This window comes from Loxodonta africana, chromosome 7, assembly GCF_030014295.1.
Source record: "Loxodonta africana isolate mLoxAfr1 chromosome 7, mLoxAfr1.hap2, whole genome shotgun sequence".
Classification (NCBI taxonomy): domain Eukaryota; kingdom Metazoa; phylum Chordata; class Mammalia; order Proboscidea; family Elephantidae; genus Loxodonta; species Loxodonta africana.
This window is the reverse complement of record NC_087348.1, coordinates 83,888,101-83,960,189: the sequence shown is the minus strand read 5'-3', so window position 1 is coordinate 83,960,189 and position 72,089 is coordinate 83,888,101. Positions and strand designations below refer to the sequence as shown.

Below are 72,089 nucleotides of genomic sequence, written 5' to 3'. Positions count from 1 at the left end.
TCATTCCCACAGGTGTCTGTTAGTCATCTGAACATCTTCTTTGATAAACTGTTCACATTCTTTGCTCATTTTTTAATTGAGTTATTTGTCTTTTTGTTGTAGAGGTGTTGGATTTTCTCATAGCTTTTAGTGATTAGACCTTTGATGGATATGTCATAGCCATTTTTTTCCCCCCGTCTGTAGCTTTCCTTTTGAACTTTTGGTGAAGCATTTTGATGAATATAAGTGTTTAATTCTTAGAAGATCCCAGTTATCTAGCTTGTCTTCTGGTGTTTGTGTATTGTTAGTTATGTTTTGTATCCTGTTAATGCTGTGTATTAGGGCCTCTAGAACTGACCCCTTTTTTTCTTCCATTGTCTTTACAGTATTTGATTTTGGCATTTAGTTCTTTGATCCATTGAATTAATTTTTGTGTAAGGTGTGAAGTATGGGTCTTGTTTCATTTTCTTCCAAATGGACTTCCAGTTTTACCAATACTATTTGTTAAAAAGACTGTCTTTTTCCCGTTTCATGGATTTTGGGCCTTTGTCAAAGATCACATGAACCTTGGTGGTTGGGTTTACATCTGGGTTATCACTTCTAGTCCATTGGTCACTGAGATTTATCTCAGTGAAAAGGCTCATATGGTTGTAGAGGCTTGAAAGTCCCAAGTTCATGGGTCAATCATCAGGCTGGAGGTTTCTCCTGACTCATGTAGTGCAGACGCTGAGAAACCCAAGATCAACAGGTCAGCTGTCAGGCTTCAGGGTTACAGGCTGCAGAGCCTGACAAATAAAAGATAGGCAGGTAAGACAGTAGCATGCTGGCTCCCAGGTTGTAGAAGCCAATGAATCCCAAGATTGGCAGGCCATACATCAAGCTACTGGCTCATGTCCCAAGAACCATATGTCAGATGATGACGAGCTGGATGCAGGATCCAGAGCAACAAAAGCCAGTGAGCTTTGCCACAAAATCTGTACTTACTGGATGCAGGCAACTCCATTTCAACAGATTGGCTGCTCATACCAGATCTCATCATGTAGGTGATTATATCATTACCTAACTGACAAACTACATCATAATGCCAAACCACTGAGAATCATGGCCCACCCAATTTGACACACAACCTTAACCCTTACAATCCACTGCTTGTTAATGTGACACCTAAAACACCTCTTTAAACCAGACAAAATCCCTGAAGACAATTATAAAGTCATATTTGCCCCTAGGAAACCCTGGTGGCGTAGTGGTTAAGTGCTACAGCTACTAACCAAAGGGTCTACAGTTCAAATCCGCCAGGCACTCCTTGGAAACTCTATGGGGCAGTTCTACTCTGTCCTGTAGGGCCCCTATGAGTCGGAATCAACTTGATGGCACTGAGTTTGCTTTGGTTTGGATTTGCCCCAAAGCTGATACAGCTAACATACATGCAACCGAAAATGCACTAGCCCCATTTGCTACTATATTTTGTAAGTTAAGAAAACAAAAATATTTGATGCAAGGAAGGATTACTCATGATAATTACAGCCCTCATTTCTGCAACTGGTCACAAGCTCATAACCCGTATTTAGAACTACCTTCTTCCACCACCCATTCCGTATTCCCTTTGCCCTCAAGAAGCATCTCAGCAGATTGTGCTTCTTGGCCTAGCAGGGTGACTCAAAGCTTCATTTTTGAAGGGTCTGTGCCATTAGTAATCATGTTGGAATTGTGTTGCTGCAGTTTTCCATTGGCTTTAACGACAATGTGTGGTGATAATAAGAGACGTCCTAAGGGATCTCCTGCATTCCAGACATACTCTTATTTACCTCTACTGTGTAACATCAACCCAATTTCCCCTTGATTATCAGGATCAGTCACAACAACCAACACAGTAACTCCTTTCTTTGCCAGGGTGACATTCTTAAATTCCTGTTCAACAGAGTTAGTGTGTTGTGTCCAGGAGGAGCATTCCAACCTTCGGAATGAAGACCTCTAAACTCTCAAAGCAGAGGGTCATGGGGATAGAAAGTAAAAATTTTCCAAGTGGGACACTAGGGGTAATAGTGAGCAGTGCCATTCCCCTTCCCACCCCTTGACCCTTGATTGATTATGGTAGAAACAGCACCATGAGCTGCTTTAGAGCACGTACATATTCCTGAAGAACATTGCCCCAATGCTGATCACTCTGTTCATGAGCCTATTGGACAATGATGAAAGTGGCTGGGAAAAAAGGATTACTGGCTTCCACAGGTCTCCTCCTCTGTGGAGGATACCCTTGGTGAGTGTTCACATGTGACACAACTATCTTCACCTCTTTGGCAATTCAGAGAGGTCTATCCACATATCTCTTCCACATACCTCTGTGTCTCCCATTTTCTAATCATGTTCTTTCCAATTCCCTGACCATTCAGCCAAACCATTGGCCAAAGCCAATGAATCAGTATACAATCACATATCTGGCCATTTCTCCTTCCAAGCAAAGTGAACAACCAGGGGCACTGCTCAAAATTCTGCCCATTGGGAGGATTCCCTTTCCCCACTGTCCTTCAGGGAGGTCCCATAAAGGGGTTGTACTGCTGGTGCTGTCCACTTGAGTCATACCTGCATATTACGCAGAACCATCAGTAAACCAGGCACATGTTTTCTCTTCCTCAGTCAACTGATGATATAGAATGCCACTTGAGACCATAGGTACAAATGGGGATACAGAAACAAAATCTGACGGGAGTGGAGACTATGGTTATTTCGGCCACGTCCTCATGCATCTTACTAGTGTCTTCATGTTCTGCTTGAGCCTGATCTCGTACATACCAATTCAACTTAATAATGGAGTGATGCTGTGCATGTCTGACTTTATCTCTGTGGGTTAAACAAAATTCAGGTCATGATGGGCTGTTCAGGCTAATGGTAGCCCATGGCTAAATATTAAGTCTCTACTAAGGCCCAGTAACTAGTGAAAATCTGTTTCTCAAAAGGAGAGTATTTATCTACAAAGAATGGCAGGGATTTGCTCCAAAATCGTAAGGGTCTGCACTGAGATTCAAAAATAGGGGCATGCCAAAGACTCCAAACAGCCTCTCTATCTGCCACTGATACTTCAGGTGACATTGGATCAGCTGGGTCATATGGCCCAAGTGGCAGAGACCAAAATCACAAGAGATAAATGTTAAAAAAAAATGGACTTAGTCAAAATTAAGAACGTTTCACTTTCAAAGCAGCATCAAGAAAGTAAAAAAAGACAATTCACAGACTGGGTGAAAATGTTTGCAAATCATATGTCCAATAAGCAACTTGAATCCAGAATATATAAGTAACTCTTAAACTCAATAATAAATAGAGAAATGAGACAATTAAGAAACAAAACAATAAATAACTAGAATAGCTATTTCTCCAAGAAATGTATGAATGTGCAATAAGCACATGAAAAGATGTTTAATGTCTTTAGTTATTAGGGTAATGCAGATCAAAACCACAATGATATACCACTTCTACCCATTAGACTGGGTACAATCTAAAAGACAATCTCAACCATTTGTAAGGATTTGGAGAAATTGAAACACTCATTTATTGCTGCTTTGAACATAAAAGAGCGCAGCCACTTTGAAAGACCTTTGGCACTTTTTCAAAATATTTAAGAGTATGATCATATAAACTAGTAATTTCACCCCATGTATCTAACCAAGAGAAATGAAAACGTATGTTCACATAGACTTTTGTGATAATGTTCATAACAGCATTATTCATAATAACCCCAAACCTACAGTAACCCAAAGGTCCATCAACTGGTGAAGGGATAAACACAATGTCATCTATACATAAAAAGAAACACTAGCAATAAAAAGAATAAAGTATTGATACAGGCAATGTTTCATTCTGTTATACATAAGGTCACTGTGAGTCCAAGCTGACTGGACAGCAGCTAACAACCACAGCGAATTGATACCTATTACAACATGGACGCACCTCAAAAACATTATGAGTCAGATTTGACTCAATGGCACACAGCAACAAGTAAATAAAGCCAGATGCAAAACACCACATAATGTATGCATTTTGTTTATACAAAATTTCCAGAAAATGCAAATCCGTAAGGACAATTAGAAGTAGTTAGTGGTTGTCTAGGCCTGGGCTTGAGAATGGAAACTGTTAGTGGACGTCAGATTTATTTTGGATGGTGATAGAAATGTACTAAAATTAGATCATGTGATAGTTGAACAATTTTGTAAATACACTAAAAACCATGGAAATATACACTTAAATGGGTAAATCTCATGGGATGTATACTATATATCAATAAAGCAGTTAAAAAAAAAAAGCAACAAAGAAGACATTCAAAAACCAACCAAACCCCTTGCTATTGAGTCATTTACAGCTCATAGCAACCCAAGAGGACAGAGTAGAACTGCCCCACAGTGTTTCCAAGGCTGTAATCTTACAGAAGCAGACTGCCACATCTTTCTCCCACAGAGCAGCTGAGGGGTTTGAACTCCTGACCTTGTGGTTAGCAGCCGAGCTCTTAACGACTGTGCCATCAGGGATCCTCAAAGAAGCCACAGAGAATGAATAATAAATGTTGACATGATTGAAGGAATGGAATTGGACTTGACCAGGAAATTTCCAAAGAAGAAAGAACCTAAGCAGTAGCCATCACAGGGTTGTCTAGTATTAAATGAGTAATGAAACAGGATGGGTATGATAACTACCAGCAAATGATGAATACAAGAAAGCGTTAACATAGAGTTGATATGTCCCCAGATGTTATCAAGGATGACAGGTGAATATATAAAAAATGAGAGAAAAAAATTAAGAGACACTGTTATGAAAGAGATTTCAAACACTAGAGGAGTTCATTTTAATAAACTTAGCCAAACAGACCAGCATTCTAAATTTTTCATGGGTGCCATCTGAGTTAGAAAAGAGCACTAATCAATCCTGCAAGGATGTCTGATGTAGACATGAAACAGGCAAATTTCCGTTAGTTTATATAGTTATAAATGGGTGCAGTTTACATGGTAATTGAAAAATTTTGAGAGTGTCTTGTGATGAAAAGTTCAAGATGACAGTTACCTCATCTACGGATTAGCTAAAACCGAAATGAATAATTGGCTTCATGGGTTGTTTTAGAAATTTTTAATTGTTTTTATTATTATCATTATTATTTTTTCTACTTGAAGACCTGGGCTTTGCCTCAACATCATTAAAAAAAAAAAAAGAAAAAGTTTACTAATGTCTTAACAGTTGTCTCACTAGAATTAAGCACATTATCAATATTTTATTCCAGCTGATTATGAATTCTCAAAACACATACTCTCCTTAACTGGTTTAATCTATGTTGGCTGATATGAAACTTCAGCCTTACAGAGAGACTTCGGGACATAGAATAAAATACATAAATAAATAATATTTTATATATATATATAATGTGTGTGTGTATATTTATATATATGTAATTTAATAAAGAGTAGAAGTGAATAATAAACACTAAATAAAACAAACTGGAATGCCAAATTTCTTTTTTAGAACACTAAGGCCAACACCATAACATATTTCTAAATGGTTTTCAGACTGTGACTAATGATTCTCACAAAAGCATCTTCCATAATTAGGCTGCAGGAGAGCTGTAGCTGAAAAAGAAAATTGTGTGGTTGAAAAAATAAAATAGATCGAGATGCCCCTGTCTTCTTAGAATCAAAAGGTACCTGCCAATTGAATGCGAACCACACTATTCATATACCAAATATTTTTTAAAATGTTACTTTGATTCTCCAGGTCTTCTTTTGATGAAAAACCTAAGTATTTTCTCCCACATCTGCTTGGTTTTCACCACATAGACAATGGGATTCATCACAGGAGGAATGAGGAAATGCATGTTGGCCATAAGCACATAGATGTATGAGGGAAGCCGTGGGCCAAAGCGGTGCAACATAGACAAGCAGATTATGGGAGTAAAGAAGAGGACCACAGCAGAGAGGTGGGAAATGCAAGTGTTGAGGGCCTTCAGGCGGCCACCATGTGAAGCGATGCTCAGTACAGTTTTCAGAATCAGCACATAAGAAAGGAGAATAAGTAAAAAGTCAAGTCCCATGGTGGAGAGCACCACAAACAATCCCAAGCTGCTATTGATCCTAGAGCTGGAACAAGAAAGCTTTATGATGTCAGGATGCAGGCCGTAGGAATGGGAAAGTACATTGGAGTGGCAGAAGCATAGCCTCCTCAAGAGGATGGGAAGAGGCACCTCTACAGCCAAAGTTCGCACAAAAACGGCCAAACCTATCCTAGCAATCACTCTATTAGTGAGGATGGAGGAATAGTGCAACGGATGAGAAATGGCCACATAGCGGTCAAAGGCCATCACCAAAATAACAGCAGACTCAAATTTTTGGAAGGTATGAATAAAGAACATTTGGGTGAAACAAGAAGAGAAAGTCATCTCTCGAGAATCCAACCAGAAGATCCTCAACATTGTGGGGAAGGTGAAGACGGACAGACCTAGATCCGAGGCAGCCAGCATGGCTAGGGAGAGGTACATAGACACATGGAGGGTCTGCTCCCTCCAGATAACTGTCATGATGGTCATGTTGCCCACCAAGGTAATGAAGAACATGGCACAGAAGGGTATGGAGATCCAGATGTGAAGAGCCTCCAGTCCAGGGATGCCTGTCAGCAGGAACGTGGAGAATTTGGAGTTGGTGCTATTGACAGGAACCATGATGCCAGAGTTGCATGCCTTTTCTAGAATAAAATGCATTATCTGAGACATAGTTGTTGAACTTTAGAAACTGAGAGTATCTGCACTACAACTTGAATGATTACTAGCCGAATTAATGCATTTTTAAGTAGACCCTGACTATGCTAATGAAAGATGACATGGCATGTCCAATACATCTGATAACCAAAGTCTATAAGGATCTTCCCTTCTACATTATTTATCACCCCAGATAATAAGACTTAGCTTAGAGAAAGGAAACACAGAAAAGAGCTTTATTAAAATTGAAACAATCAGCTTTTAATAAGCAAAATTCAGTAATGCATTTGTGTTTAAATGGAATCCCAAAATTTATGTCTGTCTTTGAGTTTATAGTTGTTCATTATACCAGGGGTTGCTCACTATTTTGTTCCATCCTGAAACAGATTAAACATTAGTCATTATAGCATGTTAGCACATGTTTTTGCTTAAATTGCAAAACGAGGGAAATTAAGAAAGCAAATAATCTTATGAGCTTAAGAAAAATTGTTAGTATCAAGAATAAGTATTTTTTTAAAAAATCAAAAATAATATTTATTTTCTATACAGGAGTAGTTCATTAATAATCAGCAAAAAAGGCAACAAGTTATTCATATGAATTATGAATTGCTTATTTTTATATTTATTCCATCATTTATTTAATGAATACTAATAACCTCTGTCTGAAGTAGATTATAGTGATACAGCAATTATCAACATGGATACACTTCCTTTGCTTACACTGTAGGTCATGGAAAGCAGTCTTACAACAAATAATCAAATTAAATACAACATGTATTAGCAATGAGAGCGCTTCCATGGTCAGTGCTACCACTTCTTTATCCCAAGGAGACTTGCTCTGGGCATACTTGAGGTTTTTATTTTATTTATTTATTTATTTTTAATTTAATATGGGCTTTTGACTGTGATGGTTATCCAAATTTTCAAATGCTCCTTGAATTCAATCTTTGATCCAAGAAAGTGTTCTTGAGAATCAAAAACTCCATCCTCCTCAAAATGTCATTTTCCTTGTTCCAGTGATGAAGACAAGAAATATAAGCATCCTGTCTACTAGTCACTGCCTTTATTTATTATTCCACTCACTGTATAAAAATTCCAATCAGGGGTATCATTTTCAATTCTATATACCTAATTAAAATCATAGTGTTTGCATGGCCAAAACTAAGACAATGGAATCCGCTTCAGAAGCATGATCAGAATGTTTTTTTAAATCTGCATTTTTACTGTTTGCGTTGTTGTAGATAAAGATGGCTGAGTGTTCAAGGGACCCACTTCTCTGTTCATTCAATAAGAGTGTATTTTAACTATTCCAGGCATGGCACCACTAGATGTCATATTATTGCCACTACCCATACATGGGTTTTTAGCATTTTTTTAATCTACTTTGTCTGGTCTTGGTGTGTGTTAGTGTTTAGGCATGAGACTGATCAATGTTACTACAGAACTTGAAATCTCTTCTTCTCTATTCTTAGAATTTTTACATAAATTCCTTCTATTCTTCTATCCAGGTTAGCGTCATTCTCTAAAACTACTCAGGTTTGCCTTTTGGAAAGGTAACATACACGTCCTCACAGGACAGTGTTATAAAACAGTCATCCGTGGTTTCTTGTATTACATGTTAGAGTTTAACTATTTTTCTATCTTAAGTTTCTAACCTAAGCTAAATCCTGAGTTTCTTCTCACCTGACATCTCTGGGCAGCTTGGTTGCTACAGCCTTGCAGGAACAGCCTTTCTCTTGCAACTACAAAGTTCAAAACTTTTGAGGCATGCTCTGTGCTCTTTTATTATTCATGCATTGCCACCTCAGAGGGGGGAATCTTCTGGGAATCCTTCCTCCTTTGCTTTATTTGAGGTTCCTATTAACTCTTGACTACTCAAGAGGAACGCTCTAGTAATAACATCAATTATCCTACAGTGTTGCACATAGTAGACACTGTGTATGCATTTCAGTTCAGATTAGAAGTTGTAGTAAAATAAGTTACCTATAATTTGGAATCAACCATATAATATTTTCTGGAATATATCTCTAGAATTCTAAAATTTGCTTGCAACAGAGACTCACCACACTACCTACCCTTATGTATAATATTTTGCTGTGCAGACTCAAAATACGATTAGGTGTATATGGAATTACCTAAGAACTCTGAAATGAAAAATGATCCCTGATTCTACGGCATCATTTTCCTTTATTCATATTAGACAGGCACACATAGTTCACAGGGCCATTGGAGTCATGTGATATAAGAAAAGTAATGAGTCGTGAAACTTTGAGATTTCCAGACACACAAGGACAAGGCCTGGGTTACAGAGCCATTCTATGGAGTGGTTAAATGTTATTGGAAGGATCTAGCAACTCCTCAAGAGGAAATAGACCAAAACATACACACACACACATATATACTCTTTTGTATCATATGTGATATTTCATTTACCCATCACATCAACCCAGGAAATTAATATTACCTTCCTTTTATCCTTAAGGAAACTGAGTTTCAGAGATATGAATTAACTCGACAAAAGTCAGTCAGTACATAGACAACTGGGATTCAAACAAAGGTCAATCTGGATTCTAGATCCTAAATTTCTCATATGAAGAAAAAAATCATTATATGGTGATCTCTTTTTTCAGAGGGAGAGAAAAAAAATTCTCACCATGGATCTTCTCAACCTGATCATATTTCCTCAGATATGTGGCAACGGTATTGAGGGAAGAAGTATAAACTTACTAATGTATGTTGAGTACAAAACCCTAGATCGAGGTTCGTGGATCACCTTTGAGGCTACTCTTCTCTAATATAAATTTTAGAATGTCATGCCATCTTGTTTATCAACCCAAGATGACTAAACTGAATAATAGAGAGCTCAGGTTATCTATGGTCTTTACCTTTTTTTTTTTATTAGCTAAGAGTTAAAATTAAAATAAACAGATAACCACCTACTGTTTTGCCACATCAAATTTAGAAAATCACAGCTTTCTTAGAAATAGTGAAGATAAGATATTGGACAAAAAAGGAAAATAATCCCATATTCTACAATGAATGTAATAATGAGGTCTGATTTTCTCAGAAACATAAGCACAGCCAACCAACATTAAAAAGAAGTAAAATGGTCCTTGTAACTTGTGGTACTGAATTTTTCACTATACAAGGATAGCTAATCATTTATAAATTAACCAGCATGTTTCTTATATAAGAGAGTCTTTGGAAACACAATGACTTCATTCTAGATTAAAATTGTTTGTATTGATATTTGAATGCAGCTGTGATGTGTAGGGTTGCTACGAGTCAGAATCGACTCGACGGCAGTGGGTTTGGGTTTGGTTTTTGTGAAGTATTTCTAGGGCATTCCTTGTTACTGTGAATAACTCATTGAACAGAATAGAAGTGTTTACTGTCTGTTATGGTTTGAATTGAACCTCCCCCAAAAAATATGCATTGTAATTCCTAATCTGTGTGCCTGTTACAATCCCATTTGGAAATGGATGGTCCTATCTATGTAAATGAACAGGATTAGTTGAAGGTGTGTCTTGAGTTAATCTCTTTTCAGATATAAAAGAGATTAAACAAGCAGAGACAGGGGAAGATTGATGCCAAGCCACATGGAGATTTCCAAGAAACCAGGAAACAAGCAGAAGAGACAAATATTTTCCTCCAGAGACCACATAGAAAGCATTTCCCTAGAGCCAGCACCCTGAATTCAGACTTTTGGTCTCTTGAACTGTGAGAAAATTTGTGTCTGTTAAAGCTATCCCTTGTGGTATTTCTGTTATAGCAGCACTAGATAACTAAGACAGAAGTTGGTACCTGGAGTTGGGGACATTGCCATAACAAATACCTACAATGCGGAAGTGGTTTTGAAACTGGGTAACGGGTGAAGGCTGGAAGAGTTTTAATGTGCCTAATAGTAAAAGCCTAGATTGACTTGAAGAGACTGTTAGAATTATGGACATCAAAGGTGATTCTGATGAGGGCTTAGTTGGAAGCAATAGAGAGATATAGAGAAAGCCTCTATAATCTTAGAGAACCTATATGGTGCCAGGAAGAGAATGTTGCTAGAAATGTGAACAATAACTCTGCTTCGGTGAGGCTTTAAAAGAAGATGATAGAGGCGGAGCCAAGATGGCTGACTAGGTAGAAGCTACCTCGGATCTCTCTTGCAACAAAGACTTGGAAAACTGAGCGAATTGAAAACATACATGACAATCTACGAACCGTGACCATCAGACACAGATCTAAAGAGTTGACCTGAGGGACAGAGACTGAGAACGAGCAACAACAGGGAAGCAACGACTGTTTTCAGAGCCTGGAGCCAGCATCCCAGTCAGAAAACCTTGGCGCCAGGCTTCGGACTGGGCACAGGGGAGCTGAGCATGGCATCCTGAGATGGTGCAAACACGGGGTGCAGCCCTAGCCCCCAGAAGTGACCTCTGGGGAAGCCCAGCCAGTGCACGCAGGCAGCGTAGTGACGCGGCTGACAGGAGAAGTCACTGGGAGGCAGTGACTGGTTTTTGAGCCCAGAGTGCAGCGTCCCAGCCGGGGAACCTTGGTGCTGGGCTTTGGACTGGGAGTGGAGGAACTGACCACCGCTTCTGAGACAGCACAAGCACAGGACACAGGCCTGACCTTTGGGGGCAATCTTCACCCAGCCAACGCGCACAGGCTACACACCCCTTGAGAATCTCAGATAAAACAGTCATCAACAAGCAAGATAAGTAACTTTGTCTATAATCAAAGGTGCTACTCTCTCCTATCTATCTGATGCCTCCCCTTCCCTTCCCAGGCAGCTTCATTAACATTGGAATTTACTGAGCCAGAAAGTGAAGTGCTCTGAGGTTTTTTTTTTGTTTGTTTATTTGTGGGTTTTTTTTTTTTTTTTTTTGGTCTTTTCCTAACCCATTCTCCTGGCTGAGAGAAGCAGCTACAAAAAACCCAGGGACCAAAAATCCTTCCCTGACTTCCCGAAATTGGTCTAAGAATACAGAACCAGCTACAGTCAAGCATATGAGATCCACAGTCTTGGGCTTTCATCCCTACAGGGAACAAGGTGGCTATTATAATGCAAAGGCATTTCTGATAGGGATCTGACTGTAATTGTTTTAGCAGATTACTGGAAAGACAAGTTTCCCAGGTCTGATATCTCTGAGTATTCAACAGAGCCCTCACTGACCCACAATGGAGAACTAAGGGCTGAAGCTCCCCCCATGCCACCTAGCCTCCTGCCTTAGGGGTTTGAGGATGGTGACACCTACCAATCTGTAGAGGTACATGCATTGGGTGCCAAAGGTACAGCTGCAGAGCCCACCCACCAAGGTGCTTTAGGAATAGGGACACACCTACCTCACTGACACTTGCGGGAAGCCTGTCAGCATCCTAATCCCCCCCCCCCCGCCGGAGTGTGAAACCCTGCTGGTACTAGAATCTGGTGCACATAACTATCACCACTACTCCTCCAGGTGGATAGGTGACAGTCTGCACCACACACTTGGTGACCGAAAATAGATTCTTTCCTCAAGAATAGTGAATGGACTCTTAGGCTTATATATCTGATAATAGCCCAAACCAGCTGGTAATAGAACATAAGTGATTCAAGGGCTACAATAATCAAGACAGCACAATCTAGTACCCCATCTATGTATATTCAAAGAAAACAAAAAAAGATAAGACTCAGTGAGCAAATATAAAATAAATCATTACAATGTCTTAGAGATGGCTCGGAGACAGCAGTCGATATCAAACCACATAAAGAAGCAGACCATGATTGCTTCTACAACTCCCCAAACTAAAGAATCAAAATCTTTCCCAAATGAAGATACAATCCTGGAATTGCCAGATGCAGAATATAAAAAAACTAATTTACAGAATGCTTCAAGACATCAGGGATGACCTCAGAAATGAAATAAGGCAATCTACAGAAAAAGTCAAGGAACACACTGATAAAGCAGTTGAAGAACTCAAAAAGATTATTCAAGAACATAGTGGAAAAATTGATAAGCTGCAAGAATCCATAGAGAGACAGCATTCAGAAAACTACAAGATTAACAGTAAAATTATAGAATTAGACAACTCAATAGGAAGTCAGAGGAGCAGAATTGAGCAATTGGAATGCAGGGTGCGGAAGCTGGAGGAAAGGGAATTGACACCAATATAGCTGAAAAAAAATCAGATAAAAGAATTAAAAAAAATGAAGAAACACTAAGAATCATGTGGGCCTCTATCAAGAAGAATAACTTGTATGAGATTGGAGTTCCAGAACAGGGAAGGATAACAGAGAATACAGAGAGAATAGTTGAAGATCTGTTGGCAGAAAACTTCTTGACATGATGAAAGATGAAAGGATATCTATCCAAGATGGTCATCGAACCCCATATAAGATTCATCCAGAAAGAAAATCACCAAGACATATTATCATCAAACTTGCCAAAACCAAAGATAAACAGAAAATTTTAAAAGCAGCCAGGGATAAAAGAAAGGTCTCCTACAAAGGAGAATCAATAAGAATAAGTTCAGACTACTCAGCAGAAACAATGCAGTCAAGAAGGCAATGGGATGACATATATAGAGCACTGAAGGAGAAAAACTGCCAGCCAAGGATCATATATCCAGCAAAACTCTCTCTCAAATATGAAGGTGAAATTAAAATATTTACAGATAAACACAAGCTTAGAGAATTGGCAAAAACCAAACCAAAGCTACAAGAAATACTAAAGGAAATTTTTTGGTCAGAAAATCAATAAAATCAGATACCAGCACAACACAAGGTCACAGAACAGAACATCCTGATATCAACTCAAATAGGGAAATCACAAAAATATATTAAGATTAATTTTAAAAACAAAAAAGATGCTCAAAACAGGGAATCATTGAAGTCAATATGTAAAAGATCACAATAATCAAAAAGAGGGACTAAATACAGGAGGCATAGAACTGCCATATGGAGATGAAAACAAGGCAATATAGGATGATACAAGTTAGATTTTTACTTAGAAAAATAGGGGCAAATATTAAGGTAACCACAAAGAGGTCTAACAATTCCATAACTCAAAATCAAAAACCAAGAAAAACATAATGACTCAACAAACATAAATTTAACAACTATGAAAATGAGGAACACACAATTTGCAAAGAAAAACATCTCAGCACAAAAAAGTAAGTGGAAAAATGAAATTGTCAACAACACACACAAAAAGGCATCAAAATGACAACACTAAACACATTCTTATCTATAATTACACTGAATGTAAATGGACTAAAAGCACCAATAAAGAGACAGAGAGTCCCAGACTCGATAAAGAAACACGAACCGTCTATATGCTGCCTACGAGAGACACAACTTAGACTTAGAGACACAAACAAACTAAAACTCAAAGGGTGGAAAAAATATATCAAGCAAACAACAATCAAAAAAGAGCAGGAGTAGCAATATTAATTTCTGACAAAATAGACTTCAAAGTTAAATCCACCACAAAAGATAAAGAAGTACACTACATAAAAATAAAAGAGACAATTGACCAGGAAGATATAACCATATTAAATATTTATGCACCCAATGACAGGGCTGCAAGATACATAAAACAAACTTTAACAGAACTGAAAAGTGAGATAGACACCTCCACAATTATAGTAGGAGATTTCAACACACCACTTTTGGAGAAGGACAGAACTTCCAGTAAGAAAATCAATAGAGGCACGGAAGACCTAATTACTACAATCAACCAACATGACCTCATAGACTTACACAGAATACTCCACCCAACAGCTGCAAAGTATACTTTTTTTTCTAGCACACATGGAATATTCTCTGGAATAGACCACATATTAGGTCATAAAACAAACCTTTGCAGAATCCAAAACATTGAAATATTACAAAGCATCTTCTCAGACCACAAGGCCATAAAAGTGGAAATCAATAACAGAAAAATTAGGGAAAAGAAATCAAGTACTTGGAAACTGAACAATACGCTGCTCAAAAAAGACTGGGTTATAAAAGACATTAAGGAGGGAATAAAGAAAGTCATAGAATGCAATGAGAATGAAAACACTTCTTATCAAAACCTCTGAGAAACAACAACAGCAGTGCTCAGAGGTCAGTTTATATCAATAAACACATACATAAGGAAGAAAGAGCCAAAATCAGAGAACTGACTCTCCAACTTGAATAAATAGAAAGTGAGCAACAAAAGAATCCATCAGACACCAGAAGAAAACAAATAATAAAAATTAGAGCTGAACTAAATGATTTAGAGAACAGAAAAACAATTGAAAGAATTAACAAAGGCAAAAGCTGGTTCGTTGAAAAAAATTAACAAAATTGATAAACCATTGGCCAGACTAAAGAAATACAGGAAAGGAAACAAATAACCCGAATAAGAAACAAGATGGGCCATATCACAACAGACCCAACTGAAATTAATAGAATTGTATCAGATTATTACGAAAAATTGTACTCTAACAAATTTGCAAACCTAGAAGAAATGGATGAATTCCTACAAAAACAGTTCCTACCTAAACTAACACAATCAGATGTAGAACAACTAAATAGACCCATAACAAAAAAAGAGATTGAAACGGTAATCAAAAAAACTCCCAACAAAAAAAAGCTCTGGCCCGGATGGCTTCACTGCAGAGTTCTGCCAAACTTTCAGAGAAGAGTTAACACCACTACTACTAAAGGTATTTCAAAGCATAGAAAATGAAGGAATACTGCCTAACTCATTCTATGAAAGCACCATATCCCTGACACCAAAACCAGGTAAAGACACCACAAAAAAAGAAAATTACAGACCTATATCCCTCATGAACATAGATGCAAAAATCCTGAACAAAATTCTAGCCAAAAGAATTCAACAACATATCAAAAAAATAATCCACCACGACCAAGTGGGATTTATACCAGGTATGCAAGGTTGGTTTAATATTAGAAAAACCATTAATGTAATCCACCATATAAATAAAACAAAAGACAAAAACCACAAGATCTTATCAGTTGATGCAGAAAAGGCATTTGACGAAGTCCAACACCCATTCGTGATAAAAACTCTCAGCAAAATAGTAGTTGAAGGAAAATTCCTCAACATAGTAAAGGGCATCTATACAAAACCAACAGCCAATATCACTCTAAATGGAGAGAGCCTGAAAGCATTTCCTTTGACAACGGGAACCAAACGAGGATGCCCTTTATCACCGCTCTTATTCAGCATTGTGCTAGCGGTCCTAGCCAGATTAATTAGACTAGACAAAGAAATAAAGGGCATCTGGATTGGCAAGGAAGAAGTAAAATTATCTCTATTTGCAGATGACATGATCTTATACACGGAAAACACTAAGAAATCCTCCAGAAAACTACTGAAACTAATAGAAGAGTTTGGCAGAGTCTCAGGTTATAGGATAAACAGAAAAAATCACTTGGATTCCTCTACATCAACAAAAAGAACATCGAAGAAGAAATCACCAAATCAATACCATTCACAGTAGCCCCCAAGAAGATAAAATACTTAGGAATAAATCTTACCAAAGATGTAAAAGACCTATACAAAGAAAACTACAAAGTACTAGTGCAAGAAACTAAAGAGGACCTACATAAGTGGAAAAAGAGACCTTGCTCATGGATAGGAAGACTTAACGTAGTAAAAATGTCTATTCTACCAAAAGCCATCTATACATACAATGCACTTCCAATCCAAATTCCAATGACATTTTTTAATGTGATGGAGAAACAAATCACCAACTTCATATGGAAGGGAAAGAACCCCCAGATAGGTAAAGCATTACTGAAAAAGAAGAAGAAAGTGGGAGACCTCACTCTACCTGATTTTAGAACCTATCATACAGCCACAGTAGTCAAAACAGCCTAGTACTGGTACAACAACAGGCACATAGACCAATGGAACAGAATTGAGAACCCAGATATAAATCCATCCGCATATGAGCAGCTGATATTTGACAAAGGCCCAGTGTCTGTCAGTTAATTGGGGAAAAGATAGTCTTTTTAACAAATGGTGCTGGCATAATTGGATATTCATTTGCAAATAAATGAAACAGGATCCACACCTCACACCATGCACAAAAGCTAACTCCAAGTGGATCAAAGACCTAAACATAAAGACTAAAATGATAAAGATCATGGAAGAAAAAATAGGGACAACCTTAGGAGCCCTAATACAAGGCATATACAGAATACAAAACATTACTAAAAATGACGAAGAGAAACCCGATAACTGGGAGCTCCTGAAAATCAAACACCTATGCTCATCTAAAGACTTCACCAAAAGAGTAAAAAGACCACCTGCAGATTGGGAAAGAATTTTCAGCTATGATATCTCCAACCCGCATCTGCTCTCTAAAACCTATATGATTCTGTTAAAACTCAACCACAAAAAGACAAACAACCCAATCAAAAAGTGGGCAAAGGACACAAACATGCACTTCACTAAAGAAGATATTCAGGCAGCTAACAGACACATGAGAAAATGCTCTCGATCACTAGCCATTAGAGAAATGCAAATTAAAACTATGATGAGATTCCATCTCACTCCAACAAGGCTGGCATTAATCCAAAAAACACAAAATAATAAAAGGTGGAGAGGCTGCGGAGAGATTGGAACTCTTACGCACTGCTGGTGGGAATGTAAAATGGTACAACCACTTTGGAAATCTATCTGGCGTTTTCTTAAAAAGTTAGAAATAGAACTACCGTAGAACCCAGAAATCCCACTCCTCGTAATATAACCTAGAGAAATAAGAGCCTTTACATGAACAGATATGTGCACACCCATGTTTATTGCAGCTCTGCTTACAATAGCAAAAAGCTAGAAGCAACCAAGGTGTCCACCAACGGATGAATGGGTAAATAAATTGTGGTATATTCACACAATGGAATACTACTCATCGGTAAAGAACAGTGACGAATCTGTGAAACATTTCATAACATGGAGGAAACTGGAAGGCATTATGCTGAGTGAAATTAGTCAGAGGCAAAAGGACAAATATTGTATAAGACCACTATTATAAGATCTTGATAAATCGTATAAACTGAGAAGAACACATACTTTTGTGGTTATGAGGGGAGGAAAGGAGGGAGCGTGGGAGGGGGCTATTTACTGATTAGTTAGTAGATAAGATCTACTTTAGGTGAAGGGAAAGACAATATTCAATACAGGGAAGGTCAGCTCAACTGGACTGGACCAAAAGCAAAGATGTTTCCAGGATAAACTGAATGCTTCGAAGGTTAGTGGAGCAAGGGCGGGGGTTTGTGGACTATGGCTTAAGGGGACTTCTAAGTCAATTGGCAAAATAATTCTATCATGAAAACTTTCTGCATCCCACTTTGAAATGTGGCGTCTGGGGTCTTAAATGCTAACAAGCGGCCATCTAAGATTCATCAATTGGTCTCAACTCACCTGGATCAAAGGAGAATGAAAATCACCAAGGTCACACGATAACTATGAGCCCAAGAGACAGAAAGGGCCACATGAACCAGAGACCTACATCATCCTGAGACCAGAAGGACTAGATGGTGCCCGGCCACAACTGATTACTGCCCTGACAGGGAGTACAGCAGAGAACGCCTGAGGGAGCAGGAGAACAGTGGGATGCAGACCACAAATTCCCATAAAAAGACCAGACTTAATGGTCTGACTGAGACTAGAGGAATCCTCGCGGTCATGGTCCCCAAACCTTCTGCTGGCCCAGGACAGGAACCATTTCTGAAGACAACTCATCAGACATGGAAGGGACTGGACAATGGGTTGGAGAGAGATGCAGATGAAGAGTGAGCTACTTGTATCAGGTGGACACTTGAGACTGTGTTGACATCTCTTGTCTGAAGGGGAGATGGGAGGGTAGAAAGGGTTAGAATGTGGCAAAACCATCACGAAAGGAGAGACTGGAAGGAGGGAGTGGGCTGACTCATTAGGGGAGAGTAAGTGGGAGTATGGAGTAAGGTGTATATAAGCTTATATGTGACAGACTGACTTGATTTGTAAACTTTCACTTAAAGCACAATAAAAATTATTAAAAAGAAAAGAAAATGATAAACATGTGATTGAACAATGGAGGAAGGGCAGTATTTTGTATGCCGTGGCAAAGAACTTGTCTCAATTAGGTTCAACCATTTGGTGGAAGGTAGACTTGTAAGTGAAGAACCTGGATATTTGGCTGAGGAAATTTCTAAGGAAGATCTTAAAGGATGGTTTTTCCTTTCTGATTTCAGTAAAATGCAAGAGGAAAGAGATGGACTTAAGAATGAACTGGGCAAAATGAAAACAAAACAAATAATTGGAAAATTCTGTTTATAAACTAAGGACACATGTCCTAGAAGTCTTACCAAGGCCTTGGCTATGCCAACTGCTTTTTTTTTCTTTTTTAAATTAAGCCTGTGACTGATGGATCCAACCAACTACCACAGCAGAAAACACATTACCCAAAACCCAGTAAACCCAGTGCCATCGAGTTGATTCCGACTCATAGTGAACCCTATAGGACAGAGTAGAACTGCCCCATAGAAAACACATTAGTTTACACTAAAGGGGACAGAGGAAGAATTAAAGGAGAGAACACTACCGCTTGAAATTCTATAGGTAGGAAACAGACCAAAGGAGCTACACCTGTTGTCCTGAAGACAATTAAAAAAAAGAAAAAGAAAAAACCCATCATTCCTGGAGGAGCTAAGAAATCAGCAAAACTGTTGGATGGAGCGAAGGAAGCAGGGCCTTCTCAGTTTCAAAGTGTGGGACCACAGTCTCCTAGATCTGAAAGAACTGGGCCACAGCCTTCCAGGTTTCAAAGAGTGGGATCTTGGTCAAATTGGTTCTGGAGTGTAGCATTTCCATTAAGTTGTGCCAGGGTAATGGGGATGCTGTCCAAAGCTGAGGGGGTGGAGTTGCCATGCCCAAGGGGGAGAAGGATGAGGCCTGCCAGGGCCAGGGGAATGGGATCACCACTCAGATGGATAGAATGGGGCCGCCCACAGAAGGGATAGCAGAGTTGCTGTCTAATGGGCCTGGAAGTTGGGGCTGAAGCCCAAGGCAAAGGAGCCTCTGCCCAGAATCCACAGAGTGTGGCGGATATCTAGAATCTGGAGGGTGGAGCCATTACCCAAATGATCTCGGAGGACAGAAATTTATTTCCAAGCCTTGAGATTAATGTAAATTGCTCTGCTGGGTTTTGGGCTTGTTGGGTGCCCTTTATGTCTCCTGTCTCTCCAATTTATCCCATTTGTAATGGAAATATCTACTCTGTGCCTGTTCTACCACTGTAATTTGGAAACAGATAACTTGTAGTCTAGATTTCACATGTTCACAGAAGAAAAAAGAATTTTGCCCCAGGATGGAATGTGCCTAAATGCTCACCCATATTTGATTTAGATGCTTCACTAGATGTGATTTTTAACTGGGAATCTATTCAAGACTTTTGCAGTGATGTGAGGGGTGAATGTGTTTTGCATGTGGCAAGGACATGAATTTTTGTATTTCTGTTACAGATAGCATCAAAACACTTGATTGAGTTCCAAGTGGTTGTAGAAACACAGCCACCAAGGACAAGCCATTCATTTTTCAGTCAGATCCTAGGATTGTTTCTCCTGGCTGCACATGAATAGTTCTCTCAAAAAAATCTAATACCTAAAGCAAAACTTCTCTGCTAAATTGCTTACTAGGCTATTGTTGACTTGAAGGTGACTTCGAGGAACCAGTTCCTTAAAGTCTCAAGGTTCAAAAGAATACCTACTTGTGAATGGCCTGGGTGGGTCATCCCATGAATTTTATGAATCCAGAAATCTGGATTCCAAGAGCATTAAAATACTCCTGTCATTCTGGAAAAATGATTCTCTGCTAGACTGGAGCTCTATAAGAGAAAATTCTACAGTGTTTTGATACCCTAAAAAAAATAGTAAAAAAAAAAAAAAAAACCAAACCTGTTGCCATAGAGTCGATTCCTTCCAACTCATATTAATTTTATAGGACAGAGTAGAATGGCCCCATAAGGTCTCCAAGGAACCGATGGTAGATTTGTACTGCCAAACTTTTTGTTAGCAGCCGTAGCTAGCTGTAACTCTAACCTCTATGCCACCAGGGTTCCAAATACTAAAGTTTACTACTATCATTAAAGAATACAGTAATAATAAAGTTTATGACTATTATTCAAATTTATATGCCAAACAGTAATACCAAAGATGAGAAAATTGAAGATTTTTACCAAGTTCTGCAGTCTGAAATTGATCAAACATACAATCAAGATACATTGATAATTACCTGGGATTGAAATGAGGAAGTTAGAAACGATGAAGGATTGGTAGTTGAAAAATATGGCATTGATGATAGAAACTACACAGGAGATTGCATGATAGAATTTTCAAGCCCAATGACTTCTTTGCAAAGACCTTTTTTCAACAACATAAATGGCAACTATACACATGGACCTTGCCAGATGGACTACGCAGGTATCAGATTAACTACAACTGTGGAAAGAAGCCATGAAAAGCCTCAATATCATCAGTCAGAACAAGGCTAGGGACGACTATGGAAGAAAACAGCGATTACTCACATGCAAGTCCAAGTTGAAGATGAAGAAAATAAGAGCAAGTCAATGAGAAGCAAAATACAACTTTGAGTATATCGCACATGAATTTAGAGACCATCTCAAGAATAGATTAAACTCATGACTGAAGATGAGACAAATTATGGAATGACATCATGAACATCATATACAAAGAAAGAAAGAAAAGACAAAAATGGATGCCATAGAGACTCTGAAACTTAGTATTGAATGCAGAGAACTGAAAGAAAATGGAAAAAAAGATGAAGTAAAAGCATTGAACAGAAGATTTCAAAGGGTGGTTCAAGAAGAAAATGTCAAGTATTACAATAAAATATGCAAGGACCTGGAGTTAGAAAACGAAAAAGGAAGAACATGCTCACTGTTTCTCAAGCTAAAATAACAGAATATAAAATTCCAGCCTCACATTGCAATAGTGAAGGATGCTAAGGGGCAAATATTCTACAACAGAGGGAGCATCAAAAGAAGATGGAAGGACTACACAGAGTCACTGTACCGAAAGGAATTGGTGAACATTCAGCCATTCCATGAGGTAGCATATGATCAAAAAAAAGTGATGGTACTGAAAGAAGAAGTCCAAGCTACATTGAAGAAATGACAAAATAAAAAAATTAAAAAACTCCAGGAACTGACAGAATACCAATGGAGACGTTCAACAAATGGATGCAGCACTGGAAGTGCTCACTTGTCTATACCAAGAAATTTGGAAGATAGTTACCTGGCTAACCGAGTGGAAGAGATCCATATCTGTGTCCATTCCAAAGAAAGGCAATCCAACAGAATTTGGGAATTACAAACAATATCATTAATATCGCACACAAGAAAGATTTTGCTGAAGATCATTCAAACGCAATTACAGCAGTACATCAACAGGGAACTGCCAGAAGTTAAAGGCAGATTCAGAAGAAGACATGGAACAAGGGTTATCATCACTGATGTCAGATGAATCTTGGCTAAAAGCAGAGAATACTAGAAAGATTTATACGTGCGTTTTATTGACTATGCAATGGTTTCGATTATGTGGATCATAACAAATTATAGATAACATTTAGAAGGGTGGAAATTCCAGAACATTAATTGTTATTAAGAGGAACCTGTATATAGGCCAAAAGGCAGTTATTTGGACAGAACAAAGGGATACTGCGTAGTTTAAAGTCAGGAAATGTGTCTGTCAGGGTGCCTCATTTTGTTCTGCTTAGGGTGGAGGGTCTTCACCCAGAGTTATAAAGGGAAAAATCCTCTTTTTACCTTTAACATTCAGTCCACCTTACCAAACAATTCGAATCCCTCTAGTTCTTAGGCCCAGAGAGTAGAGAACATCTTTCATTAGCTGAGTTTCCTTTTATGGAAAGCATACATTATAAAAATATCTACCACACATGATGGTTGTGAGAAAACATTTTAGTTATCCTGGAATCCAAATTTCTGGCTTTTATGGTATTTGGGGTAACTCACACAGACCATTGCCCCTAGGTTTCCTTTTGAATCTTGAACCTTGAAAAAACTGTCACTAAAAGCACTTTTGAGTCAAACAATGTTCTAGATAACTAGTAAGATTGTTTTGCCTTGGGGATTGTGCTCTTCTGAAGAATTCTGTCAGTTTTGGTGAACAGATTCTAAGGGTCAGAATGGAAGCTCTGTTTAGGGTTAATTGGTAATTATTTTAATTGTTGTTCAAAACGATGGTGTATGAAAATCCTTCGTGACCACAAACTTATTTATCAGTTCTGTTCCCACCCTTTCTTCCATAGCAATGTCAATAAGATTTGGTTTAAGAGTGTTTCCAGGTTCTCTCATCCATGGAACATTTTTTACTCTCTAGTTGAAATGTTACCCCAATTTGCAAATCATATAGTAAATGAACTTCAGACAGTTTCTACTATTGGCATAATATAATCTGTGTTTTAACAGTTTTAAGGATTATATTGGAGAATCATTTAAGTGCTAAAATTGTTTTTGAGAAAAAAAATATGGCATATTATTAGCAGTTCACAAATGTTTTCTATTTTAACCATGATTATGGATGCTTTTGCTGCTTATTTTTCCTCCTTGTGTCCTGCTAAACTAGGCTTCTACGTCTTCAATTTAAATATGCTCACATTTCCTGTGTGGCTGTCATAGAGCAAAAGCCCAGCAGGGTTAGGAGACAACCAAATAAAAGAAGCACAGTCCCTGCCTTAAGAAGCTCCTGTAAACCTGTGATGAGATATCTATGTTATGCCAGTTGATCTAGATGTCCCCTAACGCCATGGCCACCAGGCTTCAGCCCCAGTAACACAGTCCCTCGAGGTGTTTGGATGTGTCTAGGAAGCTTCTATGGCTTTGCCTTGGTCAAGTAGTGCTGACGTTCCCTATAATGTGCATTGTCTGTCCCTTCACCAAAGTTAACACTTGTGTGCTATCTAGTTAGTGATTTCCTCTTCCCATTCCTCCCTCCCTTGTAACCATAAAATATGTATATGTATATATATATATTTTTTTTCAGAGTATAAAACTTTTCTTGAGTTTTTATAATAGTGGTTTCATACAATATTTGACCTTTTATGATTGACTTATTTCACTCAGTATAATGCCCTCCACATTCATCCCTGTTGTAAGATGTTTCACCTGAACATCATTCATCTTTATGGTTGGATAGTATTCCATCCTGTGTTTGTACCATAACTTGTTCATTCATTAATTGACGGGGAATTTAGGTTGTTTCCATCTTTTTGCTACTGTGAATAATGCTGCAATGGCCATGGGTGTGCACATGTCTATTCCTGTGATGGCTGTTATTTCTCTAGAATATATTCCTTGAAGTAGAATTACTGGTTTTTTATGATAGTTCTATTTCTAGCCTTTCACGGTGGTAGCATAACATTTTCCATAGTCATTCCATTTTCCAGTCTCACTAGCAGCACTTAAGAGTTCCAATCTCCCCTCAACCTCTCCAATATTTGGTTTTTTTTTTTTTTTTGATTAATGCCAGTAATGTTGTGCCAAGATGGTATCTTAGTGTAGTTTTGATTTGCATTTATCTAATGGCTAATGATCATGAACATTTCTTCATGTATCTACTAGCTATCTAAATATATTCTTTGGCATAGTGTCTGTTCATATTCTTTGTCCATTTTTTAATTTAATTATTTGCCTTTTTGTTGTTGAGGTGTTGAAGAATTTTATAGACTTTAGGGATTAGACATTTGTCAGATATAGTGTATCCAAATTTTTTTTTTCCAAGACTGTAGGTACTCTTTTTACTCTTTTGGTCAAGTCTTTTGATAAGCTTATTTGTTCAATTTTTAGGAGTTCCCAGCTATCTAGTTTATCTTCTGGTGTTTGTGCATTGTTAATTATGGTTTACATTTTATTTATGCCATGTTTTAAGGCCCTTAGTATCTATATTTTTTTTCTTCCATGATCTTTATCATCTGAGGTTTTATATTAAGTCTTTGATCAATTTTGTGTTAGTTTTTGTGTATTGTGTGACATATGGACCCTGTTTCATTTTCCTATACATATGGACATCCAGTTTTGCTGACTCCATTTGTTAAAAAAAGAGACTGTCGTCTCTTCATTTAATGGATTTGGTCCTTTGTCAAAGATCAGTTTACCACAGGTGGATGGATTTACATCTGGGTTATCAATTCTCTTCCATTGGTCTATATGTCTGTCATTATACCAGTATCAGGCTGTTTTGACTACAGTGGCTGTATAGTAGGTTCTGAGATCAGGTAGTATGAGGCCTCCTACTTTGTTATTATTTTTTTTTTATTAACTTTTATTGAGCTTCAAGTGAACGTTTACAAATCAAGTCAGTCTGTCACATATAAGTTGACATACATCTTACTCCGTACTCCCACTTGCTCTCCCCCTAATGAGTCAGCCCTTCCAGTCTCTCCTTTCCTGACAGTTTTGCCAGCTTCCCACTCTCTCTATCCTCCCATCCCCCCTCCAGACATGAGATGCCAACACAATCTCAGGTGTCCACCTGATATAATTAGCTCACTCTTCATCAGCATCTCTCTCCTACCCACTGTCCAGTTCCTTTTATGTCCAATGACTTGTCTTCGGGGATGGTTCCTGTCCTGGGCCAACAGAAGGTCTGGGGACCCTGGCCACCAGGATTTCTCTAGTCTCAGTCAGACCATTAAGTCTGGTCTTTTTATGAGAATTTGGGGTCTGCATCCCACTGATCTCCTGCTCCCTCAGGGGTTCTCTCTTGTGCTCCCTGACAGGGCAGTCATTGATTGTGGCCAGGCACCAACTAGTTCTTCTGGTCTCAGGATGACGTAGGTCTCTAGTTCATGTGGCCCTTTCTGTCTCTTGGGTTCTTAGTTGTCATGTGACCTTGGTGTTCTTCATTTTCCTTTGCTCCAGGTGGGTTGAGACCAATTGATGCATCTTAGATGGCCGCTTGTTAGCATTTAAGACCCCAGACGCCACATTTAAAAGTGGGATGCAGAATGATTTCATAGTAGAATTATTTTGCCAATTGACTTAGAAGTTCCCTTAAACCATGGTCCCCAAACCCCCGCCCTTGCTCCGCTGACCTTTGAAGCATTCATTTTATCCCAGAAACGTCTTTGCTTTTGGTCCAGTCCAATTGAGCTGACCTTCCATGTATTGAGTGTTGTCTTTCCCTTCACCTAAAGCAGTTCTTATCTACTAATTAATCAATAAAAAAACCCTCTCCCTCCCTCCCTCCATCCCCCCCTCGTAACCACAAAAGAATGTGTTCTTCTCAGTTTTTACTATTTCTCAAGATCTTATAATAGTGGTCTTATACAATATTTGTCCTTTTGCCTCTGACTAATTTCGCTCAGCAGAATACCTTCCAGTTTCCTCCATGTTATGAAATGTTTCACAGATTCCTCACTGTTCTTTATCGATACGTAGTATTCTATTGTGTGAATATACCACAATTTATTTACCCATTCATCCGTTGATGGACACCTTGGTTGCTTCCAGCTTTTTGCTATTGTAAACAGAGCTGCAATAAACATGGGTGTGCATATATCTGTTTGTGTGCAGGCTCTTGTTTCTCCAGGGTATATTCCGAGGAGTGGGATTTCTGGGTTGTATGGTAGTTCTATTTCTAACTGTTTAAGATAACGCCAGATAGATTTCCGAAGTGGTTGTACCATTTTACATTCCCACCAGCAGTGTATAAGAGTTCCAGTCTCTCCGCAGCCTCTCCAACATTTATTGTTTTGTGTTTTTTGGATTAATGCCAGCCTTGTTGGAGTGAGATGGAATCTCATCCTAGTTTTAATTTGCATTTCTCTAATGGCTAATGATCAAGAGCATTTTCTCATGTATCTGTTAGCTGCCTGAATATCTTCTTTAGTGAAGTGTGTGTTCATATCCTTTGCCCACTTCTTGATTGGGTTGTTTGTCTTTTTGTGGTTGAGTTTTGACAGAATCATGTAGATTTTAGAGATCAGGCGCTGGTCTGAGATGTCATAGCTGAAAATTCTTTCCCAGTCTGTAGGTGGTCTTTTTACTCTTTTGGTGAAGTCTTTAGATGAGCATAGGTGTTTGATTTTTAGGAGCTCCCAGTTATCGGGTTTCTCTTCGTCATTTTTGGTAATGTTTTGTATTCTGTTTATGCCTTGTATTAGGGCTCCTAGAGTTGTCCCTATTTTTTCTTCCATGATCTTTATCGTTTTAGTCTTTATGTTTAGGTCTTTGATCCACTTGGAGTTAGCTTTTGTGCATGGTGTGAGGTATGGGTCCTGTTTCATTTTTTTGCAAATGGATATCCAGTTATGCCAGCACCATTTGTTAAAAAGACTATCTTTTCCCCAATTAACTGACACGGGTCCTTTGTCAAATATCAGCTGCTCACACATGGATGGATTTATATCTGGATTCTCAATTCTGTTCCATTGGTCTATGTGCCTGTTGATGTACCAGTACCAGGCTGTTTTGACTACTGTGGCTGTAAAATAGGTTCTGAAATCAGGTAGAGTGAGGCCTCCCACTTTCTTCTTCTTTTTCAGTAATGCTTTGCTTATCCGGGGCTTCTTTCCCTTCCATATGAAATTGGTGATTTGTTTCTCTATCACCTTAAAATATGACATTGGAATTTGGATCGGAAGTGCATTGTATATATAGATGGCTTTTGGTAGAATAGACATTTTTACTATGTTAAGTCTTCCTATCCATGAGCAAGGTATGTTTTTCCACTTAAGTATGTCCTTTTTAATGTCTTGTAGTAGAGCTTTGTAGTTTTCTTTGTATAGGTCTTTTACATCCTTGGTAAGATTTATTCCTAAGTATTTTATCTTCTTGGGGGCTACTGTGAATGGTATTGATTTGGTTATTTCCTCTTCGGTGTTCTTTTTGTTGATGTAGAGGAATGCAAGTGATTTTTGTATGTTTATTTTATAACCTGAGACTCTGCCAAACTCTTCTATTAGTTTCAGTAGTTTTCTGGAGGATTCCTTAGGTTTTTCTGTGTATAAGATCATGTCATCTGCAAATAGAGATAATTTTACTTCTTCCTTGCCAATCTGGATACCCTTTATTTCTTTGTCTAGCCTAATTGCCCTGGCTAGGACTTCAAGTACGATGCTGAATAAGAGTGGTGATAAAGGGCATCCTTGTCTGCTTCCCGTTGTCAAGGGAAATGCTTTCAGGTTCTCTCCATTTAGAGTGATATTGGCTGTTGGCTTTGCATAGATGCCCTTTATTATATTGAGGAATTTTCCTTCAATTCCTATTTTGGTGACAGTTTTTATCATAAATGGGTGTTGGACTTTGTCAAATGCCTTTTCTGCATCAATTGATAAGATCATGTGGTTTTTGTCTTTTGTTTTATTTATGTGATGGATTACATTAATGGTTTTTCTGATATTAAACCAGCCTTGCATACCTGGTATAAATCCCACTTGATCGTGGTGATTTATACCAGGTTTTTGTTTTTTGTTTTTAATAGGTTTGCCACATGTAACATCTGTTGAAAACAATGAAGTCATCTCTATGGAAATTATCTGGGAGACACAGTTCGAGAAAAATAAGAACATTATTATTTTATTTGCAGTAGTGTGTTTGTATGTAACCTGAACAACACCTATTTTATAGTGACGAGGACCATCTGTAGTGCAATACTCAGCTCTGCCTTCAAGAGAGCATAAGCAGCAAGGGGTGTGGTGATCTAACAGTTTTTTTTAATATATATTTCTATTTTACTGAACTTTAGATGAAGATTTACAGGACAAACTAGTTTCTCATCAAAGAGTACACACATTGTTGTATGACACTGGTTAACAACCCCGTGATGTGTCAACCCTCTCCCTTCTCAACCCTGGGTTCCCTATTACCAGCTTTCCTGTTCCCTCCTGCCTTCCAGTCTCTGCTCCAGGGCTGGTGCACACCTTTAGTCTTATTTTGTCCCATGGGTCTGTTTAATTTTTGGCTGAAGAGTGAACCTCAGGAGTGGCCTCATTACTAAGCTAAAAGCGTGTCCAGGGGCCATATTCTCACTGTTTCTCTAGTCTCTCTCAGACCAGAAAGCCTGGTGTTTCTTTTTGAGTTAAACTTTTATTCTACATTTTTCTCCAGCTCTGTTCAGACCCTCTATTTTGATCCCTGTCAGAGCAGTCAGTGGTGGTAGCTGGGCACCATCTATTTGTACTGGACTCACTTTGGTGGAGACTGTGGTAGATGTGGTCCGTTAGTTCTTCGGATTAATCTTTCCTTTGTGTCTTTAGTTTTCTTCATTCTTCCTTGCTCTTGAAGGGGTGAGACCAGTGAAGAATCTTAGATGGCCACTCACAAGCTTTTAAGACCCCACACACTATTCAACAAAGTAAAATGTAGAACATTTTTTTTATAAACTCTGTTATGCCAATTGAGCTAGCTCTTCCCTGAGACCGTGGACCCCACAGCCCCCAGCCCAGCAATTCAGTCCCTCAGAGAGTTTGAATGAGTCTGTGGAGCTACCGTAGCCTTGCCTTGTACAAGTTGTGCTGTCTTCACCAGAATTGTGTACTGTCTTACCTTTCACCAAAGTTACTGCTTATCTTTTCTTTATTAACTGTTTTTCCATCCCCACCCCTCCCATCCCTTTTAACCATCAAATATTGTTTCTTTTTGTATGTAAACCTTTTCATGAGTTTTTACAGTAGTGGTCTCATGAAATATTTGTCCTTCTGTGATTGGCTTATTTCACTCAGCATAATGTCCTCCAGATGTATCCATGTTATGAGAAGCTTCACAGATCCTTTGTTATTCTTTATCATTGACTTTATTGCTGTCATTTTGTAGTTTTTTTTTTTTTTTTTTTTTGTGGTACTATCATTTTCTTTGTTCCTCTTACTCTCCTGTGCTAAGTTACTTTTGTTTGTGGATTTCCTTTTCATTTCTTTTGTGTTTGTAGATTTTGTTTTTATTGAGACTTTACGTTTGTCTTCTTTAGTTTGATGAGTAGGTTTGTTAACTTTCTTTGTGGTTACCTTGAAATTTACCCTTGTCTACCTAGGTAATACGTTTCTATTATTACTTGGTATCGCCTTGCCTTCCTCTCCATTAAAAAGTTCTACACCTATACCATTTATGCCTTCTTTTATTTTTTGACGTTGCTTTCATTTACAGATTAACCTCTCTGGTTCCCTGTTGCAATTTTTTTGGTTTTGGATAGTCCTTGAGAGTTCATTTCCTAGGTTGGTGTATGGCTGGTACAATATTGCATCCTAGATTCAGGCTATGGTCTGATTTTGTTTATTCTCAGACTGAAGGACTCCCTTTAATAATTCTTGTAGGTTTGGTTTGGTTTCTACATATTCCCTTAATTTCTGGTTATCTGGAAATGGCCTAATTTCACCATCATATTTGAACGAAAGTTTTGCAGGATATATTAATCTTGGTTGGCAATTTTTTTCTTTCAAGGTTTTATATATGTCATACCATTGCCTTCTTGCCTGCATGGTTTCTGCTGAATTATCAGAGCTTAGTCTTTTTTTTTTTTATTGTTTCTCCTCTGTATGTAACGTTTTGTTTTTTCTTGAGCTTCTCACAGGATTTTTTCTTTGTCTTTGATTTTAGTGAGTGTGATTATGATATACCTTGATGTTTTTCTTTTGAGATCTATCCTATGTGGGGTTCATTGAGCTTCTTGGCTCATCAGCTTTTCATCATTCATGATATTAGGGAAGTTTTCTGTCAGCAATTCTTCAATGATTCTCTCTGTTTTCTGTTTTCTCTCCCTATTCTGGAACTCTGATACCTCACAAATTTTTGTTTTTGATTGTATCCCACATAATTCTCAGAGTTTCTCCATTTTTCTTCTTTCCCTTTTCTGATTTTTTCCTCAAACAGTGTTGTATGCAAGTGTTTGTCTTCAATTTTCCTGATTCTGTCTTCCATTATTTCAAACCTGCTCCTCAGCCCTTCTACTACACTGTGCATTTTGGAAATCTTGTTTATCTTTTGGATTTCTAATTGTTGTTTTTGTATGTTTTCTAGTTGTGAGTTTATTTTAACTTTTTTTTCCTGTATTACTTTCCTGAATTCTTCCATTTTTGTCTGTATTTTCCATGTATTTCTCTGCCTTTTCCAAAAATTTGTCTATTTTTCCCCATTTTTGTCTGCTTTTTGCTTCAACTCTTGGATTTCTCTGAATATTAGAGGCTTGAGTTCCCTTTCAGGTAGCTCTAGTGCCTTTTCTTCTAGTGGATAGTTATCTGATGTTTTATTTTGGACACCTACTGAAACCAACCTGTCCTTTTTTTTTTTTTTTTTGTATTTTTTTAAAATATATTTTGATATAGTTTGCTGTCTTCAGGACATTCAGTAGTTATTTTCTTCATTCCTTGATTGTAGATTTGTTTGTTTCTTCCTGCTTTATTGTTTTATTTGGTTATGTCTGAGCAGGTGGGCATGTGTTGTTTGTTGTTTGCTCATCTGTAGTCACAACTTTTCACCTACTTGTCCAATGGCAGGGACAGTTGTTCAGCTATGGTGCAGCAGGTTAGGTCCAGCTGAAGGGGAGAAGCTGGGTGGGTTGCTTATGGTACGTACTAGGGCTAACAGGGGGGCCAAGAATCAGTGCTGGGCAGGTTCCAGTAGGCCTTCCCTGTGCTGCTCAGAGACATAATCTTCAGTGTCATAGGCAGAAAAGAATGGGGAGGTTGTCATGTGTGATGTTAATGGAGGCATGGGAAAGAGGAGAGAGAAAAACAGGGAGCTGAAAACAAACAAGCAAAGAAAGAGAAGAAGAGAAAAAAAAGAGCCTAAAGAAGCTTGGCATTGGAATGGAGAGATGACCAACCAAGAAATGGAGAAAAGCAAAAATGAAAAAAAAGAAAAGGAAAAAGATAGAAAAAAAAAAAAAAAACACATAACAATTTGGAAAATAAAAAGGGAAAAGAAAAGACTCCAAGGAGTCTCATATTCCCACCAGTTGGGGCTGCTAAGACTGGGGATGTGGATCCCAGGCTGTGCTATACAGTCTGGCTACAGAGAGTATAGATGTTACACACTAGGTATTGAGGAGACAGGAAAAGAATATAAATGTAGAGAGACAATAACTGAGAAAGGAAGACAGAAAGAAAGATAAAAAGAGAGAGTGAAAAAAAAAAAAAGATGAAAAAAGAAATGCCCCAGGGATCCCACCTACATGGCTGTACAGATTGGGGGAGTGGCTCCTACGCTGTGCAGTGCAGCCTGGCTAAAGGGGGCTCCCAAACTGTGAAAAGAAAAATAAAACAAACAAACAAAAAACAGAACAAAGCAAAACAAGGAGAAAAAAAAAGCCCCAGGATCCCACCAGTGTGGTGTCATTGGCCGGAGGAGTGGTTCCCCAGTTCAGCATAGTTTCACAGCCTTTCAAGAAGAAGCAAAGAAGGCACAGGGTTCCAGGTGTTCCAGAGAAAGGAGGGGGAGGTTGTAGGAGGCACAGAAGAAACCAAAAGAGACGAAAAGAAGCAATATCAGCTCAGGTCCTGAACAGTGTGGGAAGGATGAATCCAAGCAGCTTGAGGCCAAAGCAGTTGCCTCCTAGCCAAAAGACTGCTGCTGGCAGGAAGAAAAGGAGGCCAAAGCGAGCGGAAGAAGGGTGGGGGCTAGAAAAGCATATACCGCTCGTTACCAGGTGCTTTGTCTTCTTCTGGGAACTTCACAAAGCTGCTTTCCTGTACTCCCTGTCTGCTGATTTCTGGTGTGGGTAGGGCACATCCAAGTGGTACAGATGCTGTACTTTGTGGCCAGCCAAGCCACCACAGCCAGCAAGGAAGCTCTGAGGCAAAACAGTGGGGAGAGAATGGAGGGTGAGAAAGTGTGTATCACTGGTTATCGGGTGCTCTATCTCCTCCTGGGAGTTCCACAAAGCTGCTTTCCCGTGCTGTCTGCTGATCCCTGACAGGAATCCAAGATGGCCGATTTGTGCCGCATTAGCTGATGGAGCCCTACGCGTCTCTCCTTGCTCTCCTTCCTCTTGCAGTTTCTTATTGCATTCAGTGCTTGGCTGAGTTCGCTATCTCTTCATTTGGCATTTCAGGTTCCAGGAATGATGTTTGTCTGTGTTTCACTTAGTTTTTCCAGTTTTTGCTTTGGAGGGATGCTGCAGTGCTTTTGTCTATGGTGCCATGTTGGCTGGAAGTTGAGCCAACAGTCTTTAGCTCAGGCTGTCTTTAATTGAGTCAGCTTCAGCTTTCAAGTCAAGGAAACCTGCTTTCCAAAGCTTTGCCTATTCATTATTGAGTATGGGGAATGTGTAGGGGCTTATATTAGTTTGCTGTTTCTGCTCAGCATGGAGGTCCACAATGAGCATTCTTAGTTCTATGACTACCATTTAGACTAGCCAATAAGTTATCAAAGCTGGACAGAAGTCTGAGACTTTTCTCACCCGACCCTTTTATCTTTTCTGTTCTCTTTTCATGGATCTTAGACCTGTATTATTGTGTGAAAGCTTTTGCATCCTGCTGCTGATATTTCTCTCCACTTTTACTTTCATACCAAAACCAAAACCAAACAGTTTGCTGTCAAGTTGATTCCGACTCAGAGGGACCCTGTAGGACACAATAGAACTGCCCCAGCCAACCATTTGGTTTAGCAGCCAAGTTCTTAATCACTATGCCACCAAGGTTCATAAACACCTCGCACCTCTAACACCATCATTTTATCTTCTGCATCCCAGAGGATCTGATGACATTCAGGTACAGACACCAGGCTGGTTAGTAGGAAATTTAATGGAAAGATCAAATATGTTGTAAGTTTGGGTCCACCAAGAGGTGTCTTGAAACAAAACATGGCAATTGAATTTCCAAAAAATTAGCCATGGAAACCTTATGGAGCACAGTTCTATTCTAACACACGTGAGGTCCCCATGAGTTGGAGTCTACCTGATGGCAACCGATATCTACAAACACAGTTGAAACAGGCTGCCACTATATATATATATATATATTTTTTTGTATAGACGCTTAGCTGTCAATAAGTCTGACTGTATTCCCTTCACTCTTTAAATCTACGTCTCTTACACTACAGAAAGTTGTCTTTTTGTTTGTTTGCTTTTTCTTTTAACTGAAAGTATTCATATCCCCTCCGAAGCAAATAATACGACAGTCTCCAATACATCTACTCTAGACCAAACTAACTTGTACGTCCAGGGTTTCTTATATCCACTCTACCTCTGTGAAATTGTATAGCAACAATGAAGCAAATGTGAATCTCACCAACCATAAATTTCACAGTTGACCTTAATTTGTTCAAATTCATCAAAGTAATCCCAAATTTACCACCATACCACTAGTTGCCATTCAATAAGTTTTACTTGCTCTAAGAAATCAGGAATGTGGATAGCATACATCTTACTGTTTAGAAAAGTGATCACTCAATAATACACATAGAATGGATAAAAGAGTATGTGGAAGAGCAGGAGAATTAAGGGTGCTTCCAATTTATATTCCAGAGTTGTCAGAAGAATTAATCTTTGATAAATAAAAGAGATTTGCTATGTGTTTGATAAAAATAAAGTAGGAAGATATAAATGGAAAGGCTTATCTAGCATCTATTAGAGGGGCTAAGTGCAAAACTAGTAAATAAATATGTGTATATCAAAATAGACATGCAGATGCAATTTATACAAGATACATATTTAGGAAATATCTAAAGAATGTAGTTAAGTATAAAATAAAATTATAAAATTCCAAGTTCTATTATTACCAAAATGGGATGATACAAAAGTACTTCAAAAAATTGTTTCCAATGTCTGAAAGGAGCTTAAATACATAGAAAGCAGTTAATGAAACTAGATAACTGAGAAGATTATACGTTTAAAGGTGTTAAATTTCTCGCATTAATATTTATACATAAGGCAATTCTCATCAAAATCCCATTTTTAGTCACTTAATATTCCTTATATAATTAAATAAATTTCCTGTGGGGCTTATTCTGATGAGTTATAGAAGGAGTACAGTATATATTACAGGATTAAATAGGGATTATGTATAAAAATTGACTCAATGGCACTGGGTATAAAAATTACAGCCTAATATGTAAATATTCAAAACCATATGATTAAGAAAATCACAAAATTAAATGAAATTTCAATCTTTGTTTCATTTAATACCAAGTGAGTAGAAAATATTTATTTTTCTTTTTCATAAATATATTTAATATTTTTAAGAACCAATGGCCTTAGACTCAGGCAGTCCTACTGAGGGCAGTCCCTTGAGACAACTGAAGAGAATTCAACCCTCTTTCTTCTCCCCATCACCCTTCCTGAATTTTCTCCTCTTATGAAGGAATCAGTTCTAAGAATTCAGAAGTTTAGTTCTAAATTCAAATCTTCAAATCCCAATGGCTTTTTTCCCTGGCACCATAAGGAAGCCATCTCCCCTCCATGTCCATGGAAGACCTAGGCATCTGGAAGCATGACCATAACTGAGTTCATTTGGAGAAGCTGTAAATCATGAGAGAGCTGCAGCTGCCCTCAAGGAAGGTGAGTGCTCATCCTGATCCCACCCTGGTGAGGTCAGGCAATGCATCATCTCCCTCATTTGTGTCATGGGCTAGATGGACACTGGTCTTGCAGAAAAGTTTCAGGGCTCTCCTCGGAGCAGATAGGCTCAGAATAAACAAGTTTATTGAATGTTTCAGAAGAGAGTGAGATGTTGGTATGTAGCCCCTGAAAGGACTACCTCTCTGTTATGACAGCAGGCATATCTACTATGTTATGGTTTGAGTCTGAGCTGCAAGTTCTTGGGAAAAAAATTTGTGCGTAGGTTTCTCTGCTCAGCTCAGTACAACAGGGTAAAGCAGATGAAGGAAACTGATGAAGAGGGTATTTGCATCAGCCCTATATTATAGGTGAACCTTAGAAATCTCTGATATTTGAACAGTTTCATGCTGCTCAAAGCAGTCTTAAATGCATTATCTCATTTTATAGTTACAAAACCTTGTGAGGTACACATCTCTTAGTGGTTAATGTAATGATTATAGATATTGGAATTAGACTTGTGTTCTAATTTTATCTTCATAAATTCATAGTAAATTTCTTTGGGTAAATGAATACAAAAAAGTAAAACATCAGGTTCAGACAGCTATACTGGTGAATTCTACTAAGTATTTAAAGAAGAAATAATACTTACGCAAATTGTCCAAAATATAGAAGCTGAGCAAATACTTCCCAGCTCATCAAAGACACAATTGAGGTAATATATAATAAGCGACATTTCATAACTAGTGTAAATGCATAGACAAGGGATGAGTACAATCTCACAGTAGGGACCCAGGAGAGGTCACTTATGCCTATAACTATTGAATGGTTTTTTGGAGGAACTTGAAGCTCAGATTGTGATATTAATTAGTGTAAATTTCCTCTACAAATTTATGACATCAAATTTTATATTTAAATAACAATAAATATTTTTTAAGTTATTATACAGTATAAGATTGGCATGGAAAAGTCTAAAAGAGTATATTCTGAAGCCAAGCCTCTCTTAAAGTTCACATAAACATTTGTTAATTAAGGCCTCCTCTTGTTGCTAGTTACTATGGAGTTAACTTCAACTCATGGTAACCTTATTACAACAGAACGAAATGTTGCTGATCCTGTGCCATCTTCACGATCATTCAAGTCCATTGTTGTAGCTATTAAAAGTTCCTAGAAGGCTTATAATAAATACATAGCTAAAAATTCAGTGTTTTTCCCTCCAGGATTTCACAAACATACTTTTCCTTTAAGTGTTTTCTGCACCTAAAGTCAATAATGTCACATAGAACTAGAAAACACTACACTGAGTGATATCACATGGAACTGGAGGTTCATTGGCCTCTCAAAAAACAAACAAACAAAAACACTTAGGTAATGCTGAACTTGGAGAATCACTGGTAATTCCGAAATTCCATAACAGGGAAACTCTTCCATGGTGTGAACAAACATGCACACACACACACACACCATACACACACACACACACACACACACACAGAACCATTTAGAAAAAGAATGGCTTGTTTGCAAAAAGGTTACAATAAGTTTGACTCCATAAGAACAAGCCCATCAAATAAACAGGTAGGCATAATTTTAAAGTAACAAATACTACACATTCACTAAGATTACAGAGTTTATATGATTCTGTTCCTGGGGGAAGAAAACCACCTTTTTCACATGATTATAATATTCGCAGTGGCATGCCATATATTTTGACATTAACATGGCAAAGTCAGGAATAAGTTCTTATTGATAGGGAGTACAGACATGTGGGAAATGGTTAGTGTTTAGTATTTTAGGGACCAGAACTAGTCAGGGTAACCCACTCTTTTTGTTTGAACTCAGCATATGGAGTATTTTATAGTTTTTGTTTGTTTGTTTCACTTGGTACCATGGATTGAATTGTGTCCCCCCCACCAACATATCTGTCAACTTGGCTAGTATTGTATAATAGTCTCTTGTTCTGTCACCTGATGTGATCTCCCTATGTGTTGTAAATCCTATGACTATGATGTTAATGAGATAAATTAGTGGCAGTTATATTCATGGGATCTACAAGATTAGATAGTGTTTTAAGCCAATCTCTTTTGAGATATAAAAGAGAGAAGCAAACAGAGAGATGGTGGGACCTCATACCACCAAGAAAGCAGGACCAACAGCAGAGTACGTCCTTTGGACATGGGGATCCTGCACAGATAACCTCCTAGTCCAAGGGAAGATCCACAAGAAGGACCTTCCTTCAGAGCCAATAGAGAAAGAAAACATTCCCCTGGAGCTGATACCCTGAATTTGGATTTCTAGCCTACTAGACTCTGAGAATAAAATTCTGTTTGTCGAAGCCATCTACTTGTCGTATTTCTGTTATAGCAGCACTAGATAACTAAGATACTTGGTTACAGTTTCAACTACCGTGACTGTGGAATTTGATATGTTTAGTCATAATGAAAGCAGAAAAATGTTTTGGTTTCCATCCAGGCAGGGGATTTTTATTATTTCCAAGCAATGAGAAAATATAAAACACTTTTATTCATGTATTTGGTATGGGCTTGACTTCCCAGTTCTGGGTTTGAGAAAGAGGCTTCACAGTCCAACGATTTGCCATTGACAGGCCTCCTCCAAGACGGTCTGAGATGTTTGCCTCCCATTTTGAACATAGAGAATCAGTGACATTGTTTTATTAAATTTGAATCTTTATGAATACAAGAGAAATATTTTATTTCTTAGAAAACATTTTCAGCACCCGTTCTCTAATCTGTTTAGTTCTGACACCAAAAATTACAGGATTGAGAGCAGGTGGAATGAACACATAGAAATTAGCAAGAAGGATGTGAATATAATATGGTATATTCTGTCCAAACCTATAGGCCATGAATGAAAAAAATGCAGGTGTGTAGAAAGCAAACATGACACACACCAGAGAGCCGCAGGTGCTGAGTGCTTTAAGCTGGTCATCTTAGGATGGGAGTGGAAAGACAGCACAAAGGATCTGGACATATGACAATTGCTATGATGTCAAACACCAGGATAGAAATGGCATATAAGCCATAGATGATGTTGACCTTGATGCTGGCACAGGACAGGCGGGCTATGCCCATGTGCTCACAGTAAATATGAGGGATAATTTGGAGTCCTCACAATGGTAACCATAAGATGAGTAGAAGAAAAGGTATGGCAAAAGACAAAGGTCTTAGTAGGATTACCAATGCAATGATGAACACCACCTTGTTTGTCAGCACCAGTGTGTAGCGAAGAGGGTTACAGATGGCTACATAGTGATCATATGCCGTGGCCACAAGCGCAGCTGACTCCATGGCAGTGCATAGGTGGATGAAGAACATCTGGATGAGACAGCCCTCAAAGGAGATATCTCTCAGCTTGTGCCAGGAGATGCTAAGAACCTTGGGAATAGGGGATGTGGATAGTCCCAGATCAATAGACGCCAAAATGGCCAAGAAGTAGAACATGGGCTGACGGAGGCTACTCTCAGTCTGAATCACAAAACTTATGCAGATATTCCCAAGGACAGCCATCAGGTACACAGCACAGAAAGGGAAACCATTCCAGATATTTATATTTTCCAGCCCAGGGATCCCCAGAAGGAGGAAAGAATAGGCATGAAATAGAGTGGTATTGAGTGGAGCCATCCTTCTGGGATCTTTTTTATAGCTAAATATACCATAGACCAAGTGTATCTCATTGATTGAGAGGTCTCAGGCTCATTTAGTGCATAAAAAGAAAAAGGGAGAAGGAAATCACTGAAACTTCTTTCATATTCTACCCATATAAAATTTAATTGTGTTTTAGAGAACTGAAAGTACACACAATGGTAAAACGTAGTCACATGATTTCAATGTACCTCATCAGATTCATTAAATGAAATATAACGTGTTAACAAACATTGATCATCTAGCACATATGTGACACTTTCTGGGCTGAAATTGATTGTAAGAAATGACTTAGAGTAAATTCCTTACTTAATAGAACTTAAAGTTCAGTGATTGAAATAGTTATACAAATCAGTGATTTAAACTCAAGCCATTTTCTAAGATAAAGTCATTCCTTGGCTACTTTAGGTACAAAAAATATACTCCTGAAAATATTTGATTTTTCTTGTACAGAAAATTACTTATGATTACATTCTTCATGGGCAAAGAACTTGGAAAACAGTGTAAACAAGATGGCAGTCAGTATGAATTCTCCATGTACCCCTATCTAAGCTGAATGAAACTAGAAATGCAGCAAGCCAGAACTTGCTGAAACAATTTTGGTTTTGTGCAGGCCCCCCAGTGTTTAAGCCCCCTATACAAGAAATTTACTCTGCCTTACTCTTTTATTAAGGAAGCCACAGTGAGCTTCATCCCAGGATTACCCTCTTACTCCAGCTCTGCTTATAATGGAATGTTCCCTTCCTTTTCTATTTCTGCCTTGATGATAGGGAAATAGAAACTTGTCATTTTAAAGTGTCCTTCTGCTGTTGACTGTAAGGAAAGAAACAGAAAGTTACACATTAGCACACACAAATGTTAACATCCAAGTTTATAAAACATCACAAAATTGTCAGATAAAGTTTGTGAATTTATACAGGCCACTCCTTGACACTCAATCTATCCTATCTCTTACTACACTTAGTAGTCTCCATGATCTATCACTTTAATAATTATAAACATACGTCAATAAAGAGCACTTGATAGATAGATAGATAGATGATAGATAGATGATGATAGATAGATAGATAGATAGATAGATAGATAGATAGATAGATAGATAGATAGATAGATAGATAGATAGATAGATAGATAGATAGATAGAAAGTTAGAAAGATACATAGGTAGGTAGGTAGACAGACATACTGGTAGGCAGATAGACAGATGGGCAGATAGACGATAGATATTATTAAGACACCAAACAGAGATTCCAACACTTCGATGTGCTCAGTAGAAATATGAATTAGCAACTTTAGGAGAATTACCAACAGGGAAGGAAATCTAGTCCACACAATTAATTGCCTGTCTTCTTAGTACCATAAGAGAACTGAAAGGATTTTCAAGAAGCTTTCAGAAGGTGCTGAGGTGAGGTCGTTACTGTTATTAGTCAAAGGCAAACAAAAAGCTAGGTTGAGAGAATAGAAGAGAAGCTCTTCAGAAAGGGGTAAGAACTATGAAGAAAATATCCTTGATGAAAGTAGAGATGTCTATACACAAGGAATGGTATTTGAATTGAGGGCATTTGGGAGGAGGGATGAGGTAGAATCCTATAACTGGATTTCTTCTCTTTGACTTTCTGTCGGCTAATTACAGATATTAAAAATGAAGAAAAAAACTAATTGCAGTTGAGTCAACTCTGACATGTGACAACCCCATTGTGTCAGAATAGAACTGTGCTCCATAGGGTATTCAGTGACTGACTTTTCATAAGTAAATTGCCAGCCTTTCCTTCCAAGTAACCTCTGGGTAACTTGAACCTTTCAGTTAGCAGATGAATGTGGTAGCCATTTGCACCATCCAGGGACTCCTTAGTGTGTGTGAAATGACACAGTATTTAGAAACAGACACTGGGAATTGAGACCAAGTTATGTTGATCATTGTCCAGGTGATCTTGGCTAAACTATTTCCCTTCCCTAATTCTAAAGTTCCTCTCCTACGAAAAGAGACTAAAATGTCTATATTGCATGATTGTTGCAAGGTATATTTTTATCCCTGGCCCAAGATGGATTATTAGACAGTGTAATTTTTTAGTTGTAGCAACTGGTTGACCTATTGCTTAGAGAACATGATAAAATAAAGAGATGTAGTGAACTTGGTTCTGCCATACCTTGCTGTATAATCCTTAAAATAGAGGGTTACACACTATAAATATGGAGCCTCCCTTTATCTGCATATAAAACTTTTGATAGTGTGTATTATAAGGAGTTTATAACAAGGTACAGATGAAAGGATCATCCTTAGGCATTTTCACAGACTTTGTCATGCACCTTTGGGTACTGCAAAATTCCAAAAGAATTAGGGGTACCTTTTCATTGAGGGAACATTACAAAAGGTTTAGCCATATTTTATTAGGCTCTAATGATTCAGGGATACTTCCTGAATGGTTAAAGGTAAATTCTGCCTTTGAGGTATGTTCTGCCTCCACGTCAAACATAGGCTCAGGCTAGGGACGATTTATCCACTCTTCAAATCATGTTCAAAAGATTGTTGCATTGAAAGAGAGATAGTGTTAGAAGGACAGAAAATGTGAAGCAACAGAGCCTTAACAAACGCGTGAACAGACACTATCCAAGTCAACGAAAAGCTCTAGAACCCACAGAAAAAGGCAAAGACATCACAAGATAATATTAGCAGCACACAGAGGTTTTCTGTTTTAACTGTATAAGAATGAAGACAGGCAGCAGTAGCTGCTCAAGTGTATACAAGAGACTATGGCAGAAATTCACAGTCAATTCTGTTGTCCCAACCCTTCAGTCAGAAGTCTCCCCCCTCCTCCTCTCCTATCACCTACACTCTTTTCCTTGTGCTCAGCTGGCTACAGATAGAATCCATGCTCCTAAAACCTTACTAGCAGGCAGGCCTAGAGGTTAATAAATCTTCCAGAGCATTCTTCTGAACTTCATTTGCATATGCAGGAGGTTTTTTTCTACTGTTGCCACATCCTCCACAGTGAAAAGCATGTCTTGGAACTCCCTGGAGATAGTTGGGGGTGCCAAAACTCTGATTTCTGAATGAACTCCTTTTCCAGTGAAATTGAATATCACCAGTTATAGACAGTCCATGTCCTTACTCTGAACTCATACTCCAAAATTTAGAAGAATACTCCTTGGATTGGCAAATTTCCAAAGGAAAAACAATTTTTTATCTTACAGGAGATTTGAACAATTTTCCATCAAGTTTCCTGGGATTGGATTGAAGTTCCTTATCATGAACATGTGTGGTGGGGGTGGGGTGGGGGCATGTACAGGCTCCCGTAATAAATACCTGTAGTAAATTTGTTTTTTTAGCATTGTATAACTATCATATTAACTCAATATTTTGCATAATTGCAGTGTTCAAACTTAAATAAATGAATTATGATTTTATCATAATGACTTAATATTTAACATAATTTCACTATCAAAATGTTGCAGTCTGGGAAACCGTATGGGGCAGTTCCACTCATCCTACAGGGTCACTATGTGTTGGAGTCAACCTGATGGGACTCAAAAACAACAAAAGCAAAGTGAAGAAATGCATTCCAATTTTGCATCACACTGAAATCTGTCATTTCATTGGATTGGGAGTTTCCTGTCAGTAATGGAAACCAAAGATGAAAAGTTAGAGGGCAGAGACTAATAGTTTGGTCATCGCTTTTCCACTGTCTACTTATATTAAAACAAATGTACAAAGTGCCTTATTTGTCTCAACTTTGGGTTTGTCTAATGAATTTTAGTTGTTTTTATTCCTAACATCTTACTGGGTTGTTATTTCACTTTAAGGATAATGAAACAGAAACAGAGAAGGGAAGAGGTGGACACAGAACACTGTAGAGCCAGGTTTTCAGGTTTCTGTTTTAGAAGGCTTTTCCATGAGCAGTAGAGACTGGTTTTAGACATTCAGAATATAAATCAGTTTCATGACTCATTCACTAATGTATTCAGTGAATACAAACCGACGACCATTTACTGTGTATAACGCATTGTTTTAGGCGCTGTTCATATAGTAGTAACATACAACAGACCAAATGTCTGTTTTGTCTGTTGTTTGTAAGAGAAGGACAAGAAGCAGAATAAATAAGGTAAATACACAGTATATTAAAGGACAATAAGGAGAGGGTAATGGTGAGATTCCTTAATTCTAACCTACGTTGTCAGGGAAGCTGTATCTAAGAATGTGACATTTAAGTAAAGGTCTGAAGGAAAGGAAGGAATATTTGGAATCTGAGGGAAGGGCATTCCAGCCAAAGGAAAGAGCAAATGTAAACAGCCTAAAGCTGAACTGCGTGGTGTGGTTATAGGAAATTCAAGTTTCACAAAATCAGAGTTTCAAAAATGTGGACAAAATTGGGAACCCTTAGACTTTCACAAGCTCACCTTTCAGAGGGTCAGGATCCAACAGGACAAGCCCCAAAAGAGATCTTCATATCGTGGCTTGCAATCAGGCCAGTCCATGGATGCTGATTCAGTTCAGGAGCCATATTTAAAGAAACTCAACTGCATATGTAAATATATATACATATGTATGTACAGGGTCGCTATGAGTCAGAATCGACTCGACGACACTGGTTTTTTTTTTATGTATATATATGTATGCACACGGAGCCCTGGTGGCACAGTGGTTACGGAATTTGTCTACTAACCAAAATGTCAGCTGTTCTAATCCACCATCTGTTCCTTGGAAACCCTATGGGGGCAGTTCTCTCTCACAGGGTCACTATGAGTCAAAATTGACTCAGTGGAAATGGTTTTGGTTTGGTCTTTGGTATGTATAAATAGAAATATAAAAATAGAAATAGAAATTATCCCTCAGTTTGTCCTACCGTGGGGGCTCATGTGTTTCTGTGATGCTCAAGCTATGCCACCAGTTTTCAAATATCGGCAGGGTCACTCATGGCGTATAGGGTTCAGCTGAGCCTCCAGACTAAGATGATTAGGAAGAAGGACCCAGCAGTCTACTGCTGAAAAGATTTAGCCAGTGAAAATGTTATGAATAGCAGGGGAACATTGTTTGATATAATGCCCAAAGATGGGCCCCTCAGGTTTGAAGGCACTCAAAAGATGACTGGGGAAGAGCTGACTCCTCAAAGTAGAGTCAATCTTAATAACATAGATGAAGTCGAGCTTTCCAGACCTTCATTTGCTATAGGCACCACTCAGAGTGAGAAGACACAGCTGCAAACATCCATTAATAATCAGAACTTGGAATGCAAGCAGTATAAACCTAGGAAAATTGGAAGTCATCAAAAATGAATATCATAAACATTGACATCCTAGGCATAAGTGAGCTGAAATGGACTGGTATTGGTCATTTTGAATGCAATAATTCTATGTTCTACTATGCAACTTGAAGAAGAATGGCATTGCATTCATTGTCAAAAAGAACATTTCAAGATATATCCTGAAGTACAATGCTGTCGGTGATAGGATAATATCCATACGCCTACAAGGAAGACCAGTTAACACGACTATTATTTGAATTTACACACCAACCACTGAGGCCAAAGATGAAGAAACTGAAGATTTTTACTGACATCTGCAGTCTGAAATTGATCAAACATGCAATCAGGATGAGTTGGTAATTACTGGAGATTGGAATGTGAAAGCTGGAAACAAAGAAGAAGGGGTGGTAGTTGGAAAATATGGCCTTAGTGATAGAAATGTTACCTGAGATAGCATGATAGAATTTTGCAAGACCAACGACTTCATGATTGCAAATACTTTTTTTCACCAACATAAATGGTGACTATACATGTTAAAAAAAAAAAAAAAATTTTTTTTTTTATACATGTTGACTCACCAGATGGAATGGACAGGAATCAAATTGACTACATCTGTGGGAAGAGATGATGGAAAAGCTCAATATCATCAGTTAGAACAAGGCCAGGTGCTGATGGTGGAACAGACCATCAATTAAAATTACTCACATGCAAATTCAAGTTGAAACTGAAGAAAATTAGCACAAGTCTACAACCTTGAGTATATCCCACCTGAATTTAGAGACATCTCAAGAATAGATTTGAGGCATTGAACACTAATGACCGAAGACCAGACAAGTTGTGGAATGACATCAAGGATATCATACATGAAGAAAGCAAGAAGTGATTAAAAAGACAGGAAAAAAAGAAAAGACCAAAATGGATGTCAGAAGAGACTCTGTAACTTGCTTTTAAACTTCGAGTAGCTAAAGTGAAAGGAAGGAATGATGAAGTGAAAGTTGAACAGAAGAGTTCAAAGGGCAGCTCGAGAAGAAAAAGTGAAGTATTATAACGACATGTGCAAAGACCTAGAGATGGAAAATCAAAAAAGAACAACATGTTTTGCATTTCTAAAGTTGAAAGAACTGAAGAAAAAACTCAAGTCTTGAGTTGCAATATTGAAGGATTCTATGGGGAAAATATTAAACAACTCCAGAAGCATCAAAAGAACATGGAAGGAATACACAGAGTCACTATACCAAAAATAATTGCCAGACTTTCAACCATTTCAGGAAGTACCATATGAGTAGGAACCAATGGTACCGAAAGAAGTCCAAACTGCACTGAAGGCATTAGTGAAAAACAAGGCTCCAGGGATTGAAGGAATATCAATTGAGATGTTTTAACAAATGGATGCAGTGTTGGAGGTGCTCACTCATCTATGCCAAAAAATTTGGAAGGCAGCTACCTGGCAAACTGACTAGAAGAGATCTATATTCATGCCTAGTCCAAGGAAAGGTGATGCCACCAACTGCAGAAACTATCAAACAATATCATTAATATCACACGTGAGTAAAATTTTGCTGACGATCATTCAAAAATGGCTATAGCAGTATATCTACAGGGAACAGCCAGAAATTCAGGCCAGATTCAGAAGAGGACGTGGAACCAGGGACATCATTGCTGATGTCAGATGGATCTTCACTGAAAGCAGACACTACCAGAAAGATGTCTACCTATGTTTTATTGACTATGCAAAGGCATTTGACTGTGTGGATCATAACAAATTATGGATAACATTGAGAAGAACAGGAATTACAGAACACTTAACCACACCCATGAAGAACCTGCACATAGATCAAGAGGCAGTTGTTCGAACAGAACAAGGGGATACTGTGTGGTTTAAAGTCAGGAAAGGTGTGGGTCAGAGTTGTATCCTTTCATCATACCTATTGAATCTGTATGTTGAGCAAATAATTGGAGAAGCTGGACTACATGAAGAAGAACAGGGCAACAGGGTTGGAGGAAGACTCATTAACAACCTGTGATATGCAGATGACACAACCTTGCTTGCTGAAAGTAAAGAGGACTTGAAGCACTTACTGATGAAGATCAAAGACCACAACCTTCAGTATGGATTGCACCTAAACATAAAGAAAACAAAAATCCTCATAACTGGACCAATAAGGAACATCATGATAAACAGGGAAACGATTAAAGTTGTGAAAGATTTCATTTTACTTGGATCCACAATCAACACCCATGGAAGCAGCAGTGAAGAAATCAAAAGAAATATTTCATTGAGCAAATCAGCTACAAAAGACCTCTTCAAAGTGCTGAAAAGCAAAGATGTCACCTTGAAGACTAATCTGTGCCTGACCCAAGGATTGTGTTTTAAATTGCCTCCTATGTGGTGAAAGTAGGACAATGAATAAAGAAGACAGAAGAAGAATTGATTCCTTTAAATTGTGATAGTGGTAAAGAATATTGAATATACCATGGACTGCCAAAAGAACTGCCAAAAGAATGAACAAATCTGTCTTGGAAGAAGTGCAACCAGAATGATCCTTAGAAGCAAGAATAGTGAGAATAAGTATCACATACTTTGCACATATTGTCAGGAGGGATTAGTCCCTGGAGAAGGAAATCATGCTTAATAAAGTAGGGAGTCAGGGAAAAAGAGGAAGATCCTCAAGGAGATGGACTGACACAGTGGCTATAACAATGTGCTTAAGCACAACGATTGTGAAGATGGCACAGGACCGGGCAGTGTTTCATTCGGTTGTACATAGGATCGCTATGAGTTGGAATCAACTTGATGGCACCTAACGGCAACAACGTATGTATAATTTTTTTTTTCCCCATTGAGATCCTGGGTTTGTGCAAACAGTTTGCGCTCATCTACCATCCTGAAGATTGGCAGTTTGAATGCATCCAGCAGCACTGTGAAAGGAAGGCCTGGAGATCTGCTTCAGTCAAGCTTACAGCCATGAAAATTCTGTGAAGCATAGCTCTACTCTGTGACACATGGGATCAGTATGAGTAGCAATCATACAATGTAAATGGGTTGTCCTTTTTTAAGCTTTCTTTTTTTTTTAGCAAAATATGGCAACAGAAGAAACATATGCATTGTCAGCTTATGGATAGTTACGGCAATTTTTAAAATCAATTTTGCTTCATAAAAATATTTGTATGGATGGCAGGGCTAAGATGGCGGACTAGGTGGATGCTACCGCGGATCCCTCTTGCAACAAAGACTCGGAAAAACAAGTGAATCGATCACATACATAACAATCTACGCACTCTGAACAACAAACACAGATTTAGAGACGGAGAATGAACAAATACGGGAAGACAGCGATTGTTTTCAGAGCCAGGAGCCAGCATATCAGTCAGGTGACCTTCGGAGCCCGATTTGGGGCAGAGCCCAGGGGGGCAGATGGCACAGACAAGGGGCCCAGCCCTAGCCCCTGAACTAATCCCGGGAGGAAGCCCAGCCGGTTGGCGCAGGCGGCATGGCGGCGCAGCCGGTGGGAGAAGTCCCCGGGAGGCAGTGACTGGTCTTGGAGTGGGGAGAGCAGTGTCCCAGCAGGGGAGCCGTCCCGCCAGGATTTTGGCGGGGAGCGGTCTGGCGCGAGCGTGGGGACCAGCTATATTCCCCTGAATTGACCCGGGGGGGGCCCTGCCGTTCGTGTGGGCAGCGCCCAGCTGGTTCACGCAAGTGGCGCGGCGCGCCGGAGGGAGAAGTCCCCGGGAGGCAGTGACAGGTCTTGGAGTGGGGAGAGCAGCGTCCCAGCTGGGGAGCCATCCTGCCGCGATTTTGGCGGGCACGGGTGGGGAGTGGGCACGGGGTGCAGCTCCATCTGCCTGAATTGACCCCGGGGCGGTCCCAACCGGTTCGCGCGGGCCCAGCCGGTTGGTGCAGGCGGCGTGGTGTCGCAGCCAGTGGAAGAAGTCCCCGGGAGGCAGTGGCTGGTCTTGGAGAGGGGAGAGCGGCGTCCCAGCCGGGACACGCAGTCGCAGCTCAGGCCCGGGGAGCTGCTCCGCTCTCCTGAGCTGACCCCGGGGAGGGGGAGCCCACCCGGTTCTCGGGAGCGGCACGCGACGAACATAAAGTTAAACATTATGAAAATGAGGATCTCACAATCTACTAAGAAAAACATCTCAGCACAAAAAAGCATGTGGAAAAATGAAATGGCCAACAACACACATGAAAAGGCATGAAAATGACAGCACTAAAAACTTATTTATCTATAATTACGCTGAATGTAAATGGACTAAATGCACCAGTAAAGAGACAGAGAGTCACAGACTGGATAAAGAAACACGATCCATCTATATGCTGCCTACAAGAGACACACCTTAGACTTAGAGACACAAACAAACTAAAACTCAAAGGATGGAAAAAAAATATATCAAGCAAACAATAAGCAAAAAAGAAGAGGAGTAGCAATATTAATTTCTGACAAAATAGACTTTAGACTTAAATCCACCACAAAGGATAAAGAAGAACACTATATAATGATAAAAGGGACAATTGATCAGGAAGACATAACCATATTAAATACATATGCACCCAATGACAGGGCTGCAAGATACATAAATCAAATTTTAACAGAATTGAAAAGTGAGATAGACACCTCCACATTTATAGTAGGAGACTTCAACACACCACATTCGGAGAAGGACAGGACATCCAGTAAGAAGCTCAATAGAGACACGGAAGACCTACTTACAACAATCAACCAACTTGACCTCATCGACTTACACAGAACTCTCCACCCAACTGCTGCAAAATATACTTTCTTTTCTAGTGCACATGGAACATTCTCTAGAATAGACCACATATTAGGTCATAAAACAAACCTTTGCAGAGTCCAAAACATCGAAATATTACAAAGCATCTTCTCAGACCACAAGGCAATAAAAACTAGAAATCAATTACAGAAAAACTGGGGAAAAGAAATCAAATACTTGGAAAATGAACAATACCCTCCTGAAAAAAGACTGGGTTATAGAAGACATCAAGGAGGGAATAAGGAAATTCTTAGAAAGCAACGAGAATGAAAATACTTCCTATCAAAACCTCTGGGACACAGCAAAAGCAGTGCTCAGAGGCCAATTTATATCGATAAATGCACACTTACAAAAAGAAGAAAGAGCCAAAATCAGAGAACTGTCCCGACAACTTGAATAAATAGAAAGTGAGCAACAAAAGAACCCATCAGGCACCAGAAGAAAACAAATAATAAAAATTAGAGCTGAACTAAATGAATTAGAGAACAGAAAAACAATTGAAAGAATTAACAAAGTCAAAAGCTGGTTCTTTGAAAAAATTAACAAAATTGATAAACCATTGGCCAGACTGACTAAAGAAATACAGGAAAGGAAACAAATAACCCGAATAAGAAACGAGAAGGACCACATCACAACAGAACCAAATGAAATTAAAAGAATCATTTCAGATTACTACAAAAAATTGTACTCTAACAAATTTGAAAACCTAGAAGAAATGGATAAATTCTTGGAAAAACACTACCTACCTAACCTAACACATTCAGAAGTAGAACAACTAAATAGACCCATAACAAAAAAAGAGATTGAAACGGTAATCAAAAAACTTCCAACAAAAAAAAAGTCCTGGCCCGGACGGCTTCACTGCAGAGTTCTACCAAACCTTCAGAGAAGACTTAACACCACTAATACTGAAGGTATTTCAAAGCATAGAAAAAGACGGAATACTACCCAACTCATTCTATGAAGCTACCATCTCCCTGATACCAAAACCAGGTAAAGACATTACAAAAAAAGGAAATTATAGACCTATATCCCTCATGAACATAGATGCAAAAATCCTCAACAAAATTCTAGCCAATAGAATCCAACAACATATCAAAAAAATAATTCACCCTGATCAAGTGGGATTTATACCAGGTATGCAAGGCTGGTTTAATATCAGAAAAACCATTAATGTAATCCATCCCATAAATAAAACAAAAGATAAAAACCACATGATCTTATCAATAGATGCAGAAAAGGCATTTGACAAAGTCCAACACCCATTTATGATAAAAACTCTTACCAAAATAGGAATTGAAGGAAAATTCCTCAACATAATAAAGGGCATCTATGCAAAGCCAACAGCCAATATCACTCTAAATGGAGAGAACCTGAAAGCATTTCCCTTGACAACGGGAAGCAGACAAGGATGCCCTTTATCACCGCTCTTATTCAACATCGTACTTGAAGTCCTAGCCAGGGCAATTAGGCTAGACAAAGAAATAAAGGGTATCCGGATTGGCAAGGAGGAAGTACAGCTATCACTATTTGCAGATGACATGATCGTATACACGGAAAACCCTAAGGAATCCTCCAGAAAACTACTGAAACTAATAAAAGAGTTTGGCAGAGTCTCAGGTTATAAAATAAACATACAAAAATCACTTGGATTCCTCTACATCAACAAAAAGAACACCGAAGAGGAAATAATCAAATCAATACCATTCACAGTAGCCCCCAAGAAGATAAGATACTGAGGAATAAATCTTACCAAGGATGTAAAAGACCTATACAAAGAAAACTACAAAGCTCTACTACAAGAAATTCAAAAGGACATAGTTAAGTGGAAAAACATACCCTGCTCATGGATAGGAAGACTTAACATAGTAAAAATGTCTATTCTACCAAAAGCCATCTATACATATAACCCACTTCTGATCCAAATTCCAATGTCATATTTTAAGGTGATAGAGAAACAAATCACCAATTTCATATGGAAGGGAAAAAACCCCCGGATAAGCAAAGTATTACTGAAAAAGAAGAAGAAAGTGGGAGGCCTCACTCTACCTGATTTCAGAACCTATTATACAGCCACAGTAGTCAAAACAGCCTTGTACTGGTAAAACAACAGGCACGTAGACCAATGGAACAGAATTGAGAATCCAGATATAAATCCATCCATGTATGAGCAGCTGATATTTGACAAAGGACCAGTGTCAGTTAAATGGGGAAAAGATAGTCTTTTTAACAAATGGTGCTGGCATAACTAGATATCCATTTGCAAAAAAATGAAACAGGACCCATACCTCACACCATGCACAAAAGCTAACTCCAAGTGGATCAAAGACCTAAACATAAAGACTAAAACGATAAAGATCATGGAAGAAAAAATAGGGACAACCCTAGAAGCCCTAATACAGGGCATAAACAGAATACAAAACATTACCAAAAATGATGAAGAGAAACCCGATAACTGGGAGCTCCTAAAAATCATACACCTATGCTCATCTAAAGACTTTACCAAAAGAGTAAAGAGACCACCTACGGACTGGGAAAGAATTTTCAGCTATGACATCTCAGACCAGCACCTGATCTCTAAAATCTACATGATTCTGTCAAAACTCAACCACAAAAAGACAAACAACCCAATTAAAAAGTGGGCAAAGGATATGAACACACATTTCACTAAAGAAGATATTCAGGCAGCCAACAGATACATGAGAAAATGCTCCCGATCATTAGCCATTAGAGAAATGCAAATTAAAACTACGATGAGATTCCATCTCACACCAGCTAGACTGGCATTAATCCAAAAAACACAAAATAATAAATGTTGGAGAGGTTGCGGAGAGATTGGAACTCTCATACACTGCTGGTGGGAATGTAAAATGGTACAACCACTTTGGAAATCCATCTGGCGTTATCTTACACAGTTAGAAATAGAACTACCATACAACCCAGAAATCCCACTCCTCGGAATATACCCTAGAGATACAAGAGCCTTCACACAAACAGATATATGCACACCCATGTTTATTGCAGCTCTGTTTACAATAGCAAAAAGCTGGAAGCAACCAAGGTGTCCGTCAACGGAAGAATGGGTAAATAAATTGTGGTATATTCACACAATGGAATACTACGCGTCGATAAAGAACAGTGACGAATCTCTGAAACATTTCATAACATGGCGGAATCTGGAAGGCATTATGCTGAGAGAAATGAGTCAGAGGCAAAAGGACAAATATTGTATAAGACCGCTATTATAAGATCTTGAGAAATAGAAAAAACTGAGAAGAACACATACTTTTGTGGTTACGAAGAGGGGAGGGAGGAAGGGAGGGAGAGGGTTTTTTATTGCTCAATCAGTAGATAAGAACTGCTTTGGGTGAAGGGAAAGACAACACTCAATACAAGGAAGGTCAGCCCAATTGGACTGGACTAAAAGCAAAGAGGTTTCCGGGATAAAATGAATGCTTCAAAGGTCAGCGGAGCAGGGGCTGGGGTCTGGGGAACATGGTTTGAGGAGACTTCTAAGTCAATTGGCAAAATAATTCTATTATGAAAACATTCTGCATCCCACTTTGAAATGTGGCGTCTGGGGTCTTAAATGCTAACAAGCGGCCATCTAAGATGCATCAATTGGTCTCAACCCACCTGGAGCAAAGGAAAATGAAGAACACCAAGGTCACACGACAACTAAGAGCCCAAGAGACAGAAAGGACCACATGAACCAGAGACCTACATCATCCTGAGACCAGAAGAACTAGTTGGTGCCCGGCCACAATCGATGACTGCCCTGTCAGGGAGCACAACAGAGAACTCCTGAGGGAGCAGGAGATCAGTGGGATGCAGACCCCAAATTCTCATAAAAAGACCAAACTTAATGGTCTGACTGCGACTAGAGGAATCCCGGTGGCCATGCTCCCCAGACCTTCTGTTGGCACAGGACAGGAACCATCCCCGAAGACAACTCATCAGACATGAAAGGGACTGGTCAGCAGGTGGGAGAGAGATGCTGATGAAGAGTGAGCTAATTAAATCAGGTGGACACTTGAGAGTGTGTTGGCAACTCTGGTCTGGAGTGGGGATGGGGGGATAGAGAGAGAGGGAAGCTGGCAAAAATGGCACGAAAGGAGAGACTGAAAGGGCTGGCTCAATAGGGGGAGAGCAAGTGGGAGAAGGGAGTAAGATGTATGTAAACTTACATGTGACAGACTGATTGGATTTGTAAATGTTCACTTGAAGCTTAATAAAAGTTAATTAAAAAAATATATATTTGTATGTCTTTTCACTTTCTTCTCCCAAGCTATGATAACTAGGTATTTAAGGATTCCAAATGCACAAAGAGAGAAAATGAGTATTCAATTTTCTTCAAGTGCTTTAGAGACAAGCTGAGTGAGGAAGGAGTAACAAACATGTAAAAAAGAACAATCCTTTTGATGGCAGTTCACTAGCTGCATACGTTTAGAAAATCCATGTGCGGTGGGAAATCGTTTTTAGCGAGTGAGACAAACATTGCCTCAGTGCTCTCCCGGGCTAGTGCCACAGCGATATGATTCCGATCACTTTGTAGCTGATACGATTTTAACCAGCACCAGTTGCCTTCAAGCTGATTCTGAGTCATGGAAACCCCATGTGTGTCAGGATAGGAATGTGCTCCATAGGGTTTTCTGTGGCTGGTTTATGTGAAGTAGGTCTCCAGGACTCTCTTTTGAAATGTCTTTTGGTGGACTTGAACCTCTAATCATTTGGTTAGCAGCTTAGTTTGTTAAACTTTGCACCTTCCAGGGACTTTGACACTCCCAGGAAAATTTTAGATATTTTACTTTGACTTTGTGGTAGTTAATTATCTCTGTTACATTCACTTTGCTTCTTTAATTTTTTTTTTTTCTATTTAGTATACCAAGTACCCTATAAATTTGAAGTTTTATACATTTCCTTAATTTTGGAAAATTACAGTCATATTTTTAATATTTTCCTCCTTATAAAATTCTTAGTATGCTTTTTTGAAATTCTACTTTAACCCTCTAATTACCCAATTTTTTTTTCATTTTCTGCAATTTACTCTTTAGTGATAATTTCATACTTTATGATGTGTTTTGTGACAGCTGTTGATGTGTTTCTGCTTGAGAAAAACAAGTATTCTTTAATTTCATTTTTGGAGTTCCTGACTGTGCAATGGTTAAACACTTAGCTGCTAACTAAAAGGTTGGTGGAATGAATCCACCCAGAGGTGTCTCAGAAGAAAGGACTGTCAATCCTCTTCTGAAATATACATCTATGGAGCACTACTCTACTCTGACACATGGGATCGTATGAGTCAGAATTGATTCTACAGCAATGGGTTTAATGTTATTTTCAGAGAGATCAATTGTTTTCAAATATTCTATATTTGCACTTACATGTTTTTATGCTTAGTACACCTTGTTTTGGAGAAAATATGTTAATTCTTTTAAGTATCTTATTTTATCTTTTATTCTGCCAAATTTGATTTCAATATTTTGAAGTAATATTGTTGATTCACTCAAATTTTGAATTAAAATATTCTCCTCATAACTGTTACTCGAATCAGTATTTGATTAATATTCTAAGAACACTTCCAATTCTTGTTTATCCTTGCATCTAGGGAAGAACCCTGTTGAATCCTACCCCATACTCCGGGTACTTTCTAGGGCCTGCTCATTTTGGTGTACCCTGAACTCCATTTTTAGTATCCATAGACCCTTTATTATATTTAAAGATTTACTCAGTTGGAATTTGCCTACCCCTCATTGTATATCTAAACCAATCAGTCATCTGAGATAGATTTAGGGCTTCTTTGATCTTCTCCTCCTTGAGATTCCCTGAGATAGTCTCTGTTTCTGTGGAAATACCCTCTGCCTCAAACTGAGCAACATGTATTCCCTAGGCTCACAGGTCCCCTCAGACTTCCTGGGCTTCTACATAAACAAGACAAATAAAAAGCTTGTTTTATCACAGATATATGAGCTAGTAATCATCTAATCCCCTCAAGAAACACTAGTTCCATCTCGAGCTTTCTAGCCAAGAGGAAGAAAGCAAAGCAGTGAAAGTTAATGAAGTGACTGAGAAGCTCAAGTGGCCTACAGACCTGAGTAAGTCTGAGATGGGAAAGGAAGCCACGGGTAGAAAGGAAAAGAGGTATCTAATTCTTAAAAGGGAAGAAGGGTGGAGAAGTGAACCAAAGGCAAGAGAGATTGACTTTGGGTAGTTGGAGATAGCAGATTTTGGTAAGGAAGAAGAGTGAATTTTATAGGAAAAAAAATGTCTGATGTGATACAGTAATGAGATGTAGTTAGCTATTTCAGATAACTGGACAGGGAATATTTGAACAGGGTAGTGAGAAAAAGGCTTAGACTTTTGGACAAATAGAAAGAAAAACAGAATGCCTATAGTTTGGAAAACTAGGGGGCAATAATGCTTTGAGCTTTTATTCTAATAAAGCTGTCAGGGAGGCAACTAGGAAATTTAAGGTATATGAAGGTAATTAAGGTAGTCATTCTCATCTTCGAAAACTCATGTAGATATATGGGTTTTCAGAGAAGAGAGTGGCCAATACTTTCACATGCAGCTGAGAGTTTTAGTAGGATGAGGGCAGGGATGTTAGATTGGGTTTGGTGAGTAGAGATCATGAGTTAACTTAATTAAAATGGCATCAGCAGAAAGTAGGGAAGAAGCCAGATTAAGTGGAGAGGAAGTGGGAAAAGACAGATTATAAACTGTGTGATGTTCTCACAATCCCTCTCCACTTTTTTTTTTTTTTTTAGATAATTTCAATAGATCCATTGTCCTTGCGGGGTGATCTTTTTTATTCAACTATTTCAGATTTTTTCACTAGAAATATGTACATTCCAAATTCCAGGTTTTCTCCTCTCACCATAAGGAAGATCCACTTGCATCTCACTGTGTTATGAGGTCCAGGTTAAATACCTAATATGGAAGCTTTCTGCTATCTACTTCCTCTTCATTTGGGGCTCACTTCCTGTTGGCAGGAAAATCTAATCTGCTAATGCAATTGGATAACTGTCATAAGGTTATAGAACTGCCACTGAGAGGTAGATAAAGGAACGCAATACATCCGATCATCTTCTTTCTCCTGACAAATTCTTTCTGGGCCCTAACAGCTGCTTAAGGCAGCATTCTAGGTGCAGAGATTTTCACAACTCTCTTCACTTCACTGCCTTCTGTACCCAGTGATAGGCTTCCTTTTCAATACCTGTCTCCCTTTGTTTGTTTTCTTCTGGATCTGCATTTTTGGGAAACCACAAAGTAAAAGTGAGAAAACAGTGGCTCAAGTAAAAAATGTAGGTATTTGCAAGAGAGGACAAGAGAATGACTCAGAGAAGCCTGGCAAGTTATTCTGCAGTTGGCCAGGATGGGGCCATTTTAAAGATGACATCTCCTACCCCAATTCCCTGTACATGTTGGAGGGCCATCAGGGTGCAAAATTGAGACTAGTTTCTGACCACAGAATTAAAAAGATTCAGTGGAATATGCATACTCCTTAGAAGCAAGGCCATAGATAATAATCATAGTTTACATTTAGCTTTCTGATGGACATCTGTAAATCTCTGACTAATTGTCTAGAACATGGCCTCTCTGTTGATCTTGTATCAATATTATATAGTTCAGATATGGTAAATTTATACACAATTTTAAGAAGTCTAAAAGTACTTTTAGATATTAGAATATCATTATGGATTATGGGTAAAGTTTAAGAAATTCATAATAGATGCCCTGAACTATGTGCTGAAATATTTGTTTTGTTAGCTGCTGTCAAGTCAGCCCCCACCTTTTGGCAACCCCATAAGGGAATGAAACACTGCTCTGTCCCACAGCATCCCCATGATCCCTTGCAGATCTGACAGTTGTGATCCATATGGTTTTCATTTGCTGATTTTCAGAAGTACATTGCCAGGCCTTTCTCCCTTGAAGCATGTAGACATCTGTATTAAAAAAACTAACAACAACAACAAAAAAGCTGAATAAACTTTATGAAATATTACTGAGGCATGAGAGATAGGGGATGGGTTGTTAAATAATGGGGGCTTTAATAAATGACCTAAGAAACTATATGCCTCTTGTGTCAGGAAGAAAGAGTGGCAGTAAACAAATAGATTAGTAAAATAGTGATGTAGTTAAGTGACTGTGGAAACCAGTTTTGATGTTTGTCAGTTTTACATTGCTGTTTATCTTAGCTACCTGGTACTCCTGTAACACAAAAACTGCAAGTCTGTGGTTTTAAAGAGCAGAAATTTATTTTCTTAATGTTCTGGAGGCTAAAAGTGCAGATAAAGGTCTTGACCATATTGAGTCCACCTAATTGGTAAAACTGGGCATTCCTTGGTTCCGTGACCTGTAGATAATCCTCACAACCTCCCCTGTGTGTATTTGTGCCTCTGTGTCTAATCTGTTCTTTTAACCCCGTAAGTGATTAGGTTTTGGAAAACCTTACACTAATATTGCATTATTAACATCACAAAGAAAATACTATTTCCAAAGGGTGTTACATCCACAGGTATAAAGGCTAGGATTCCAATTAAGGCCATGATATTGTATCATCAGGGACGACATGTGGTGGTTATACGGCTGTAGCTTCAATAGCTGAGCAACCTGGTCACATGGCTGCAGCAACAGGATAGGTGAGGCAGTCACTGTTCTGGGAAATCTTCTCAATGAGCAGAGTTCTAAAATTGATAATTATTAGGTCTCTTATTATAGTTATGTGGCTGTTGTAGTTATCTAGTGCTGTGACAACAAAAATACCACAGATATTTGGCTTTAACAAACAGAAATGTATTTTCCCACAGTTTAGGAGACTAGAAGTCTCAATTCAGGGTACTGACTGTAGGTAAGGCTTTCTTTCTCTGTTGGCTTAGCAGAAAGGTCCTTGTCTCTTCAGATTATGTGTTCCTGGGTGGTGTTTCTACGGCTTGGCATCTCTCTCCCCTCATCTCTAATTCTTTAATCTTCTCCTTTAATATCTTGTAAGGGATTGAGTCAAAACACATCCTACAGTAATGCTGACTTATTAACGTAACAAAGACAACCCATTTTCAGATGGGATTATAATCACAGTCTTACCCATGTCATCGAGTTGATTCCAACTCTTAGAGACCCTATACATAAAAGCAGAACCCCATAGGGTTTCCAAGGAGTGGCTGGTGGATTCAAACTGCCGACCTTTTGGTTAGCAACCAAGCTTTTAACCACTGTGCAACCAGGCCTCAACCACAGTCCTAGAGGTCAGAATTTATAAGACATATTTTTGGATGATGCGATTCAATCGATATCATTCCATCCTTTGGCCCAATCATCAACCAATTTTTATTTCTCTGAGAAAGTCCTTGTTTTTCCTTTCCTTTTGAAGGATAATTTTACCAGACGCAATATTCTAGGTTGGTTGCTTTCTTTTTTTGCTTTAACACTCTGAATATTTATTTCCACTCTTTTATTTCTCAAGATTTCTAATTAAGTTTTCTGTAATTCATAAATCTCTTATTATAGTTATGTGGCTGTCATAGTTATCTAGTGCTGTGACAACAAAAATACCTGTATAGATAAAGTGCTTCCCTGGCTTTTTTTTCAAAATTGCTTCTTTGTCTCTGAATTTCTGCAGTTTGAATGCAGTATACCTGGATCTAAATTTTGTAGTATTTATCCTGCTTTCTATTCTCTGAGTTTCTAGGATCTGTAGTTTCGTGTCTGTTATAAATACTGGAAATTTTTCAGTCATAGTCACTTCAAATATTTCTTTTGTTCCTTTCTTTATTTGTTCTCATTCTGGTAATTCCCTTACCTGTATGTTACTACCTTTGTAATTGTCCCACAGGTCTTGAATATTGCTTTACCTTTTTTTTTTTTTTTTTCCTCAGTCTTTTCTCTCTTTAATTTATGGTTTGGTGAGTTTCTAAATATCTTTAAACTCAGTCATTATTTCCTCAGCCATGTTCAGTCTGCTAATGAGCCTATAAAAGGCACTCTTCATTGCTGTTCAGTTTTTTTTTTTTTTCATTTCTAGCATTTCCTTCTGATTCTTTCTTTGAGTTTCCATCTCTCTGCTTACATTACCTATCTTTTTTTGCATTAAAAAAAAAAAATCTCCTTGCCGTTGAGTCTATTCCCGTTCACAGCAACCCTATAGGACAGAGTAGAAATGCCTGATCAGATTTCCAAGGAGGGCCTGGTGGATTCAAACTGCTGATCTTTTGGGTAGCAGATGTAGCTCTTAACCACTAAGCCAACAGTGTTTCTTGCATATTGTCTACTTAATTCATTAGCACACTTAGCCTTACTACTCCTTACAGCACCCCTATTCATTAGATATTATTAGTTATTGTTAATCACCACAATATATATGCATAAACTTAGGCCTGAAAAGATTAAGTAAATTGCTCAAGGTCACACAACTACTGAACAAAAGAGAGTCTGTGCTTTTGTGTTCATGCAACAGTACAGCTAAGTAAGGAACCAACACCCTGTGTAGCAAAATTCAGGGATTCCATGCTTTGTCTTCTCCACCCAGTTAAAGTCCCAATCCTCCCAGTTTGTAGCATTTCTGGAGTAAGTCACTTTACTTCTCTAAGCTCTATTTCTCACCTACATAATAAGGGAAAACTAATTTTTTTTTTAACACATAAAGTTTTAGTAAATTTTAAAGGAACGTTCTTGTAAAGTGCTACACCTCCAAAGACATTTTAGCAGTAATTGTAAATTACTGCTTCACTGAGACGGGGTTAGAACCTTGTGAACAATGAAATTCTCCCTTACAATCAATTCTCCATAATGCACTTAGTATTACCTCTTAAAAATATGAATGTAACAATCCCATTGACCATAGCGAAACATACATGGACTTTCACACACATACACACTTAAAGTTAACACCCTAATATTTGTTTCATTATTTGAAAATTATGCAAATACTCCTTAAAGTTGCTTACTTCCCCAGCTTATTCCATGTTACTCTCCAAGTCAAGCCTTTCTTCACATGTGAGAACTCTTCTCCGAATATTTATAGATTCCAAATTGTGACAGCCTCTCTTTTGATGCATGGCCTTTATGCATACTTTTCTCCCTTTCCAGTGTACTCCTTTCCCACCACACGGCCCTGTGGGCATTTCCTACTTACCCTTGTATATTAGCTTAAATTGGATATTGGCTTAATATTACCTCCCAGGGAGCATTCCCTGACACACAATATATTTGCTCCCATTGCATTAATGAAATTTATAATAATTCGTTCCAGTTTATATTTCAAATAGAAAACACAGTGTCCACAGAAGGCTGCTTTGTAGGAACATTGTAATTTTATATATATATATATATATATTATATATATATATATATATATATATATACACATATATAGAAATCCATTGCCATCGAGTCATCTCTGACTCATAGCAACCCTGTAGGACAGAGTAGAACTGCCCCATAAGGTTCCCAAGGAGCACCTGGTTAATTTGAACTGCTGACCATTTCGTTAGCAGCCATAGCTCATAACCAGTACGCCACCAGAGTTTCCATATATACACATATATATGTATATATATCTGTTTACATCTATATATATTTGTTAAAAAAATAGATACAAAATTTTACTTAAAAATTCCCCATGGGAAAGTGCTTTAAAATGTCACTTATTTAATCCCACATTCTTTACATTTTTTTTTTTTTTAAAGGAGCTAAACTAAAATTCAGATAGCAGAGCAATTTAACCAAAATTACATAGCTAATGTCAGGGGTAGGGATGTTATATGGATTTCCTCAACCATTGTCTTGTTTTAGTCCCTGGGTGATGCGAATGGTTAACTTACACACAGCTGCTAACTGAAAGGTCAAAGGTTCTAATTCACCAAGAGGCTGTTTGGAAGAAAGACCTGGCAATATATTTCCTAAAAAATCAGCCATTGAAAATCCTGTGGAGCACAGTTCTACTCTGACACACATGGAGTGACTATTTTAATGCAACACATCCCTGCAATTGTGTATAGAGACAGATTCTTATTTAATTTAATCAGGGATAGAGGTTGCAGTCCTCTCTGCATGGATAGGGAAACTTCATGGATGGCGTTCATATCTTCCCTTTGTTTCTCCCACTTAATTTTCTTACTGCCTATGAATTACAGATAATACAAGCCAAGAATGTAGTTGTTGTTGTTGTTAGGTGCTGCCAAGTTGGTTCTGATTCATAGTGACTCTATGTACAATAGAACAAAATGCTGCCTGGACCTGTGTTATCCTCACAATTGTGGCTATATTTGAGCCCATAGTTGCAGCCACGGTGTCAATCCACCTTGTTGAGGGTCTTCCTCTTTTTCTCTGACCATCTAATTTACCAAGCATGATGTCCTCCTCCAGGCACTGGGCCTTCCTGAAAATATCTCCAAAGAATGTGAGATGAAGTCTCACCATCTTCGCTTCTAAAGAACACCCTGGCTGTACTTCTTCCGAGACAGATTTGTTCATTCTTCTGGGAGTGCATGGTGTGTTCAATATTCTTTGCCAACACCAGAATTCAGAGGAATCAATTCTTCTTCAATCTACCTTATCCATTGCCCAGTTTTCAGTTTTCATATGCATATGAAGCGATTGAAAATACCATGGCTTGGATCAGGCATACTTTAGTCTTCAAAATGAAATCTTTGCTTTTAAACACTTTAAAGAGATCTTTTACTACAGATTTATCCAATGCAATATGTAGTTTAATTTCTTGACTGCTGCCACCATGGGTGTTGCTTGGATAGGGATCCTTTATGGATGACATATATATGTTGCCTTTGTTTCTCTCACTCAATTTTCTTAATGCCTATGAAGACAAATAATATAAGCCAAGAATAAAGGAGCGTGTTTTTCTACTTCCTACCAATTCCTTCAGACTTTAATCTACCAAATTAGTATTAGGTTGTCCTCTCACAGCACATGTAATCATATTTCATATTGAAAACCATGTAGATATTTTATTTATACAGGATATTTCATGCCCTATTTAAATTAGTTGTATATGGGGAAATCAAACAGTTAATATGAGTTTTTATAAGATTTGTTGTATCAAAGTTTACTAGTGGTTCCAAGCTTCTCTTTGACTCTAGCTTTGAAAAGAAGGTGAACTGATTCTATGTAGTGTCTAGCATAAGCTCATGATATAGACTTATTCATTACAAAGGATAATGGTGATGATGTGTTAATCCAGACTCTATCACTTTAGGGAGAAGCAACTATTGACCTTTGTACTCCAAATTTTTCTTAGGAAGTGAAAATGGTGATGATACGCTAACCCTGACTCTCTTACTGTGGAGAAAAGTGACTACTGATCTTTGTATTATAAATTAGATATCATGATCCTTTTCAACAGCAGTACCTACAAACCCTTTCTTCTGACTGGTTTCCCTGGCCTGGAGGCCTCACATCCAGTGATCTCTATTTTGTTTTGTTCCCTGTACCTAATTGCCCTTCTGGGTAACTGTACAATTTTAGTGGTTATCCAGGTGGAAGAGTCACTTCATGCACCCATGTACCTTTTTCTCTCCATGCTGGCTGCTAGTGACCTGGGGCTCTGTGCTTCCACCCTACCTACTTTGCTCAAGCTTTTCTGGTTCAATGTCCCTGAAATAGAGTTTGATGCCTGCCTTACCCAGATGTTCTTCATCCACGTTTTCTCCCTAATGGAATCAGGCATCCTACTGGCCATGGCCTTTGACCGCTTTGTGGCCATCTCCAACCCACTCAGGTACACTACTATTTTGACTAAAGTCACCATCGTCAAGATAGGCGTGGGGCTTTTGATAAGGGCTGTGGCTGTCATCTTCCCAGGACCCTTTCTCCTTAAGAAACTGAAGTTTTGTAAGGCCAATGTGTTGTCCCACTCTTACTGTCTTCACCCTGATATAATCAAGCTTTCCTGTTCTGACCACCGCATCAATAGCATCTATGGCCTCATTATCATTCTCATCACCTTTGGACTGGACTCTTTGTTCATCCTCCTCTCTTATTTGAAGATCCTGATCACTGTGCTAGGCATTGCCTCCCGGGAAGAACAATTCAAGGCCCTCAACACTTGTGTCTCCCACATCTGTGCTGTGTTGCTGGTCTATGTTCCTATGCTGGGAGTGTCCATTATCCATCGCTTTGGGAAGCATGTTCCAGCTGTGGTGCACATTATCATGGGCTATGTGTACTTATTAGTCCCTCCTGTTCTCAACCCTGTCGTGTACTGCATTAAGACTCGGGAGATACGTACCCGTATTCTGGGAAATCTACTAAAAATATAGCAGAGAGAACTTTATGGTCATTTGAATATTTTTGGAGCAATTCTTATGAAATTAACTTCTACTTTGGGAAAATATGTATATATAAGATTTAGAAACCCTGGTGGCGTAGTGGTTAAGTTCTACGCCTACTAACCAAAGGGTTGGCAGTTTGAATCCACCAGGCACTCCTTGGAAACTCTATGGGGCAGTTCTACTCTGTCCTATAGGGTCACTATGAGTCGGAATCGACTCAATGGCACTGGGTTTGGTTTTTGGTTTGGTTTATATATAAAACTGTGAAGTATTCTATGTTCACAATTCCAGTGCACATATTTGTCTCCCTCATTATTCTGGGATTTCATGAACATACCAATGATATATTGTGACCCTTCTTTTGCCCAAGTAACTCAACTAAAATTGATGACTAATAACTGTATAATTAAAGGGTTAATTCTTACTTATCTATGCATTCAGAAAGGCACAAAGACTCATGACGTCAGTGGATATAACTGAAGATTTATAATGCAGAACAGAAGACATCCACCATGGAATATGCCATGTAGTCCAAAATTTCACTTCTGATGAATATTCTTCAAAGATGCTTTTTCCATTACTTTTTTCTCTCCTTCTATTTAGTTTTTCAGCTTTCATTTGTGAGAATTTTATCTCATATCAATATTACTTTTAAACTATTTCCTATTATTTTACCAAGTATCTGTCCCAATATTTTGACATCTAACAGTTAGAGTACACATATAAAGTTCAAAGAACAAGAAAAAAAAAAAGCAAATAGTTATCTAGTGCTGCTTTAACAGTGATACCACAAGCAGATGGTTTTAACAAATCAAAATTTATTTTCTTGCAGTTTAGGAGACTACAAATCTGAATTCAGAGTGCCAGCTCCAGGGGAAAGCTTTCCCTCTATGTCAGCTATGGAAGAAGGTCCTTGTCTCTTCTGCTTGTTTCCTGGTTCCTTGGAGAACCAATGTTGTTTGGCATTAGCCTTCCTCTATGTTGTTTGGCGTCAATCTTCTCCCATCTCTGCTTGCTCCATTGCTTGTTTAATCAGTTTTATATCTCCAAAGAGATTGACTCAAAGAACACCCTACACTAATCCTGGCTCATTAACATAGAAAAGGCATTGCATTCCCAAAAGGAATTATGACAAAGGACATAGAGGTTATGAATTACAACACATAATTTTTGGCTATAGGATTCAATCCATAATATTCTACAATACCCCCCAAAAAATCATGTCCTTGCCAATGCAAAACACATTCACCTCATCACATCATTGCAAAAGTCTTAAATCAACTTCAAGTCCAAACTCTTATCTTCTGAAACATTCAAATCAAATATAGGTGTGACTTTAGGCATATTTTCATCTTGAGTCAAAATTCCTCCTCATCTGTGAATCTGTAAAATTTAGACTACAAATTTTCTGTTTCCAAAGTATGATTTGGAAACAGTGGCAGAATAGGCAAAAGGTAGAGATTTTCATTACAAAAGGGAGGAATTGTAGGGAAAGAAGGGATAATGGGCACCCAAAATCAATTAAAAATCAAACCCATTGCCATCGAGTTCAATTCATGGCGACCCTATAGGACAGAGTAGAACTGACCCATAGGGTTTCTACCAAGTGGCTGGTGGATACAAACTGCTGACATTTTGGTTTGGAGCCAAATGCCTAACCATTGTGTCACCAGGGCAAGTACAAAATCCAGGAGAAAAATTTACATTAACTTTCAAGACTTAAAAATAATGCTCTGTTTTATGAGACCATCTGGGTAAGCGCCGCTCCCTCCAGACTCTGGGTGTTAGCCATGCCCTCTGGATTCTGGTTGGAGGCTCCTCAGCCCTGAGCTTCAGCTCTGCCTTCCAGGCCCACTGGGTGACAACTTTACTTCCTTAGATTTGGTCTGCCCCATTCTCCTAGTCCCTCTGAATGGCAACCTAACCACCTTGGTCCCAGCAGGCCATGTCCTTCTACCCCTTGGGCATAGCAGGTCCTTCCCCTTAGCTTTGGGTGTTGGATTCATTCCTCTGTCACACCTTAACAGCAGCCCCACACTCCAGAACCCAGCTGGCAAAGATTCGGCTTTTTAAAACACCCTTTGAAACCAAGAAGGCCCTGCTTCTCCTGTTTCTTCCAACAGTTCCTCTGATCTCTAAGCTGCTCCGGGGATGGTCCTTTCCTTGTCTTGGAGAACAATACATGTAGCCTCTTTGGCCTGTTTCCTGCCTGTAGAGTTGCAAGAGGCAGACAGGTTTCTTCTTTGTTCCCTTCAGTCTAAGTTGATGGGATTTCTAGTGTGGTAGTTGGTTAGATCCATCAGTCACTGGCTTAATCTCTTTAAAAAAAGATTGTGTAGCCAAGTAGTTAGTGAAAACTATAGGACACATATCCTCCTTAGTTTGTACAACCAACTGTTCCAAGTTTTTAAATTTTGTTTTCATTTTGCATAGTTCTTTTTTGAGTGTACAAAAAGATTATTTATTTATTGTGATTTAAGTGAAAGTTCACAAATCAAGTCAGTCGCTCATACAAAAAGTTTATACATGCCTGGCTATATACTCTTAGCTGCTCTCCCCCTAAAGAGACAGCACATTCCTCCTCTCCAACTTGTATTCCCCGTATCCATTCAATCAGCTCCTGTCCCCATCTTCCTTCTCATCTCGCCTCCAGACAGGGGTTGTCCACATAGTCTTATGTGTTTACTTAATCCAAGAAGGTCACTCCTCACCAATATCATTATCTGGCTTATAGTCTAGTCCAATCCCTGCCTGAAGAGTTGGCTTTGGGAATGTTTCCAGTCTTGGGCAAACAAAGGGTCTGGGGACCATGACCTCCAGGGTCCCTCTAGTCTCAGTCAGACCATTAAGTCAGGTCTTTTTATGAGAATTCGAGATCTTCTTCCCACTGTTTTCCTGCTCCGTCAGGGATTCCCTGTTGTGTTCCCTGTCAGGGCAGTGATTAGTGGTAGCTGGGCACCATCTAGTTCTTCCAGTCCCAGGCCGAAGTAACCTCTGGTTTATGTGGCCCTTTCTGTCTCTTCTGCTCATCTTTGCCATATGTCTTTGGTGTTTTTTGTTCTCCTTTCCTCCAGGTGGGTTGAGACAAATCGATGCATATTAGATGGCCGCTTACTAGCATTTAAGACCCCAGATGCCTCTCACCATAATGGGTGCATACTTCATTTTTAAGTCCACCTCTTTCCTCTCACATTTTACTATAAGCAGCAAGGAGAAACCACACAGTCCCTTTAAGATCTTGCTTAGAAATCTCCTCAGCCAAATATTCAAGTTAATCACTTACAAGTTCTACCTTCCACCAATCAGTTGAACATAATTCAGACAAGTTCTTTGCCACTGCGTAAAAAGCATCACCTTTCCTCCATTGTCCAATCACATGTTCATGACTTTCCTTTAAAGACTCACCAGAAACACGTTTAACACCCACATTTCTAGCAACATTCTGTTGCTGGTGCCATAAGTATTCCCTAAGGCAATAGAGACTTTCTCTATAGCTGTCTTCACTTCCTTCGGAGACCTCACCAGAGTTGCCTTTGACCTCCATAATTCTATCATCAGTCTTTCCCAGGCAATCTACGTTTTTACTTTTAAGCACCTTAGAATTCTTCCTGCCTACACCCATTACCCAATTCCAAAACCACTTCCACACTATGGGCGTTTGTTAGAGCAGCACCCCCACTTCTCAGTACCAAATTCTGTCTTAGTTACCTAGTGCTACTGTAAGAGAAATAGCTCAGATGAGTGGCTTTAACAAACAGAAATTTACTTTCTCACACTTTAGGAGGCTAGAAGTCTGAATTCAGGGTGCTGACTCTAGGGGAAGGCTTTCCGTCTCTACTAGATCTGCAGGAAGGTCCTTGGCTCTTTTGAGTTTCTGCTCCTGAGTGATCTTAATGTGACTTGGCATTTTTCCTCCCCTATTTCTGCTTCTTTAAATTCCTCCCATTACATCTTGTAAGAGATTGGCTCAAGACACACCTTATACTATCCTGTTTCATTAACGGAACAAAGGCAATCCATTCCTAAATTGGATTATAACCACAAGCATAGATGTTAGGTTTTATAATTCATACATACATATATATATCTTTTTTTTGGAGGGGGACATAGTTCAATTCATAAAACTGTCCTTGGACAAACCATTCAAGTCTCTAAACTCTTCCGACCTATCTATATCATGCCTTTCTATTGATTTCTTGGAGATGTTTTTTATGGTACAAATATGATAATTAAAATGTAAATAATTCAAATTAAAAATGGACTATGGTAAGCATTTTCATACACATTTAATTTAATTTTCTATACAATATTGTGAGATAGGGGCTCATGGTTTTAGAATTGACATGCACTAAAACCTAGTGCACAAAGGAACTAGAACAAGGAAAGCAAGAGGATGGCAGCATAATGTTGCAAGTATAATGGGCCACTGGATCACAGTAGGGGGAAGGAAGAGGTGAGTAACTTTGTTCTAGTAGCAATAGGTTGGTGAAGATGGGGTTTCCGATATTTTTTTCTGCATTTGTCAGAGATGGCTCAAGGCTACGTCCCTGGATGGGAGGCTTAGAAAGTTGGCTGTGACATTCCAGTGATGACAAAGGGAGGCTCCAGGATAAACAAGGCTGGTGTGGCTCAAAAGCCAACAATCTCCATGTAGCAAATATTAAGACCTTCCCTAAGTAAGACTTTGGACTTTTTGTGGTGTAAAAAAACAGACAAAACACAAAACCTATGCTTGTCAATTCTGACTAGTGCAGGTACACATAAAGGAGCCTTGGCATAAAATATGAGAGAAAACCAAAACCTCAACTAGCCAAGAGTGAATCAATAAGGTAACTATTATTTATCATTGGACTCTTGTGGATCTCCAGTTGCAGGGATGACTTCCCTATTTCTTTCGTTGATAACCATATTTGCTACATATACAATGTTTCTTGAAGTATTCACTGATCTCCCATTACAATATTTTCAAAATGTATTTCGTTTTTTCCTTTACTCCTATGGGAATAAATGTTAGAAAAGCTTGGACAATAAATGCATAGGGTTAATGGTCTCCAATGATGAAAACTCACAAGACAAATCAATACTTCACATCAAGGTAGCTGTGTATTCATCATGAAAAGTTATAATAAAATATATCAAAAACACTTTGGCCAGTATACACTACCTACTTAGTTCAAAACTAAGTGTCCATGACAGAAGAAAGTGAATGCTTAACTTAGAAAAGTGAGGGTCTGGGAAAATACCCTTAATTAACAGCATATACAAAGTATACGCAAAAGTAAACAAAACCAAACCTATGAAGATATTAGTAGAAAACATAGGGAAATATAAACTTAGAGGAGGGAAAAAATTCTTAGGAAGGGCTCAAAAATCTAGATGCAATAGAAAAAAAGATTGGCAGATTTTTTTTAAATAATTTTTATTGTGCTTTAAGTGAAAGTTTACAAATCAAGTCAGTCTCTCACATATAAACTTATATACACCTTACTACATACTCCCACTTACTCTCCCCCTAATGAGTCAGCCCACTCCCTCCTTCCAGTCTCTCCTTTAGTGACCATTTTACCAGTTTCTAACCCCCTCTACCCTCCCATCTCCCCTCTAGACAGGTGATGCCAACATAGTCTCAAGTGCCCACCTGATGCAAGTAGCTCACTCCTTATTAGCATCTCTCTAGATTGGCAGATTTAATACATCATAATTAGAAACTATATAAAGAATAAAACAGTAATATATTAAAAAGAGGAATGATTTGGGGTAATTTTTCCAAATATGTGACAAAGTATCATTTTCCAAACTATACAGATAGGGCCCCTACAAAGCAATAAATGTTTTAAAAAAAACTAATAGAAACAAAAATATGAGTTTCTATTTCTTCTGTGTTGCATGGTTTTCTCCCTTCTAGGAGTACCTCATTTTAAGATAAGAAAATAGTTACCTGGGAAAACCTCATGGCAGATTCTAATTCTAGTGTTGTGTTATCTGTGTCATTCTACCTCACTGGAATTCATGACTATGAGAAAATGTGTAGCTTTATCTCTATCCCCATTTTTGTCCTCCACCTGGCCGGAATGGGGGCAACTAACTACACCGTTCTTCACATTATCCACACTGACAAGAGTCTTCATGGGCTGATGTACTACTTTCTGGCCATATCCCTTGCTGTTATGGGCATGTCTGTCTTTACCCACCATACTGAAGATCTTCTGGGTTTATGCCTGGGAGATTAAGATCAATGATTTTGTTGTCCAGGTATGTTTTATTTATACTTTTTCTCTGATGGAATCTGCTGTGATCCATTGTCCTCTCTGCTATTCTTTCATTTTCTCTCTCATTCCTACTGCTTGCATCAAGATGTCATCAGGCTTTCCTGTGCTGACATTTCTTTCAACATTGTGTATGGTTTGTTGTATTTTATTGAGTTTTAGATTCTCTGGGAATCCTTTTGTCTTATGCTTTCATCCTTCACTCTGTGCTAGGCATTGCCTCCTGGGAGGGGATGTTGAAAGCCCTCAATATGTATGCCTCCCACATCTGTGTCGTGTTCATTCTCTGTATGCAAATCATTGGCCTGCCTTTGGTTCATCAATTTGCAAAACATACTTCCCCCATTATTCACATTAACATGGTCAATATTTACCTGTTAGTCCTACCTGTACTCAACCCAATTATTTACAGCATCAAGACAAAGCAGATTTGCCAAGGCTTCCTAAAATTTTTATCACCCAAAAGGGTTGGGCTTGCTCACACTTCGAGGGCATGTGATTACTTGCCATTTGGGCTTTTGCAGTTTCCTTTTTAAATTTCCTTCTTCCTGAAGATTTCCTGTTTAGAATTTGGACATACTTGGTGCATAATCATTTCATGAAAATTCATATGCTCCAAATAGTCCTTCAAGGAAAATACTGCAGTTGCTTCTGTCACTACTTTTTCACTTTAAAATATCTTAAAATCTTTGTGTTTGGAGGCATAAGGGGGAATTTATTTCATGCATATAGTTTATGGAGCTGCTGCTTCATTCAGAATGAAAGAGTACTCCAGTTTTGCATGCCATAACTAAGACTTAGAGAAGTGAACTGTTAAAGGTTACAGGCATAATTGTGTAGTAGAGTTGGCATTGATAACTAGGTAGATTTCTTTTCATTTTAGATAAGGTAAATCCCATTCTTCAAACTCATGAGTCAATCCATAGTCACATGGCTTTTCAAGCTTAGAAACTGAATGAATAAAAATGCAGCATTTCTTTGTTTCCTTTACTCCTATGGGAATAAATGTTAGAAAAGCTTGGACAATAAATGCATAGGGTTAACGGTCTCCCATGATGAAAACTCACAAGACAAATCAATACTTCACATCAAGGTAGCTGTGTATTCATCATGAAAAGTTATAATAAAATATATCAAAAACACCTTGGCCAGTATACACTACCTACTTGGCAAAATACCTCATGTTCAAAACTTTAAACACAAATACAGCAGGTAAAACCAAACCAAAAACCAAGCTGCTGCCATAGAGCTAATTTTGACTCATGGTGACCCCATGTGTTCTAGAGTAGAACTGTTCCATAGGATTTACTTGGCTGTAATCTTTATGGAAGCTGATTGCCAAACCTTTCTCCCATGGCACTGCTGGATGGGTTCAAACCACAAACCTTTCACTTAGTTCCAAACCAAAAACCAAACCCGTTGCCATTGAGTCAATTCTGACTCAAAGAGACCCTATCAGATAGAGTAGAACTGTCCCATAGAGTTTTCCAATGCCGTATTCTTTAAGGAATCAGATTGCTACATCTTTCTCCCATGCAGTTCCTGCTGGGTTCGAACACTTTGCTAGCAATCTAGCATTTTAACCACTGTGCCACAGGTGATCCTCTTTGGTTACTATCGTTGTTGTTTTTAGGTGCCATCTAGTGTGTTTCGACACATAGAATCCATATGTACAGAACACAACACTGCCTGGTCCTTTGCCATCCTCACAATTGTTACTATGTTTGAACCCATTATTGCAGCCACTGTGCCAATCCATCTCATTGAGGGTCTTCCTCTTTTTTTGCTGACCCTCTACCTTATCAAGCATGATGTCCTATTCCAGGGACTGATCCCTCCTGATAACATGTCCAAAGTACTTGAGATGAAGTCTTGCCGTCCTCACTCACAAGGATCACTCTGGCTGTACTTTTTCCAAGACTGATTTCTTCATTCTTCTAGGAGTCCATGGTATATTCAATACTCTTTGCCAATACCATAATTCAAATGCATCAATTCTTTCTTGGTCTTCCTTATTCATTGTCCAGCTTTTTGAGATTCAAAATACCACAGTCTGGGTCAGGTGCACCTTAGTCCTCAAAGTGACATCTAAGTGACATCTTTACTTTTTAATACTTTTAAGAGGTTTTTTTTTTTTTTTTTTTTTTTTTTTTGCTGCAGATGATATTTAGCAGATGAGTGTAAAATGATCGCACCACCCAGTGACCTTTATTGCATATATGGAATATATAATTTCTGAATGATTGAATGACACATTCATTAAGTTTTATAATTAAACCATTTTTTTCAAGGTGAAAATCATAGTTAGAAAGATTAATGGTTGCTTGCTTTTTTTTTTTTTTTTTAAGTAGTTCCTATTAAGCAGGACTGACATTATGATTGGAACTTTCACCCTTGGTTAGGAATTTTTTGTCATTCAGCAGTCACATGCAAACCTTGTTTCAAGTATCAGTCAACCAATAAAGATATGCAGATCAATATTTTTGACAAACATATAAGCTAAATAGAGCAAAAGCTTATCTATACTTAGACAAAATTTATCTAATTTCTAAAGCATAGTAAAATAAACACCACACTAGGAAACTGGCACATTTTAGGTATAATATTTGCTTTACTGCTTGTTTTATGATGTTTTAAGCAGGGCAAGTCACTTAACTAAGTCTCATTTTTATCCTATATAT

General features: G+C 38.5%; 2 protein-coding genes and 1 pseudogene across 2 annotated transcripts; 1 reads left to right on the top strand and 2 right to left on the bottom strand.

Moving 5' to 3' along the window:
• Positions 1 to 4,415: 4,415 nt before the first annotated feature.
• Positions 4,416 to 7,014, bottom strand: LOC100661671 (olfactory receptor 51G2-like). The gene has a single exon (XM_003421455.3). The coding sequence runs from the start codon at positions 6,719 to 6,721 to the stop codon at positions 5,714 to 5,716; it is 1,008 nt and encodes a 335-aa protein (XP_003421503.3). The 5' UTR covers positions 6,722 to 7,014; the 3' UTR covers positions 4,416 to 5,713.
• Positions 7,015 to 37,893: 30,879 nt separating this feature from the next.
• LOC100676095 (olfactory receptor 52E1-like) lies at positions 37,894 to 38,930 on the bottom strand (annotated as a pseudogene).
• Positions 38,931 to 61,880: 22,950 nt separating this feature from the next.
• Positions 61,881 to 63,130, top strand: LOC100661954 (olfactory receptor 51L1-like). Its single transcript, XM_003421456.3, has one exon. The coding sequence runs from the start codon at positions 62,198 to 62,200 to the stop codon at positions 63,128 to 63,130; it is 933 nt and encodes a 310-aa protein (XP_003421504.2). The 5' UTR covers positions 61,881 to 62,197.
• The last annotated feature ends 8,959 nt before the right edge of the window (positions 63,131 to 72,089 follow it).

Excerpts from the sequence above, each read along its gene's own strand:
- LOC100661671 (XM_003421455.3), bottom strand. The coding sequence starts at position 6,721 with ATGTCTCAGATAATGCATTTTATTCTAGAAAAGGCATGCAACTCTGGC.
- LOC100661954 (XM_003421456.3), top strand. The coding sequence starts at position 62,198 with ATGATCCTTTTCAACAGCAGTACCTACAAACCCTTTCTTCTGACTGGT.